This window comes from Hordeum vulgare, chromosome 4H (genome assembly GCF_904849725.1).
Source record: "Hordeum vulgare subsp. vulgare chromosome 4H, MorexV3_pseudomolecules_assembly, whole genome shotgun sequence".
NCBI classification, from domain to species: Eukaryota; Viridiplantae; Streptophyta; class Magnoliopsida; order Poales; family Poaceae; genus Hordeum; species Hordeum vulgare.
In genome coordinates, this window is record NC_058521.1 from 75,343,218 (window position 1) to 75,415,306 (window position 72,089).

Here is a 72,089-nt window from a genome sequence, read left to right on the forward strand (position 1 = left end):
GTGAGGACGGCGACTTGCGTCCTTCTGTTGGGCGGCTCATACAGGCGAGCACTGCACCGGCAGGTTGATGTAATCCGGGCCGTGAGGACGGCGACTTGCGTCCTTCTGTTGGGCGGCTCATACAGGCGAGCACTGCACCGGCAGGTTGATGTAATCCGGGCCGTGAGGGTGGCGACTTGAGTGCGAGAGTTGTCTGGCATTTTGGCATGGACTCGAGAATCAACCGTGGCATTGTAAACCGCCTTGGTGCGCGGACGTGAGAATTGGTCGCGTCGTTGTAAATCATCTTGGTTGCGCGGACGTGAGAATTGACGGTGTCATTGTAAACTGACGCGGAGGGTGAGTCGCCCGTTTGATTGACACGAGCTTCGTACTCGCAATATGACGCCGCTCTTATAATGAGTAATTATCCTGTGTAGTAAAACATTGCAGGCGAGAGTAATTGTTCTCGAAGGAAATTAAAATGTATAACAAAATATATGGTAAGATATCACCTGATATATTTTTGTGGGATGCAATGGAAAAGCTGGTGTTGGTCAATTCAGCACGTAATTAGACAAATAGTATATGTACGTCTAAATTTGGCCGATCTGCTGTAGCTCCAAACACCACGTGATCTTCCTTTGTATTTCTTCCTTCTCGTGAAATTCAGCAGCTAGATTGTCCTTGACTGATAGTGCCTCTGGTTAAGCGGTCATGCTCATCTATGCCTGTAGACATTCAGCTCCATGGTTCCCACCAACTGCATGCATTGTGTAGTAGTGTGACACCATGATCATATCTAACTTGACCCTCACCGCAGCATGTGTAACAGAAGAAACATGGTGGATCGGCACATCGGCTCGGTGGAGAACCGGTGTAGGGCGACCACGGCGGGTCGTGGCCGGCGGCTAACGGGGTTGCTCCGTCCAAGTGAGGCGACCAGGCGGTCTTCGCGGCGCGATGATGACGGACGGGCGTAGGACGACCGCGACGTGTCGTGGCCGGCGGCTCGCGGGGTTGCGCCGAGCACGCGAAGTGACCGGCGGCTTGCACGGCGCGGTGATGACGGAGTGGCGCAGGACGACCGCGGCGCGTCTTGGCCGGCGGCTCGCGGGGTTGCGCCGACCAGGCGAGGTGATCGGCGGCTTGCGCGGCGCGGTGATGATGGAACGACGCAGGACGACCGTGGCGCGTCGTGGCCGGCGGCTCGCCGGGTTGCGCCGACCAGGCGAGGTGACCGGCGGCTTGCGCGACGCGGTGATGCAACCCGCTTGTTCCTCAATGATTTTGTTATGTCTTGGACGCGCAAGAGTAAAGTGACGCCTTATCAGGTGGTCCTGGAGACCTCACGTGGGTGTATCTTCTTGATTCACATATTATTTCTTATCTCCAACAGCAAACAACAGTTCCACCGGATGAGACTGATCTCAGGCAGCGCAGACGGACGGCGGCGAAGTAATGAGCGAGCGGGGAAAGACCGAGTCCACGTTGGCGTCAATCTCCTGGAAATTGTAGCTGGCTCCCTCCATCATGGTGTATCGGCCATGGCGAGGCGAGGCCACCTTGAGGTGAGGCCGCGTCTATGGAGGCGTGCGGCAAGGCGGCAACAGAGGCAGGGCTAAGGCGGACGGCGGCGATAGGGTGATGAGTCGGCGCGCGCGTGCGATGGGGAGTGAGGCCGACGTGAGGTGGTGAAGCCGCAAGCGCGCAGAGGCGTGGATGAAGACGGAGCGGAGCCACAGGGGGCGGAGCCAGGTCCGCGTCAACATCTATCCCCAGGAACTACCAAGCAATTTGAACTGGATTCGGTCTCGTGATGAGGTTGTAGCACCGTGAAACATCAGCCACGAGCAACCCGGATCGATCCTCGGGACTTGATCCGTCAGCTGGCTTTGTTTCGGTTGGTATTGCAGTAACGTACGGTTGTTGCTCGGATTGATGAACCAGTGGAGGAAACAAACACCTGCAGATCTTTGGCAGGGTCTGTGAGTTGACGGATCGCACACGCACCAATGAACAAGCAGCGATCTTTATTTTTTCTTGAGCTCAAATCTTGTACTGCCAGCTCCAAAGTTAATCAGCAGAATTTAATTAACCCGACTGGCAGCTGAATTCTAAAAGAGTCGTGCGATTCATATTTTCATCACCAAGCGATGAATTTGTCGGCTCGTCCGCTCTGTCCAAGGTCATCCAATGTGAGGTTATCTCGTGTGACTGCTTCATGACGGTTCTTCTTCATTTGATCAATGGCGATTCTCCTGTTCGCTGGTAGTTTATTTCTTGATCCGGCCTTCACGTGAGTTTGCAGCACTATGTATTTTGACCACGAGCGACTCACATATTCAATCTGGGAATTTGATCCAGCAGTAGTTCTTCTTCATCCGATCCATCGCGAGCATCTTGATCCTTGAAAATTTTCCTCCAAGAACACAATTCCACCGTGCGATCAGCCCCACGGTGGGCGCCAACTGTCGTGGTTTTGTCACGGCAGATGTTCTCGTGAGAGAACTTTAGGTGTGAGGCCATCGCAACCATGTGGCGGCTTGAAGGGGTTGGTCGGAATCGAGAGACGCGAGTTTACCCAGGTTCGGCCCCCTCCGATGGAGGTAAAAGCCTACGTCCTTCTTGTGTTGCATTGATGAGGATGATGATCTCGATTACAAGAGTGCGGACTCGCCACCTCTAATCTCGTGGATGTCTAATCTGTCTATCTCATGATTTGTCTTGTCTATACCTAAGTTGTGAATCTTTGTCCCTCTTGGGGCGCCTTACCCCTCCTTATATAGGTGGAAGGGGTAGGTTTACATGTAGAGTCCTACTAGTAGTAGGAATAGGACTAGTCTCTCTTGAATCCTAATCCGGGTCTTGTTTCCTTTTTGTGAGAGTCTTTCCTCTTCTTGGGTCTTCTCTTGTGAGTCGGCCCTCCTGGCCTCTCTATGAGTCGCCTTATGCCAGGGTGCACGCTGGGCCTTGGGCCTTCGTCATTTATCTAAGTCGCCTGTGGGGACAAGTATGAGTCGCCCGCCAGGTCACTGCTGAGTCGCCGGTGAATCGCCAAGTCCTTTGGCGGGTCATACTCCAAGCCGGGTTACACTGCGGGGTATATCCCCGACACACAACCAGTGCAATATGGTTTCTGTCGTGGTTTTGTCACGGCAGATGTCCTCGTGAAAGGACTTAGTATTGGAGCCATCGCACTTTGGTGGCGACTCAAAGGGGTTGAACAGGAGTGAGACGGCGATTTACCCAGGTTCGGCCCCTCGTGAGGAGGTAAAAGCCTACGTCCTGCTTTGTGTTGTATTGATGGAGTTTCGATTACAAGGAGGGCGTAACTCGCCAGACCTAGCACTCGATGATTTCTAACCTCCCCTCTTCTTCCCTGGGACTCGCCTTTATATACACGTCGAGTGCCTAGGGTTTACAAGGGTCCTTTCCTTTTTCCAAACCGTTACTCTTACGATCTCTAAGTCGCCACCTTTCCAAAGCTTAGAGGCCTTCTCTGTCATGGACTCCTTCCGGAAGTTGTAAACCGCCATACAACCTTCGGTCCTACCAGGCCAAGGCCCGAACCATATTTTAGATGAATCACCAGATTTGGTGACCCGGCCCAACTAGGGCGGGTTATCAACATATAATATCCCCAACATTAGGCCCCAGATTGACTTGAATTTCCTTCACACCAATATCCTTACTCAATTAAGGATGATTCATCTTCACCCCTTTTATACGCCATGAACTTAACCCGCCATCTGTTGCGGAAAAACTTGAGTCGCCAAACCATTTCTTTTTGGTACCTCCTTATCCCTTGAATCCCGAAAAACATAATGACGTAATCCCCAACGGATCCTTCGGTATCGTTATCCCAAAATTTTCGGGGTGCCATCATGGCGAATCTTTATATTTTGGTGGTTCCCGCTCGTGGCGCCTCGATCCTAGCGCCTGCCCTTATAAATAGGCGGGAGGAAGGGACTGGGCGCATTCCACCTACCAGTCTTGTCGCCCTTCTCTTCCCCACTATCACAGCGAAAAACCCTCATCGTCTTCCGAGAGCTCCGCCGCCACCCGAGGACCTCGTCGCCATCCGAAAGCTTCGGTGCTGCCCGAGGACTTCGTCGCCGTCAAGCACTTCGCCGTGGCCGAGCAGTTCGCCGCCGTCGACCGTCTCGCCGTCATCGAGCACCTCGCCGCCGCAGAACACTTCGTCGCCGCCCGAGGTTTTCACGCCCATCCGAGACCTTCATCGCCGTCGATCGTCTCTACCCGAATCCACTAGGTTAGGTTTCTGTCATTCAAGAGCAGATCCAAGTTCCTTTTCGAAGTTCATCACTGCCGCGTTCTTGGTGCTTCCCGAATAGCTTTACTTGTTCCCGATTAGTTGGTGGCGATGATAACGAGAAAATCAATGTCTTTCATACCTTTATTTCTTTGGCCTCTACTTGCATACTTAGAGCAGGGCTTCACAAAATCAACAGTATTGTCCCACCTTAGTCGCAGGTTACTGTATCTAGTCATTTTCCGCGTTCATTTCCGTCTGCCCGGTAGATCCATAATCTATCGCTTGTCAAGTGAAAACTGTTTGTAGTCTCATACTTCACCATTTTGACAAATACCACTGATGCTTTGAAACACCGCTCCCTTAAGTAGCAAAAGTTTGGTAAGTCGCCCTGGCAACCTGACCCGGACCTTCGTTGGCGGATCAAAAAAATTCCTCAGCCATCGGGCAAATTATTTGGTGAGTCAAATGAAATTGTTTCACCTTTTTAGTAGATGTTTGGCGTGTCAATTCACCCGTAATTTTATCCCTTTGTAGCATGGGCGCCGTTTTCAAAAGCGACTGGCTCCCCACCAAGGTTAATGATGCTATACTAGATGATTATGTGAAAACGGGAAATTTGGACCCTTAGGAGATTATCGGTTGGCGCACCGGGTTAGGAGAAGAAATCCCCAATCCCAAGGAAGGGAAATAGCTGTTTTTGTTGAACACCTTGAGCGGGGCTTTAAGCCGCCTGGATCGAAATTCCTCAGAGACGCCGTGGCTTTTATGAATGTCCGCCTCCAAGATCTAGGGCCCAACTCGATAAGCAATCTATGCCAGTTCCAGGTGTTTTGTGAGGCTTACTTGTGGATGGAGCCCTCAGTTCCCTTATTCTGGTACTTCTTCCACTTAAATCGCCAAACATAATTTCACAATGGCCCCAGCCTGGAGCTTGGCGGTGTCAATGTTCAGCGCCGCAGGGATAGCCCATTTCCGTCACTCGCCATGCCAAGCCACCCCAAAGGCTGGGGAGAGTCTTGGTTCTACTGCCATGATACTTCGCCTGAGGGCGAGAACAAACTTCTGGGTTATAGGGACGATCGCCTTCCAACAAATTTCAAACTCCTAGACAAGCTCACCGAAGAGGAGGAGTCAGACTTTATCCCAGTATTGTCCGAGTTAAGATCTTTGACAAACAACGGCCTTACTGGAGTTGACTTGATCCACTGCTAGGTCGAATGGCGTATCCTCCCTTTAAGTCGCCGGGATGGGTTAATGTTTGAATTCGACGGCACCCTACATCATCCTTAGTGCTACTTCCACACGGCTCTAACGGAAAATGATATTGTAACCATCATCAAGAAGCTGACCGGCGAGCCCGCGGGAAAATGCGGCCAAATAGGTCTTAAACCTTTCTGCAAGATTAACCCGGCACCAAAGGTAAATAACTTTAACCCGCCTTTTGTCTTTTACTCCTTACGTCTTATTCGAACTATGACCTCTTATAAAATACGCCATTTCAGAAAGGTGATAAATTTTGGTCCAAGAGGCCAAAAAAGTCAGCCATGAAGCAAGCTAGGCCGCCTCCAAAGAAGAAATCCAAGGGCAAGGGCAAAGCTGTTGTTACCGAACCATCTGAGGCCGATGAATCCAAAGTCGGCGACGCACCTTCGGAGGTAAAAAAACTATCCTCTTTTAACTCGCCATCCATTACTGATAACTTTGTATTTACACCTCTGCATCTCTTGCGTAGAATGAAGACTATGAAAGCCAGGAGGATTCTGTAGAGGTAATTTCTGTTTCCTCCGACTCATCTCCTTCTCCACCTAAGCCGGCCAGGCGAATTTGTGGGAAAGTTCCCTTCTCACACCCAAATGCTTGTTTGGATCCAAATTTTCTTCTGAAGAAAGCACAACACACCTCAAATCGGAAAACTCGAAGTCATTCTGACGATCTGGTGTCCGGTTTACCACCAAGAAACAAGAAAAGGCCAAATGAGGTATCTTTTAATAACACTTCTTTGGGTCTTTTTGGATCGCATTTGTAACTCGCTCATATCTTCGAAGTATAACTTTTTGCAGAGTTCTCCTCCTACATCTGGCGACTCAGTAATGTCGGCACTTCCACCGATGATCCGTGTCCCTCGGTAAACTTTTGATAATTTTTACTTTTAGTCTGATGGCTATAAATTTTCAGTCCTTTAAACGCAGCCCCTTCTCCTTTCAGGGCACAGGCGAAGAAAAGAAAAACCGGCGGGTCAACTCCCATTACAACTATGGAGCCTATCGGAAAGTCGGCGCCGATCCAGGATTACCCGGACCAAGACAAACCTGAAGATCAAGTGGATCTCCCCAACTCTCCCAAGGAAAACATGGGTGCACCTAACCCGCCAAGTCCATTGATAACAGCAGAAGACCCGGACGCTGTGGTTATCACCAGTACTCGCTTCTCTAAACCGGCCACAGCGGCTTTATCGAAGCATGTATCATCATCAGCTCAACCTATTCTTGAGCATGAACTCTCCAAGGCTAAGCTCTCCCAATATGAAAATCTGGAATTCAAAGAACTTTGCTCTGGCTTTGCAAGTCGCCTGGAGGCGAGTTATGAGATGGAGAAGAGCCTGCTTCGGATGCTGAAGAACAAACATGAGGTACATTTTGTTGTACACTATATTATCCTCATTAACCCCCAAGGGTCGGGTCATCAGTAAAAAGATGAGTCGGGTCTTGATGATTTGAAAAACTTTCGACCTGTAACCCCCAAGGGCCGGGTCATCAGTAAAAAGATGAGCCGGATCTTGATGATTTGAAAAACTTTCAACCTGTAACCCCCAAGGGCCGGGTCATCAGTAAAAAGATGAGCCGGGTCTTGATGATTTGAAAAACTTTCGACCTGTAACCCCCAAGGGCCGGGTCATCAGTAAAAAGATGAGTCGGGTCTTGATGATTTGAAAAACTTTCGACCTGTAACCCCCAAGGGTCGGGTCATCAGTAAAAAGATGAGTCGGGTCTTGATACTGTATAATTTTGTCTAAAAAATTATACATTAGCCCCCAAGTGTCAGGGATGTTGCTTGCAATAATTCTGACACTTGCCCCTTAACTATATGCTTCAACAGGAATCACTTATCCAAACTGAATCAGCACTTGGCGACTTGAAGAAAAATTTATCCGATCAGCAGGATGCCCGAGCCAAATCAGAAGAGAAGTATCAACTGATCTTATCTGAGATGGAGAAGCTAAAAGCCGACTTAAAAAGGGCTCAAGCTGATCAAGATGCTTTAACAAAGCGAGCAGAAAAAGCTGAAGCCAAGTTGGACACTATGCAACAGGAGTTGTCCGGCTTAAAGCGACACATCTCAAACATGGCGCAAGCTGTCTTCGGTAAAATCCAACTCTTGACCTTTGTAAACCAATAGCTTTATATAAATCGCTGACTATCATTACCTCTTATACAGGTCCGAGAGCCGCCAACCTTCAGGATGATTGCGTCCTGATGCTGAAGGCGATTTACACGTTGACGGAGCAGCTATATACCGGGAGTGTGCTGACTGTGAAAGCAGTGATAGGCGCCAAGGAACCTATAACATCAATAAAGTAGATGCTTGGCTGCTTATCCACTATTCCTCTCCAAATTGGCGAGTTAACTCGGTCAGCCGCCCGGAAAGGAGCACTAACCACTCTGAGTTGGTGCTTAGCATATGCTCCAGAGATAAACCCAGAAGAAGTAGCGGCGGGCTTTCCTCAACTCAAGGATGATGGGTCAGAATTCGCTGAAGAGGACTATCAACGTGTCGTCAAGGACTCCCGTTTGGCGGCGACTCAGCTTGCTGCAAGCCTAGATTTATCAAAATACCAAGCCACCTACGACAACAAAAACAAGAAGGTTAACCCGCCAACCTTTGTGACGACCAGCTTAACTCCGCGTCGACCCAAGAATCCTTTTGACTTGGACGCAGATCTCTCATCAGTTCTGACCGATGAAGATGAGTTCGCCGCGTTATCCAAATGTAACTGGGTACTGGGCGACTTGCAAATTGAAGTTGGCCAAAGCTCGCAGCAAGCTGATCCAAGGGCATCAGCAGAATAACACCTCATTGATTTGGCCATGAGAGCCATGTAATAGGTCTCTTTAGGAATGAAAACTGCTTCTGTGATATCTTAAAAACCCTTATGTCGCCTTTAAGGCGTTTTGAAATACTTGATCCGCCGTTTGAGGCTTTTATCATAATACTTGACCCGCCATTGAGGCGTTTTTATGATGCTTGATCCGCCATGGCTAGAGTGATTTTGATCATCAACCTGTTCTAAACTTGAAAACATATATCAAACCATCTCAGTGAGTAATAGGTGATAACAAATAGCAATCGCCCCAAGATATTTTGAGGCGAGTCAGAAAAAAGTCTGAAAAACCTTGTGGCAGTGCCAGGGAGGTAAAAAATAGCAATTTCGTCGGCTCATAAGGTCGCGACAGGATATGGCGAGTCAAACAAGCTCAAGCGCCACCCAAAATAATAATTTCATCGGCTCATAAGGTCGCGACAGGATAGGGCGAGTCAAACAAGCTCAAGCGCCACCCAAGGGAGACTTTTGTATCAAAAGCCCAAGTATTTAGACCGGCTGATCAGCCACAAGTCAAGCTTCAGTGAAGCGGGTTCAATGAACCAATGGTTTCTCTATTTTCCATGTGAGGCGCTTGCCGGTACCAGACATGTTTTAACCAAAACAAGTTCAGGGTCCATTAGCGGAATAACTCGCCAAGAGTTCATGGGTCCATATGGCGATTCGGCCAACACACAGTCCAGTATAAGCATTTGTAATGCAGTAATTTTTCGCAGGCCAAATGGGTAGTAAAGCTGATCTCAGTGAGAGGAAGCCCCCAAGTCGGGAGGCGTTTAATTTTATTGCTTTATAAGAAATGAAAAACTACAAAATGTAGAGCTTAAGAGCTCAAGTGTAATAAGGCCGCAAGTGGGAAATATTCCAGGGGCAAGTCGACTCAGCCTCCGTGGTTGGCCGGTTAGGCCGGAGATCCACCACATAGTAAGACCCGTTGTGAAGATTTTTGCTGACGAGGAACGGTCCTTCCCATGGTGGTGATAACTTATGCATGCCAGCGCGATCTTGTATCAGCCGAAGCACTAAGTCGCCTTCCTGAAAGGTTTGGCTCTTGACCCGAAAGCTGTGATAACGCCGTAAGTCCTGCTGATAAATGGCCGATCTGGCTGCAGCCAAATCACGCGCCTCCTCTAAGGCATCCAAAGAGTCTTGACGCACCAGTTCGTTGTCCTATTCCACATAAGCGACGACTCTAGGTGAGTCATGCCTTATGTCAGTGGAAAGAACAACTTCTGCTCCATAGACCAGAAAGAAAGGGGTAAAACCCGTGGACCAGTTCGGGGTGGTCCGGATGCTACATAGCACTGAAGGCAACTCCTCAACCCAACACCCCGGGGTTCTTTCCAAGGGAACCATGAGTTGGGGCTTGATTCCCCGTAAAAATTCCTGGTTCGCTCGCTCCACCTGTCCGTTAGATTGTGGGTGAGCAACCCCAGAAACATCAAGCCGGATGTGCTCTCGACAGTAAAACTCATGCATCGCCCCTTGAGACAGATTAGTGCCATTGTCAGTAATGATACTGTGCGGATATCCAAACCGGAAGATCAACGTTTTCAAGAATTTGACCGCCGTCTCCGCATCGCAAGGTCCAATAGGCTCTGGCTCAACCCACTTGGTGAATTTATCAACCGCCACCAGCAAATGGGTTTTCTTGTTGGATGCCATCTTAAAGGGGCCAACCATGTCTAACCCCCAGACCACGAAAGGCCAAGTGATGGGAATCATCCTTAGTTCTTGAGCCGGCACATGAGCATGTCGCCCATAACGCTGGCATCCATCGCATCGACGAACTATCTCCTCTGCATCTGCATGAGCCGTCAACCAAAAGAAACCATGACGGAACGCCTTTGAAACCAAAGAACATGGCCCGACGTGATGCCCACAATCTCCGGAATGAATGTCATTTAGAATTATGCACCCTTCTTCGGAGGAAACGCATCGTAGAAAAACCCCGAAGGTACTTCGCTTATATAATTCGCCGTTGATGATCACCATGGATTTGCTTCGCCGAACAATTTGGCGGGCCAAAATTTCATGTGTAGGTAACTCGCCTCGGGCGAGATAGGCCAGATAGGGAAGAACCCAATCCGACGTAACGTGGAGAGCCGCCACAAATTGGGTCTCAGGATCTGGTATCGCTAACTCCTTCTATGATGGCAAACTTACGGAGGGATTATGCAAAGTATCCAGAAAAACATTGGGGGGAACCGGCTTTCGCTGGGAACCGAGACGCGAAAGGGCATCAGCCGCCTCGTTAAGGCGCCGGTCAATGTGATCAACCTCATAGCCATGGAAATGACCCGCCACATCGGACACAACCCTCCTGTAAGCCGCCATCACGGGGTCTCGAGAGTCCCAAGTGCTTGAAACTTGCTGAGCGACTAGATCACAGTCGCCAAAACATCTGACCCGTGTAAGGTTCATCTCCTTGGAGAGTCGCAAGCCGTGAAGTAAAGCTTCGTATTCTGCATCATTGTTGGTGCACGGAAACATGAGTCGGAGGACATAACAGAATTTGTCTCCTTGAGGAGATACCAGTACCGCGCCAGCCCCCGAGCCTTCCAACTGTCTGGATCCGTCAAAATAAATAGTCCAGTATGTAAGATCAGGCCTGTCTTCCGGGGCCTGTAACTCGGTCCAATCATTGACGAAATCAACCAAGGCTTGAGATTTGATGGCCGTGCGAGGGGTGTATCGTACGTGATGCGGCACAAGTTCAATCGCCCACTTGGCAATCCGCCCCGTTGCCTCCCAATTCTGCATTATGTCCCCGAGGGGGGCGGAACTAACCACCGTGATGGGATGTTCTTGAAAATAATGTTTAAGCTTCCGGCTCGCCATAAACACCACATACACTAATTTCTGCCAATGTGGGTATCGCTGCTTGGAAAGAGTTAGCACTTCGCTGATAAAATACACCGGGCGCTGCACGGGGTATTCCTTTCCTTCCTCCTTCCTTTCAACGGCCACCGCCACACTTACTGCTTTGGAGTTTGCCGCAATATATAAAAGCATGGGCTCTTTCTCAGTCGGGGCGGCCAAGACCGGCGGGTTGACCAGATGCCGTTTCAAGGCTTCGAAGGCTTCATCAGCTTCATCTGTCCAAACAAAATGGTCAGATTTCTTTAGCAATTGATAAAGGGGAATCGCCTTTTCTCCCAGGCGGCTTATGAAGCGACTTAAGGCCGCAATGCGACCCGCCATCCGTTGGACTTGGTTTAACATTTGCTGGCTTCCCAAGGGAAGTAATCGCTTCGATTTTGTCTGGGTTAGCTTCGATGCCGCGCTCAGACACCAGGAAGCCCAACAATTTTCCTGCAGGAACAGCAAAAACACACTTGGTGGGATTTAGCTTCATCTGATATACCCGCAGATTATCAAAAGTTTCCTTGAGATCTTCCAATAGCGTCTCCCCCTGGCGGGTTTTAATCACAATGTCATCGACATAGGCGTGGACGTTGCGTCCGATTTGGCCACGGAGGCAATTCTGGATGCAGCGTTGATAAGTCGCCCCTGCACTCTTGAGTCCAAATGGCATGGACACATAGCAAAAAGCCCCAAAGGGGGTTATAAAAGTTGTTTTCTCTTGATCCTCCACGGCCATCTTGATTTGGTGATATCCAGAGTAATCGTCCAAGAAGCACAAACGTTCGCATCCCTCCACCGAATCAATAATCTGGTCGATGTGGGGAAGAGCGAAAGGATCTTTTGGACAAGCTCTGTTGAGGTCCGTGTAATCAATGCACATACGGAAGGTACCATTCTTCTTGAGCACCAAGACCGGGTTAGCCAACCATTTGGGGTGGAAAATCTCTACGATGAATCCGGCGGCCAAGAGACAGGCAACCTCTTCCCCGATTGCCTTGCGTCGTTCCTCGTTAAACCTACGAAGATATTGCTGGATTGGTTTTGCCTTTGGGTCAACATTAAGATGGTGCTCAGCGAATTCTCTCGGCACACCAGGCATGTCAGAAGGTTTCAATGCGAAGATGCCCCGATTCTCACGGATGAATTCGATGAGCGCGCTTTCCTATTTGGGATCCAGACCCGTCCCAATAGTGAACTGCTTGGTTGAGTCACCAGGGACGAAATCAACCATTTTAGTGTCATCCGTTGATTTGAACTTGAGGGGCAGCTCAGCATCTGTCGTTGGCTTTTTTAAGGGTGACATATCAGCCGGATCAACATTGGCCTGATGATATTTGAGCTCCTCCGCAGCGCAGGCGACTTCGGTGTCAGCCGCGTCCCCTTCTTCACATTCTCTTGCAATCCTTCTATCACCATCAACCGTGATGGGTCCTTTAGGACCAGGCATCTTGAGTTTAAGGTAAACATAGCATGGACGAGCCATGAACCGGGCGTAAGCCGGCCGCCCAAACAGCGCATGGTAGGAGCTTTTTAATTTGACCACCTCAAACATCAGCGACTCACTCCTGTAATTAGATGTTGTTTCAAATGCAACTGTGAGCCTGACCCGGCCTATGGGGTACGCCGATTTGCCTGGGACGATTCCGTGGAATACCATGGTTGAAGGCATCAAATCTTTTTCCAACAGGTTCATCCTTTGGAAAGTGTTGAAATACAAAATATTGATGTTGCTGCCACCATCCATCAGTACTTTCGACAAGGTATACCCCCCAACTTGGGGAGCCACGACCCACGCTAAGTCGCCGGGATTGTCAACTCTTGGCGGGTGGTCCTCCCTACTCCATGATATGGTCTGCTCGGACCAGTGGAGGTACCTAGGGAGTGCCGGCTCAGAAACACTGTACGCTCGGTGACTCACCTTTTTATCACGCCTGCAAGCATTGGTGGTGAAAACGTGGTACTGCCCATTGCTTAACTACTTGGGATTGTTGCGGAAGCCGCCATTATACCCCTGCCCCTACGAAGCCCCCTGCGGGGGTGGTTGTTGAAACGCTTCGGGCGGGTTATACCATCGCTGGTGATGCACCGGATATTGGCCGCTGTTCGGCTACGGGCCACCCTGAGCCCCCGGTTCAGGGAACCGCCGAAGGGGTTCTGACGTTGATTGGGCGCGCCGAACTGTTCCTGCCGTTGGTCCGGGTTACCGCTTTGCCCCTTTTTTATCGCCTCCGCCCGAAACTCCCGCATCACATAACAGTCCTCCCAGGAATGAGTCGCCGGTCCGTCTGCCATGGCGTGGTGCGAGCAGGGGCCCTTGAGTAACTCATTATAGTTGCGCGGATTTTTACCACTGTATCCCCTGCTTTTCTTCTGGCGTTGGTTGCCATTATTGGTGTTGGTGTTGGCGACTAAGTCCGAAGATTCTTCCTGTTGCCTTCTCTTGCTATTCGCTCCCTGATTGTGGCGGGCGCGTCCCTGGAAACGGGTATGATTTTTGGATGACTCGCCCTCCCTTGGCGAGTTAGCTTTACCATCCTCGCCGGGATCTTTGGTGTCGTCCGCCTCAGCGTACCTGGTGAGGGTATCCATTAGCTCCCCCATGTCTTGGACCTTTCGTTTGAGTCGCCCCAACTTTTGCACCAAAGGTTCGTAGTGGCAATTCTGCTCGAGGATCAGCACAGCCTGAGCCGCCGTAATACGTCTGACGAGTGAATGATTTCCGCGACCCGCCGCGACCAGTGGTGGGCCGACTCATCGGGGCGTTGAACGCAGTGTTGTAGATCGACAATTGTCATTGGACGCTTGCAAGTTCCTCGGAAGTTTTTAATGAAACGCTCTTTCAATTCAGCCCAAGTCTGGATGGAGTTGGGAGGCAAGTTTTTTAACCAAGTACGCGTCGTTCCTTCGAGCATCATTGTGAAGTATCTGGCGCAAACTGCTTCGTTTACGTCGAGCATGTCCATGGCGATTTCATAACTCTCAACCCACGACACCGGCTCAAGGTCCGGAGTGTAATTAGGCACCTTTCTTGGCCCTTTAAAATCCTTGGGCATTCGCTCGTTGCAAAGGGAGGGGGCCAAGCATGGCACCCCCACTCGTCCGCCGCTCCCGGCAAGAGGGGCTGGGGCGACTTGGATGTCCGGATGATCCTGGCCTGGCGGGTCTTGATGATCAGGCGAGTTGTCCTGGGGGATGAGCCGCGGTCCGCTGGTTATAGCGGGATGGTCATCTGGCCGACTCCTAGTGCGGCTTGCCTGGGGAGTGGAATGCAGCCTATCTAGGCTATGTGAGAACTGGGCGTTTTGAAGCACTGTCGTCTTCAACATCTCAATGGTGTTCCTCGCCTCTATCTCGGCAGGAGTGTTGTCGTGAATCGGAAGTGATTCAAAATGGCGAGTTGCGGCAAGGACGTTGTCCACGGGGTTGGAAAAGTGACCTTGAGGTGTCCGGAATCGAGGGACGCGATCCACAACTGGATGGAGCGGCGGGTTAGGTGGCTGGCCCGGCCCTCCCCCCGGGGCGGCTCCCGTCCCGGGAGTTCGCGGAGTGTCAAACAGGTGGGTCGGGTTGAGATCAGGGGGCAAGCGACCCTGGTGCCTCAGCTGATGGACGGCGTCAGATGCGCGTTGGTGCCTTTCTAGCCGCCAGTTGTCAGTATTTAAGCGAGCTATCTCGGCGGTAATTTGAGCTTGCCGGGTCTCAATCCTGACGGACTCCACCTCGGCATCCCGCTGAGCCTTTGCCACCCCTTCTCTTAGCTTCGTTAATTCCGTGTTCACCGCCTCCTGGTTCTCCGGTGTGATGGGGGTCGCCATGAGCCTTGTTATTTCCGCTTCTAGCTCCACCAAAATCGCGGTTAGGCTTCTAGACGTCTCACCAGTTCCAACTCCGCCAGCCGGATTTGGCGAGGGTTGAGTCGCCCCTGCCATGTAAACGGCGATCTGACGGCGAGTCCTGTCAAGAACTTCGGGGTCCATGGCCAGTGATAAGCCCGCAAGGCAGCCCCCATGCAACGATTGGATTGAATCTGAATCGCCCTTAGATGATTCGTCGTCGGTGTTGACCAGCGTGGTTTCCTCGGTCGTTGAGTGTTCAGGCTCCTCAGATCCCTGCGTGAACCCAACAAAGACCGGGCGGGTTAGGTTTGGCGTCACGACCGGGCGGACGTACCTGGCCGGCTCGACGATGTCGGAGGAGGCGTCTGGCTCAGGCACGGGCGATCTAATCATGCCGATGAAAATGCTGATCTTGCCGAAGGGGACCCTGTAACCAGATTCGATCGAATCCGCCTCGGGCCCCCATAGCGAGTTGTTGATGTAGTACTTCCCACGGTGGCTCCGAGTCATGAGCCCCGTCGCATAGCTCCCAAACCCTAGTAGGGCTCCCTTTGAGAACTGAACTCCACCGTGCGCAGGCCCCACGGTGGGCGCCAACTGTCGTGGTTTTGTCATGGCAGATGTCCTCATGAAAGGACTTAGTATTGGAGCCATCGCACTTTGGTGGCGACTCAAAGGGGTTGAACGGGAGTGAGACGGCGATTTACCCAGGGCCGGCTCTCGCCCTAGGCGAACATGGGCGACGCCCAAGGGCCCATGTTTCGGAGGGGCCCATCACCGCATATGTGTAAGTATACTTCTGCTGTTATATGGGCTGATAAAAGGTATCTGATTGGGAGAGAAAAATATCTGATCGGGACTTTGGAAGAGGAGAAGGCATCGATCCATCCACGCATGTTCGATCATCGCCTCGCCTTGGCCGCGTGCCTACATCGCTGCGCCTGCGCATGCGCGGTTGCACCTCTGGCACTCCGGCAGGCACGTCCGACCCTGACAGAGAAAGAGGGGAACTGGTATATATGTATCTGCAATTTGTATATACTTTCTGTAGTGGAGATCAGGCCTGGTGGAGAACTGAAGATCACCCAGCACTGCAGCACGTGATCAGGCCTGGTGATTAACAAATAACAATGCCCTGATCCCTGCGCCCATTCGCTCAAGGTAATTTAAATACTGCATGTCTACATATATATTTGCCTAGTGTCCTAGTCCTTTTAGATCAGTTGATCTTAGGCCCTGGTTGATCTGATTACATTATTGTCGATGAACTCATAAAAACTTGGTTCTTATTTAAGGTAATCAAACTAGCATAGAATATTATTTGTTATATTTCGCTACTCTATTTTTTTTATGGTGATATGACATAACTTAAACGTTTATCAATTATTTATAGATGTATCTAAATAATAATGTATGATTAGATTTAAACTTTAATATTTTACGTTTGTATATCTATAAATGCGTACACATTTATTTACCTAAGGGCTTATTTTTGAACTTCGCCCCAGGGCCCCGAAAAATATAGAGCCGGCCCTGGATTTACCCAGGTTCGGCCCCTCGTGAGCAGGTAAAGCCTACGTCCTTCTTTGTGTTGTATTGATGGAGTTTCGATTACAAGGACGGCGTAACTCGCCAGACCTAGCACTCGATGATTTCTAACCTCCGCTCTTCCTCCTTGGGACTCGCCTTTATATACAGGTCGAGTCCCTAGGGTTTACAAGGGTCCTTTCCTTTTTCCAAACCGTTACTCTTAGGATCTCTAAGTCACCACCTTTCCAAAGCTTGGAGGCCTTCTCTGTCATGGACTCCTTCCGGAAGTTGTAAACTGCCATACAACCTTCGGTCCTACCAGGCCAAGGTCCGAACCATATTTTAGATGAATCGCCAGATTTGGTGACCCGGCCCAACTAGGGTGGGTTATCAACATATAATATCCCCAACAGTTTCTGAGGAGATTTGATCCTCAGGTCGGTCGGCCGCACCCAACCTGAGTCTCGGGGGCTATTGCACACCGTGTTTTAATCCCTAAAGTATGCTATCGACCAAGGAATTGATCCTCACATCGATTTCACGAATTGACCCGAGTCTCACGGGCTACTGGGATCAGCGGATTTATTTTTTCCCCTTCAGGAGCATCTCATGTTTTAGACTCACTCGCACCTTGAGGGCTACTAGCTATATATATCGATAGTAATTGAATTGCACTGATCGAAATCAACCCACGGTCGAGGTTGTGCACCACCTTAGAAGTAGTCCGACATATAGTTCGGATGCGAATGGCTGGCTCCATCAAAGACTATTTTGACATTTAAGCTCGGATGAATTCCTTCAAATTTTCGCAGACCGAGGTAATCTATGACACCTCGGGTGCCGACGAGCGTTGGAGCTCGGCTACAAAAAGACACCTCGAATGTTGTTCGGTGTTGGAGCTCGGACGCAAGAGGACACCTAAGATGCAGTTCGGCATTGGACCTTGAACATAAGACGATACCGCCACACAGGAAACATTTCAAACCTGGGGTGTGGAGTGAAAAATTACAACACATTAATAAAGGCTGATAACTTAAAGGGGCTCCTCGAATGCGCGACATGTGAACTCTTCGGATACACTTCGGTGATCCTCAAGATCGAAGATGGGAAGATTTGTTGAACCAATTTTCAAGACCGATGACCGAAGATGAAGAACAATCCGGAAGAACCGAGGAGCATCCCCAACTTGAAGACCTATATTCGGAAATCAGGAAGGCATTGGCGACCGGACTCGTGTTGGCCAAACATAAATGGGGAGAAGAACTCGCCCCACAAGCCGAAGACTTTGTACGCGTGAAGGTGTTGAGAATCAAGACTACAACATTGGCGGCCAGTGCGGGGGCTACTGAGGGAGTCGTGGTCTAAGGGGTCCTCGGGCCGCCAGCCTATCTATACGGGCCAAACTCCTGAGCTACTTTGGGCAGCCGATGACATACACGAGGAAGATTCCACAAGACTTGGTGATCAAGGCAAGGACTCCTCTACACCCCATGTAGTCGACTAGGACTCTTGTTATCCTAGGTCTTTGGTGTGTTATATAAGCCGAGGCCAGGCTAGTTGATAGAGATTGATTAGACAAAACGTCTATATCATTACGGTTTGGACCACAACATACGATCTCGAGGTAGATAAACTCTATACTCGATACATCATCATCAATACAACAAGAGCAGGACGTAGGGTTTTACCTCCATCAAGAGGGCTCGAACCTGGGTAAAACATCATCTCCTTCGTCTTCTGCAACTCATCGATCCAACGTCCAAAGTTTGGGACCCCCTACCCGAGATCCGCCGGTTTTGACGCCCACAAGGGGGGCGGTGGCCAAGGGGTGTGGCGCGGCGGCCCCATGGGGTGCCTTGCCACCCAAGGCAAGGGTGGCCGACCCCTATGTGGGATTAGCCCCCACCTTTCGCTGCATGGGCTTGGTGGGAGGGGCCGCCAGCCCACCAGGGGCTGGTGCACCCCTCTCACAGCCCATGAGGCCCTCCGGGGCAGGTGGACCCTCCCGGTGGGCCACTTGTTGAAGGGGCGATCGAGATGGGCTGGCCCATGCAAGCGGCAGGCCACATGCTCTTTTTTTCATTTTCGGTTTTTGTTTTTTGCTTTTATTTGCACTTATATATATATAATATTAGAAAAAACACTCTACAAAATACATTAATAGAAAAAGTTTAATGTAAATTAAAGATTTGTTGATCATGTATTTAAAAATGGATGATTTTCATAAAGTGTGTAAAAATATTAATCAAGCATTATTTTTTTTTTGAAAAATGTTACTCAAACATTTGAGAAATATTAATCAAGCATGAATAAAAAATATTAAACATGTTTTAAAAAGTCATGATTTTTTTAATCATGTATATAAAAATATTAATCAAGCATTTTAAAATATGTTGAATAATTATTTGAAAAAAGTGAATGAACCATTTGGAACATGTTAAATGTTTATAGAAAAATTATTGAACATTTCTTAAAAATGATGAAAGTTTTTGATCATTTATTAAAAATATGTTAATCAAGCTTTTAAAATTGTTGAACAAATATTTAGGAAATGTTGATCAAGCATTTGAAAATCTTAATGTGTAGACATTTATTTGATCATGTATTGAAAATGTTAATCGAGAACTTTAAAAAATGTCAAATATGTATAAAAGTGTTTACATGTATTCAAAGAATGTTAACGTGGTACTCAAAGAAAACTGATGGAAAACAAGAAAGAAAAAAATAAAGAAAATAATAAAAAGTGAAAACCAAGAAATATTTGAAGAAAACGGAAGAAAGGCAACTAAAAAAGAAAAGAAAAACCCAATAAAACAGAGAAAAACCAATAAAAACAAAACAAAAACCTAAAGAAATGAAGTGATTTGTAAAAAAACAAAGAATAAAACAAAAAAGAAAAGAAACAAAAAAACACTGCCATCGGGCCTATTTTGAAGCCCAAGCCCGACCCATCTATTGAAAAGCTCGCCGGGCTTGGGTCCGTTTGCCGGGCCTCTTTCTTAAAATCCCAATATGTCAAGCCCAAGCCCAGCCCGGCTCTGCTGATGGGCCCAAAACTCATACCCTAGCCCCGCCCACGGGCAAGCCCATAAGGCCTAGGCCATGGATTTTGGAGCCGCGCCTGGGCGGGCCGGCCGGGCCGGGCTGGAGATGCCCACGTATTCTCACGAGTCTCTTTTTAAAAGGACAAACCGCTCCTCTATGAAGAAGACAACTAGTTTTCTTGGTTCGCTTGATTGCATTAACTAATTGTGATTCGCCAATGGACACGTCAATCATTGACTTTGAAAAAATTTAAAAAATCATGAATTCAAAATATGTTCACTCTTTTAAAAAAGTTCACAAACTTCAAAAACTAGTTCATGAATTCTATGAAAAAAAATTCATTTTTTAAATTCATTAAATTTCTTCATCGAATTTGAAAATGAATTCACCAATTTGGAAAAAAGTTCATCAAATTTGAAAAAAAAAGTTAGTCAAAATTGAAGAAGATGATATATTTGGGCATTTATTTTAAAAAAAGTTCACAAATTTGTAAAAAAATCATAGATTTTTGGAAAAAGTTCATCAATTTAAAAAAAACTCATGAGTTTGAAAAAGAAAGAAAAAAGTGACAGTAAAAAAACAAAAGAAGAAAAGAGTAAAAAAAAAGATATATGTGATCACATAAGGTGATGTGTCTAGGTTGCTTATCTCGTTTTACCCTACAACACGGGTTCAAATCTCACCTCACAGATTTTTTTTGTAGTTTGAAAACAGAAAAAGTGAAAACGGTCTAGCCCAACGCAGATGGGTGGGAAGGGGTGGGTGGGGGGAGGAAGCGTCCGTTTGCGTGAAATGAATAAATTGTTAGAAATATGCCCTAGAGGCAATAATAAGTTGGTTATTAATATATTTCCTTGTTCATGATAATCGTTTATTATCCATGCTAGAATTGTATTGATTGAAAACTCAAATGCATGTGTGGATACATAGACAACACTCTGTCCCTAGTGAGCCTCTAGTTGACTAGCTCGTTGATCAAAGATGGTCAAGGTTTCCTGTCCATAGACAAATTTAGTCACTTGATAACGGGATCACATCATTAGGAGAATGATGTGATGGACAAGACCCAAACTATGAACGTAGCATATGATCGTGTGAGTTTGTTGCTACTGTTTTCTGCATGTTAATGTATATGTTCCTATGACCATGAGATCATACAACTCCCGGACACCGGAGGAATACCTTGTGTGTATCAAATGTCGCAACGTAACTGGGTGACTATAAATGTGCTCTAGAGGTATCTCCCAAGGTGTGTGTTGGGTTGGCATGGATCAAGACTGGGATTTGTCACCCCGTGTGACGGAGAGGTATGTCGGGGCCCACTCGGTAATACAACATCACAATAAGCCTTGCAAGCAATGTGACTAAGGAGTTAGTCACGTGATCTTGTATTACGGAACAAGTAAAGAGACTTGCCGATAACGAGATTTAACTAGGTATGGAGATACTGATGATCCAATCTCGGACAGGTAACATACCGATAGACAAAGGGAATAGCATACAAAATTAACTGAATCCTTGACATAGAGGTTCAACCGATAAAGATCTTCGTAGAATATGTAGGAGCCAACATGAGCATCTAGGTCCCGCTATTGGTTATTGACCACACAGTGTCTCAGGTCATGTCTGCATAGTTCTCGAACCCGCAGGGTGTGCACACTTAAGGTTCGATGACATTTCAGTATTAGTGAGTTGTGTGTGTTGGTAACCGAAGGTTGTTCGGAGTCCCGGATGAGATCCTGGACGTCACGAGGAGCTCCGGAATGGTGTGGAAGTAAAGATTGATATATAGGAAGTCCTATTTTGGTCTCCGGAAAAGTTTCGGGCTCATCGGTAGTGTATCGGGAGTGCCGGGAGGGTACTGGGGGACCACCGAGATGGGTGTGACGACCCAATGGCTTCATGGGCTGTGAGAGGAGGCATATCAGCCCCTAGTGGGCTGTCCGAAGCCTCCCCTAAGGGCCCATGCGGCTGGAGTGGAGGGATAAGGCAAAAAGCCAAAAGGTGGAAAGAGTTTCCAAATTAAGGAGTCCTAATAGGATTCCACCTCCCTTGTGGGAGGTGGATTCCTCCCTTGTTTGGTTCGGTCGATCCTGCTTGAAGTAGGGGCCAAGGATGCCTCCTCTCCCCTTCCTCCTGTATATATTGAGGTATTTTGAGGGCAGCCCCTAATTGCCACGTGCTGCCCTCTTCTTCCTCTAGATCTGTTCGGTATAACTTAGCAAGGCTCTGCCAGATCAGCTCCACCACCACCACCACCACGCCGTCGTGTTGGAGAACTGATACGCCTCCGTCGTATCTATTTTTCCGAACTCTTTTGCCCTTGTTTTGGACTATAATTTGTATGATTTGAATGGAACTAACCCGGACTAACGCTGTTTTCAGCAGAATTGCCATCGTGTTGTTTTTGCGCAGAAATAAAAATTCTCGGAATGACCTGAAAATTTACGGAGAATTTTTCTGGAATTTATGAAAAATACTGGCGCAAGAATCAGCAGAGGATGTGGAGCGTGGAGCCCACAAGCCCACCAGGCGCGCCCCCCTGGCCGCGCCTAACAGGCTTGTGGAGCCCACGACGCTCCACCGCCTCCAAATCCAGCTCTATTTAGTCCGTCTCGCCCGGAAAAAAAATCAAGGAGAAGAGTTCATCGCGTTTTACGATACGGAGGTGCCGCCACCTCCTGTTCTTCATCTGGAGGGCAGATCTGGAGTCCGTTTTGGGCTCCGGAGAGGGGAGATCGTCGCCGTCGTCATCATCAACCTTCCTTCATCGCCAATTCCATGATGCTCTTCACAGTTTGTGAGTAATCTCATCGTAGGCTTGATGGACGGTGATGGGTTGGATGAGATCTATCATGTAATCGAGTTAGTTTTGACGGGGATTGATCCCTAGTATCCACTATGTTCTGAGATTGATGTTGCTACTACTTTGCCATGCTTAATGCTTGTCACTAGGGCCCGAGTGCCATGATTTCAGATCTGAATCTATTATGTTGTCGCCAATATATGTGTGTTTTAGATCCTATATTGCAAGTTGTAGTCACCTACTATGTGTTATGACCCGGCAACCCCGGAGTGACCATAGCCGGAACCACTCCCGGAGATGACCATAGTATGAGGAGTCCATGTATTCACCAAGTCTTAACGCATTGGTCCGGTTCTTTATTAAAAGGAGAACCTTAATATCCCCTAGTTTCCATTAGGACCCCACTGCCACGAGAGGGATGGACAATGGATGTCATGGAAGTTCTTTTCCCTAAGCAAGTATGACTACATACGGAATACATGCCTACATTAGATTGACGAACTGCAGCTAGTTACTTATCTCTCTGTTTTATAACTGTTGCATGATGAATCACATCCGGCATAATCATCCATCACCGATCCAATGCCTATGAGTCTTTTACTACTGGTCCTTGCTACGTTACTTTGCCGCTACTAATGTTGCTGCTGCTACTGTTACTCCGTTGCTACTGTTGTTACTCTGCTGCTACTGGTTACCGTTGCTACTGCTGCTATCACACTAATTTGCTACTGATACTTTGCTGCACACACTAAATCTTTCAGGTGTGGTTGAATTGACAACTCAACTGCTAATACTTGAGAATATTCTTTCGCTTCCCCTTGAGTTGAATCAATAAATTTGGGGTTGAATACTCTACCCTCGTAAACTGTTGCGATCCCCTATACTTGTGGGTTATCAAGAACTCATCTACCTCTCCGCCTCTCTTGCTGGAACAAGAAGGCGGGGATCGTCATCGAGTTGTACGTGTGCTGAACGCGGAGGTGTCGTCCGTTCGGCACTAGATCGAGATGGGATCGCGGGACGAATCATGATGAGATCGTGGGACGGGCTGCGATTTAGATCGCGAAGATGTTCAACTACATCAACTGCGTTATATACGCTTCCGCTTAGCGATCTACAAGGGTATGTAGATTCACTCTCCCCTCTCGTAGATGGTCATTACCATGGATAGGTATTACGTGTGCATAGGAATTTTTTTATTTCCCATGCAATGTTCCCCAACATAAATGAGCGTTGTGGACGCCATATAGGATTTACCAAGCTAGGCTAGATCGCATAGAACGAATGAGATTTTTGTAGAGGATGGCGCTTTCAAAAGTCATGGTCGATGGACCATGGTTGGGGAGTGGTCGAGCAGAGAGGCGCCAAACATTTTAATTATTGTGACATGGGAATCACCTTCCCCCTTTTATTCTCCCGCTCTCCTAGTTTTAGTTGTGATTCACTTTATATACTGGTTGGGGAGTAAGTATTACTTCCTCTGTCCCAAAATAACTGTCTTAACTTTGTACTAGCTCTAGTATAAAATTAAATTAAGCTTAAGACATTTATTTTAAAACGGAGGGAGTATGTGAGTAGTAACATCATAATGGTCCAACGAATCAAGGTTTGGCAGCCAACGTCAAAGATATGGACGCGTTTAGCGAGCAGCCATTGGCTCGCTAGCGCTCCAGGGTGACCGCCCGAAAAAGAAAATCTCTGATCCGTGATCTGTATATGAAAATAGTTGGACGCGCCTCACGGGCAGCCATTGGCCCACTAGCGCCCGAGAGTAACAAGCCTAAAAAGGAAATCTCTGCCCCCTAACCTATAAATTAAAATAGTTTGTCCGTCCTAATTCGTATGAGGAAAAGTGAACAGGTGTGGACAAAAAAAGAGAAAAAAGAAATTACAAAGCATCCATGTGAACGTGTGTGAGCACATTTAATTTGGATTTTCTATTTTTAAAAACCGTTTATTTTAACCCGTGCAACAGAATTAAGTTTCGTTTTCACCGTTGGAACCCTCGCGTCGTGTTCTTTAAACTAGATTCTGCATGGGTGCGTTTAGATAATTTTTGCATGTGTGCAATTCAGTCCATGTTAGGTGCAATTGCCTAGTAGTCTATGTGCAACTACCTAATAGTCGATATGCAACATTTTCTCCACCCGTGGACATGTAGTTTTCAGTGATGGCACCTCCATCCCAAACTACTCCCTCTAGTGAGATGTGCAACTTCGTGTGTTGCCCCAACGAACTTTCTCGTAGTTGATATGCAACTTTTCTCTACCTATGGACATATTGGACCCTCATTACAAAAAGATGATATTTCCAAGGACATATTGGACCAACACAACAATTGGACCCTCATTACAAAAAGATGATATTTCCAAGGACATACTGGACCAACAATTGGATCCTCCAATGAAACAAACTGCAAAATAAGTTGTGCTCAAGATATCACCTGCTTGGACGAGGGTAAATATTAGAGATATGAACACAACGTGGGCGATGAGAAGTGGAGAGTTTGTCATAAATGAAGTCTGTTACCAGAAGTAAAAGTGCACGAAACCATGGCGAGGTGCGGAATTGAGCAGACCACTTATCAAATTATTGAAGAGCAGAGAAACCATAGAACAAACTTAGTGGGGATCAATGAACCTCTTAGCTATGTACAATAGATGATTATAAGTCCATAAGTGTTGGTTCTCAATATATATAGCATACACACATACATACATACATACATACATACATACATACATACATGATGTCTATGTACTTCTCTTCCATCACAATATAACACATGGCAATACAACAAATTGCATTGAGAACAAGTTAGAATTTGTCTTTCTTCACACCAGTACTTGCGCAAGATTCCAAGCCACCCTCATATCTACAATCAAAGCTCCCTGTCCAAAAGTCTTGGTCGTCAACACCCTGGCCAGCGAAGCCACTTTGGTTTCTCATCCGATTCTTCAACCTCCTCCTCCCAAACTAGGTTGTAAAGCTCAACATCTTCAAGGTGTAGCCGGTTCACTAGAGCATTGGGGTCCTCTGGCAAATTCGGCCGAGCTCCGCTAGCCACCGAAGGCGTAGCCATCTCCCAAACGAAACTCTCCCAGAAACCTTAGACTCGTCCTGGGCCAAGCAAGTTGGTTCGATACGACAGGACGAGCAAGGGAGATGTGAGGAGAATGCAATCGCCACAAGAATCGATCACGGATGGGGAAACTCAAGCCGCCGCCGCTGGAGGATAGGGAAACCCTAGGCTTCGAGCGCTAGGGGACCGACACTAGTAGTATTATCACTTTTTCCATTCATCTAACATCAAGGTACAATTTCTAAGAATTGTAAGAAACTTCCACTATCTGAACACACAGTATGGGATTGTAAGTCCATAAGTGTTGATTCCCAATATATATAATATATCGGTTTTGCTAAGACTCAGCTGGATGAGTTTTTGTTATGGTATCATTCACCGTTGTAGCCATTAGATCTGGGTTTTAAGATTCGTGCTAATCGTTTGTTTCGCGTGGCAGGCTGCATGGCTCGTCTCGTATAGGGCAGCCCCATGTGGGTTGAATTTTTTCTCTTTCCTTTGTTTGTTTGACTATTGGGCTGGGCTATATGGGATTTTCTTTTCTTCATGTTTTCCAGCCGAATGGAAAAATGATGGGGGTCAGAGATATGAATGTAACGCTGCTACTTTCATGTTTTATCATTTCTTCACTATAGCACTTTATAAGGTTTTTTTTTGTTTTACCCTCCAATCGTCAGAAAACGCATTATAGTGGTTGTGTGTTCTGTCCACGGAGAAAAATAAGACGCTATACCGTCGTTAATAGTATGTTACAGCGCGTATAAAGAATTATCTCGTTAAATTAATTAGTGTATAATATCTTGCTAATAGCACGTTAATAACATATTTTCAGGGGTGATGCTATTTTGTATAGCGCGTTATTATTTTCCTTGGTTTTGTTCGAGCAAGGCGGCTCTAGTCTCGTATAGGATGTGTAGCATGTGCATGAGTAGTAGTTTTTTTGTTTTTCGTTTATGGAGCTAGGCTATCTGGGCTTTTATTCTTCTTCTTTTTTTCTTTTTTACTCAACGAAAAAAGGGAAGGAGGATATGATCGAATGATGTGAATCGTTGCTGTGCTAATTGCATGTTATTGTCACTTGTTTTCATTTTTAAAGCATGTTCGTGTCATCTATTTACCGTAGCTTCTAGGGTCAGTTCTTTGCAACAGCTTTCTTTTCATATATATTTCTCTCCTGATTAATTGCTGTTTATTTTTTATTATTTCACTAATATGTAGTAGAATACAATTCCACTCTTCTCCCTTTAACTAAATTAGTGTATTCATTTTGTTTTTTAAATTAATATTCATTTGTTACCATAGATTGGATAATTGATATTAAGGGATTTCACTATTTTTTTTCTCTTCCATTTATTCATTTTCTATATTTTTGTTTCATATTTTCAATTTTAGTTTATTTTCTATTTTTATTCCTCTTATTTATTTATTTTTGTGTGTATATTTTTAATGATATCAAAGCCAATGCCTCCTTTTTGGTAGAAATGTTTTTTTCATGAGTTTTTCCGTCAAATTTTTTGTGCTATCAAAGTTTTTAACTCTGGTCACAACTGCTAGTTTCTGAAATTGGGTTGTAATTGCAATCTATCAACTCGGGTTGCAACTATTAGGTTTTAGGTGGAGTCGCAACCGTGAGGTTTTTCAAAATTGTACGCGAACACCGTCTTTCAAATGTGGCCGCGACTACGGGTTTTCATATCGTGGTTGTAACTGCAAGTACTCGAAGTCGGGTTGTAACTGTGAGTTTTCAAAGTTGGGTAGCAACTGCAACTGTTCAAAGTCGGGACGAACTGAAAGTGCTCAAAGTCGGGTCGCAACACAAGTTTCCAAAGTCGGGTCGCAACTGCAAGTTTCCAAAGTTGGTTCGCAATTGCAAGTTTTCAAAATCGGTTCGCAACGGCAAGTTTCCAAAGTCAGGTCGCAACTCCAAGTTTCTAAAGTCGGGTCGCAACTGCAAGTTTCTAAAGTCGGGCCCAACTGCAAGTTCTCAAAGTCGGGGTGCAATTGCAAGTATTCAAGTGGAGGCACAATGGCAAGTATTAAAAGAGGGGTGTTAGTACAAATTTTGGAGTCGAATTTTCAAAGTCGGGTCACAACCGTAAATTTCTTAGTAAGGTCGCAATTGCAAATATTAAAAGAGAGTCACAAGTGCAAGTTTTCATAGTTCAGATTCCATCATTTAAAAAAAAGATGAATTTTAATAAACATATAAATAAATAATGCATGGGACAAGACCGGGATAGATCATGTACGCCAGACGTATCATGCCGGTGATTACTGTTGAACTGAGTCAAAACTGAAAAACTACAAAGAAAACATATTTTTAAGACAACTCCTATTGTTCTTCTTATGACAGGATATAGCTTAAGAAGAGCACACTCCACAACTGTGTTATGGCAACTAAAATATGTTGTACAGATTAGCCCAATATTTCGCTCTTGCATGAGTGGCAATAGAAATGGAAAGGCTAAGCCCAGAAAAAATAACACGACATGTGCAAACCATGGGGAAAATAAAAAAGTCCAACCAATATATATGATGATGTCATGTGAATGAGACCATAGACAAATCTCAGCTAGCTGAGTTTTAGGTGCTCCCATAATATATACTGCATACATACATACAAACATGATATCTATGTACTTCTCTTCCATCGCAATACAACACATGGCAGTTCACACGGGAGGGAAAAACCTTAGAAAGAAGAACTAATTAGACACCGACCGACACCAACAGAACCTATGTACGCACTTCATCTTCATCTAGACAAGCTTATTTCTTGAAACCTATATCAGCCAATCAATCAGATCAATTACTCGCGAGTGGCGCGCTAGCTGTTAATTCCGATCACCGGCGAGGCGTGGCGAGGCGAGGTCATCTGGTGGGCGGCCCCGGCTCCATTTCCGTGGGCCGCCACATGGTCTTCCTCGCGCAGAGCATGGCCTCCTTGCGCTTGGACACCGTCATCCTCACCTCCCAGTGCATCGACTTCACCCCCTCCACGATCTCGTCCACCGTCTCCTTGTCGTCCCGCACGATCAGCTTCCCGTTGGGCCTCAGGATCCTATCCACCTCCACCAGCACCGGCAACACCTTACACCTACCACATGCACGCACGCACGCACAAATTCCTTAGTTCTGCTTGTCCAATATCGATCAGTCCGATCGACGGCGTGGAGGGTGAAATGCATGCCTACCTGGCCTTGAGCTTGGAGAAGAGGTGGTCGGCGTGGAGGAGGTCGTAGGAGCGCGGGTAGGTGCTGAAGGACTCGCACCAGTCGTGGTATATCCCGAACAGGCCCCGCTCGTAGATCACCGGCAGCGTGTCCGGCGAGTCGATGTTCACCGTGTTCATCACCCACACGTTCATGTCCCGCAGCGCCGCCGCCAGCCCGCCGTAGACGGCCCGCATGTCCATCACGTTCCGGACGCTCTTCCACTCGATGCCCATGCCGTCCAGGTACGAGTGCTGGACCACCTTCTTCCAGTGCGCGTAGTCCGCCGCGAAGTCCTCGGGCGCCGCCTTCCCGTACACGCCCACCTGGCTGCTGTTCAGCCAGTAGGGCACCTTCTCCGCCCGCTCCGGCCACTGCTGCGGCCACCGCGACCCGCGCACCGACGGGTCGGTGGGGACGCGGTGCATGCACGCCCGCAGCGAGATGTTCCACGCCGCGTTGGGGTCGTCCGAGGGGTCACACAGCGGCGGCTCCGTCTGCCGCCGTGTCTCGTAGCAATGGTTACTCACCGGCTTCCGGAAGATGACGAGGCCCACCCGGTCGATGGTGTCCCTGGTCTTGGCCACCATCTCCCAGCACATGGCCTTGGTCAGCTTCACCATCTCCTCCCAGATCTCCACGTCCTCGGGGAGCTTCTGGTACACCGGGGTGGCGGACCACACGAAGAAACCGCCGGGCCGGACCAGCCGGTTCACCTCCAGGAGGAGCAGCCCGCCGTCGATGTGCCATGGGACGCGGCACCGCGCGCAGTGGACCACGTCGAACACGTTGCTCGGGAACTGGAGCCGCTTCGTGCCCATGACGGCGGAGATGGCCGGGATGCCGCGCTCCAGCGCGAACTGCACCTGCGCCTCGTGCTCGTCCTTGGGCGCGAACGACATGGTCAGCGTGTCCCGCTCGAACATGAACCCGCCGAAGCTGGCCACGCCGCATCCCACGTCCAGCACCACCCTGCTCCGGTGGCCCCACGCCACCTCCGGGAACGCCTGCTGGATCAGGTCGATGTAATGCAGCGCGCCGCCGGTCTTGAACTGCGTGCCTCCGCCGGGGAACGTGAGGTACTCGCCGGAGACCTTCACCCAGTTCTGGCGCTTCTTGAATTCCGCCAGCTGCGTGTGCGGAACGTTGTGGTACCAGATCTTGCTGCGGCTGCTTGGCCACCGGATGGGGTCTTTGTAGGACGGCGGCGCCGGGACGAGGCACGTCGGCGGCTCGGGGGGGCAGTGCCGCTCCCGGTGCTCGTAGTGAATGTCGGTCTTGAGCTTCTTGATGGCGGCCTCGTTGTCTAGACACGGGATGTAGTCCTCGCCTGTGCTCGTGTTGCACAGCTTCCAGACGTGCGCCGTCGACGACACCGCCGCCTCCGCTTCCGCCTTGCCTGCCGCTTTCTTCTTCTTCTTCTTCTTATTCTTTTTCCTCTCGTCGCGCGTCTTCTGCTCGTTTGTCGACTCCGCCGCCTGCGTCGTGAACGACCCGTTCTGCGCCGCCCGCTCCGTCAGCAGTTCCGCCTGCCCGTTCGGCAGCGCCTCCGGAAGAAGCTTCTGCTCTTCCTCGACAATGTCTGACGTCTTCGTATCGTCCGGATTAGTGGCGGCGGAGGCTTCGGTTGATACCCCGACCGCCGCCGCGTCCTCCGTCTTGTCCGTGGCGGCGGTGGTCGTCTCCTCCAGGATCGGCTTGGCACTGTCATCTGAGATGAACGTCTTGTTGCCGTCATCCTTGACCACGTCGACGCCTTCCATCTTGCCGTTCTCGTCGTCGAAGGTCTGCTTCTTGGACGAGCCGCCGCCGCTGGCATCCTTCGGGTTCTCCTCCGGGCTGACGATGCTCTCCTTGGTGTCAACCGGCGTCCTCTCGGCGTTCGCGTCCTGACCGCCGCTGCCTACGGTTTCCTTGGTGTCCGTAGAAGCCTGCTCCTTTACGTCCGTCACCGTGTCCTCCACGCTCTTCCCCTGGGAAGCAGCCACGGCGGCAGCGGCGGCGCCGGCGCCGTCCGTCTCGGCGGTTTCCGGCTTGACGAGCTCCCCGCCCTCCGTCCTGCCGTTCTCGTCATCGAAGGACTGGTTCTTGGACGCCGGCTTCTCGCCGTCGGCCTCGCCGCCCTTGGCGACGTCCACGGCGGGCTTCTCGGCGTCCACAGCGGCCGTGGTGGCCTCCGCGACGACGTTGGCACTGTCCTGCTTGAAGTTGTTGGTGGCGTCGATGGAGCGGTCCTCCTCCTTCTCCTTGACGACGGCCTCCGCGGCCTTCTTGACGTCTGCCGTGGACGCGGTCACCGTGGCCACCGGGACGGCCTCCGGCGACGGAGGGGAGACCATCCAGAAGCCGACGAGGCAGAGCGCGGCGAACACGACGATGGTCGCCGTCGAGAAGAGCGACGACCGCTGCCTCTGGTTCCGATCGAACAGGGCCATGGTGGTCTCGTCCCCCTCTTCACCTCATGCAGCACCGTTCATATATATATGCTTCCTCGCCCTCTGCCCGCACGCAGAGGCCAGATCCTGAAGCATCACACACAGCACTCAAAATGCCGCCATGCCGATGATGATTCCTACTCTAGGAAGAAGAGCAGTGTTTCATCAGGAACTAAACAAGATGATAATACCTCGGGAATTAGCGGCACGATTTCTCCTGATGAGGAACACCGGCCCGCAATGATCTCCCGATCACTTGGATTCCTAGCGACAAGAGCGTGGATGCATGGCGTTAGCCTGTGCTTGTCCTTGGGCTGTCGGAATAATTGCGTGGCTTTCAAAGGGGAGGGGAGCTTGGACGGAGGGAAGGGAGCGTTAAGCGGGGAGTGAGGGGAGACAAGTGGAGGACACTCCCCGGTTTCGTTGCTTCCGCATGCAGCACCCCACCAGTCTCCCGTCTGTGCATGTGCTCTTTTATGAATCAACGGTTCCCTCCGTTCAAAAACATCAAATCATATTTTCTTCTGTTCTGTTCTGTTCTGTGCATATACACTCAATGTCGATTCACATCAATATATGCCAAGGTTTTCGGGATTCGACGTCAAAAAATAATTCAACAACATTTCGTATCCATACTTTCAAATTTTCATATCCAAATTTAAGATAGATCAGAAATCATACATGGCTACTTAATTATGTTGCAAATAAACTTCATAATACTCAATATAATCCAATGAACAATCTAATTATAAAGTGATAATTCATCATATCCCAATAAAAACAACTGCCGATTACATCATCTTGATTCCGATTATGTGAGGCAGCTCACGGAAACTTTGTATTCAATCACAAAGGAGAGAGGATGACAACTAGGTACTGCTATGGACCCTAAGGTTCTAAACTACTCACACATGTTCATGGTGGCACCAAGGTTGATGAAGATGACCCTGGTGATGGATTTCCCCTCTGCTAAGGTGCCGGAACAGACCTCCAGATAGGATCACCCTGGAATAGGAACTTGCGACGACGAAAAAAATCACGAAAAAATGGTACCATTGGTTTATTGAAATAAGGGATTTTAGGTGAAAGAAGTGACATAAGGCGGTGCTTAGGGGCCCCATGTGGCCGCCCCTTGTGGGTGGGCCCCTAGCCGCACCACTTGGCCGCGTGGAGGTCAGGGGTGGCGCCTTGGTCCCTCCCGACACTTTCTGGAATCCTCTCGATTTGAAAAAATCATAAAAATATCCTCGAGGGTTTTGAGGCTCCTAAATATGGATTTTATGAAAAGTCAAGATATGCAGAAATAACAACCGACTCTAGTCACTGAATTAATCGGTTAGTTCAGAAATAACAATAAAGTTACTATAAAAGTATTTGAAAGTAACATTATAATAATATAAAACAATCAAAGATTATAAATAACTTTGAGATGTACCAAGGTTGCACCCCCTCTTCTACCGCAAATTCTCTATTAGGGTGTGTTGCTTGGTTAAGGACTAGCTTCCGCTGCAAGACTTTCATTTAGACGGTTGGTATGACTTCCGAGACGTTAAGGCCCTGTTTGGTTCATAAGTCCTAGAACTTTTTTTAGTCCCAACTTATAAGTCATAAGTCCCTAAAAAGTTCCTACCTGTTTGGTTCCTAGGACTTAACATGGACTAAAAGACCATATTACAACTATAAGTCCATATAAGACTCTCCTTGAGAGTCTTATTTCAGAAGTCCCAAATGCACACTTTAAGTTCCTATAAGTACCTCATGTTCGGTTTAGATGGGACTTATTATAAGTTCTAAGTCCCTAATAAGTCCCTATAACCAAACACCCCATAAATCTTGTGGCTTGGGAGATTTGGAATGAACACAATTTAAGGATCTTCAACAATAAGTTTGTGCCATTACACATATCTCTTCTCTCCTACTTAGGCCCCGTTTCTTTAAAAAGTCCTAGGACTTTTTTTAGTCCCAACTAAAAAGTCTCTAGTCCCTATCCGTTTCTTTTCAAGGACTAAACATGGACTAGAGGTCATTAAATGACATGCAAAAAGACCATGTTACCCCTAGTAATATACTAGAAGTTATTAAATGACATGCTAAAAGCAGGGGCACTGTTGGAAAAAGTGTCAAAAAGTCCAAAAAAGTCCCTCCCATAGGTACTTCTTCCTTTAGTCCCAAATACCTCCTTTTAGTCCCTAAAAGTCCCTCCTGTTTCTTTCACATGGGACTAAAAGAGACTTTTTTTAGTCTCTACATCAAAAAATCCCTTGAAAGAAACATCCCCTTAAAAGGAACGCAAGGTTCTGTCGTTCACCTCGTTGTTTGTCCAAGCTCCTCCATCCCATGTGAGTTTTGAATTTTTTTCCCTTCCATCTTTGGATTTTAAATAAGTGATGAACAAATAAAATCCTAAAGTTTATTTAGATAGGTAAATCACACGCAAGGCCAATTATTTGTCAAAAATCCGATGTAAGACGAAGAATTGGGAGTCACCGGGTACAACTCATTTGCGTAATATTATGTCGGGAGAGTAGGTTTTTGAATGACTGGTTACTTGATTTCGGGCTATCAAAATTATTCTAAACTCTCTCTTAATTAATGAATGCCACGAGTCTTTTGCTTTTTAATAAAAAGGTTGTCTCACAGTGCAATGAAATGATGAATCGTTACTGACAAAACGGACAATTCTTGCAAGCAGGGCGTTATCCTCTTCATCCTTCACGCTGGATTAACCGGCAAACAAGGTTTGTTTATGTAAGAAATTAAATCGACTTACATCCAGATATCGGATAGTAGTCCCATATTTTACACCTGTTGAACACGCTCGCGCACTAACACTTTACAGTGCAGAACATGAATAATCCTGCTATGCTGTACTGGAGAAGGGAGGGGGCTCAGCTCAGCTAGCGCTTCTCCCTTGGGAATCCCAGGAGCGCAAGGATCAGCGCAAAGAAGCTGCCCTTGATGAGGCCCCTGAGGATCCTCTGCTTCTCTGCCGTGTAGGGTGGGTACCTCGCGTTCGCCTCGCCGCCAAACCCGCGGATCAGCACCGCCTTCCGGTGAGTGAAGCAGTCGAAGCTGAACTTGCCGTGGTACGACCCCGTGCCGCTGTCGCCCACGCCGCCGAACGGCAAATGCGGGTTCGTCAGCTGCAAAATGTGATTGTGTTTCAGGAGGAATTGCATGTTTTTTGGTTCAGGAGATTGATTCACAGGGTTCATGAGCAGTTACGTACGTGTAGGGCGACGTCGTTGACGAGCATGCCTCCTGCCGAGACGTTTGAGACGAAATCTTGTTGCAGTTTCTTGTCCTTGGTGAAGAGGTAGGCCGCGAGTGGCTTCGCCCCGGCGTTGATGTGCGTGATGCCTTCTTCAATCTTGTCGACCTGACAGCCACAGTTCGAAGAATCCGAGTTGGGTACTAGGTTTAGTTCTGAATACTGTCAAGCAGATTTCCGTGCACTCTAGGAACATTACTTATTGTCTGAAATCAAGGCAGAGGAGTACTAACCGTTATAATTGGAAGCATGGGGCCAAATATTTCCCCCTTCATGAGTTCTGTATCAAGAGGAACATCTACCAGCACCGTAGGAGCTATTTTTCTGTGACATAAGAAAGAAAAAGTTAGCGCTCGATTAAACACCTTCTGAAACCCAGTTATGAGTTTGTGACTGAAAGTTCACGCTATAAATTGTCAAGTTCTCACAGTTGCTCCATATCTGTCTGGCCACCGAGCAGAATCTTTTCGGCGACTTTCTTATCATCTAGCAACTTTGCTAATCGGTGGAAATGGCTAATATTTACAATACGAGACAGGTCCGCCGATTGCAACGGATCCTCCCCGTAGAACCTTTCCAAGACTCTTTTCAAAGAGTCGACCTGTAGAAAGTTTATTTCATAAGTAAGCAAATATATAGAACTTCAGTTGGCACAAGCAATTATTTGGCTGGTAGTTATAACTTATAACAGTAGTGTAGGTACCAGCTCTGTAACAAACGCTTTTGTCGTTATGATGTAATCCGGAGCAATGCATGCCTGGCCATTGTTACATCCCCATTTACCAACAGCAATCCTCTTAGCAGCAACCTAGAAGGAAAAACTCTGTTAAGGAGGCCAAAAGACTTTTTTTTTTCTTTAAGAATTGAAAATGTTTTTAGATGTCGCTTACATGCAGATCGACGTTAGAGTCGACAATAACAGGGCATTTTCCACCGAGCTCCAGAGCAACAGGGGTTAGATGCTTTGCAGCTGCTGTCAACACTACGCGAGCGACATATCCATTTCCTGCAGTTCAAATGAACATGTGCACTGTTAGAAACACAACATTAATTGAAGAAGCAGAAAGTATTTGACAGGTAAGAACTTAACCTGTGTAGAAGATCTTATCCCATTTTTGTTCTAAGAGTGCACTTGTTTCAGAGACACCTCCCTCCACAACTTTTATACATGATCTATCAAGGTACTCTGGTAGCAGCTTCGCGAACAATGAAGATGTCGCTGGCGAAATTTCCGATGGCTTGAGCACAACAGCATTCCCAGCAGCAATTGCTCCAATGACGGGCTCGATAGATAGCACTATAACGAAGGTGAGATTATTATTCATCTTAATTAATACTACTGAACAGTCATCCAGGAAGCTGACAGGCAAAAATACTCAAAATAAAAGGGGGAGATCAATTTACATTTCTTGATTACATTCAACTGGTCGAAAGAACAATCCCAAGATATTAAGTGCTTAGATGGTAAAATAATAATCAAAATTACACTTTTGCTTCGGTACACCCTCCCCCCAACAAAACGTAAAAGGGGAAACGTATACCCACCTCGTATTGTACACTATTGTACACTACAGGAAGACATACGTATACCCACCTCGTATTGCATACGTACGGCGGCCTGTAGTGTACAATACGAGGTGAGTATACGTTCTCCTTTATACGTTTGGGGGGGGTACCTAAGCTAATCAAAATTATGTTTTTGGTCGTCATAAAAAATGTAATGGTACCATAAATAAGACTGTCGAAACCTGACGTCATAATGCGCATGTGTTGAAGAAAAATCAGGACTCGTGACATAAGATTGCGTTCCAGCATAATTGCAGAAATCGATGTCTGTTTGACGAAAAGGAAAGATACCAACTACGAAACAGATTGGCAGTCCTTGAGCACAGGACACGGGAGCATATCAAACTCATGGCATAAACCTCCAGCACCATCAGGAAACACATTTAATCAGTGGTTAACTATTGTATCCTCGTAGCCTCTCCCACACAAATCGCATGGATTAGATCCCTACTCAACAGTCTTGCCATATAATAGTACATACTATCTTCAATACCATTGACTTACAGAAAGGATAGTTCCAGGCTGATATGACGAGAACGACACCCATGGGCTCCGGCACGATTTGAGCAGTGGATGGGAATGTAGTTATGGCAGAAGGTACCTGAATAATAAAGCAGTGAAGGGCACACATCGCATATCAGCAAAACCAATGGAATTTATTAATTGGTTGCCGGCGATCTGGCGCGGCACAGTGGTTAATGGAATGAGATGTTCCCAGTTCAAAAAAAAAAGGAATTTATTTACAAACGAGTGTTATCAGTAGTATGTGGAGAATGGATTTGCCTACCTTGTCAGGCTTCATCCAATTCTTGAGCCCCTTCAGGGCAAACATACAGGCCCCTTTCGCTAGCGATATCTGAGTCATGAACAGACAAATGGCAGCAACATGTGGTTATCAGTTACTAGGCAGGCAAAAATGTGATATTTTCTTACAGAAGTTGTGAAGCAATCAGGCTTTTCTGTTCATTTATTTCTGTTGTTTTACAGATTGCAATCACCAAATTTGACTAGTATGGCTTCCTAGTCCTAGCTTGACAGTAAAGGCTGTGACTGTGACTGCCCAGCTTAGGAACCCCTGCCTTGAACGAATATGATATTTCGACGGAAGCCTTTCTCTGTCTCTCTGCAAGAAGAGAGCAAGTAGTAGAAACCGATGCGAGTTGCATCTGCTGCCGAAGTTGAAAATTTGCAACGACAAAAATATAGATGTGCAGGCGGCGATATTTGACCGACGAAGACTTTGTCCGGCAAACAAAACGAGGGTTTTCTTGCAAGGAACGCCGCCGGCAATGGTGGAGTAATCATTTTGGCACGCAACCCTTTCCGAGACATGTGACGGAAAGGGACTAAACACGCCTAACTTTCCTAAAGACACCGCTGACCCACAACCCCACCAAGGATTCGATTAATCGAGTAGCCTGATTGAGCAAATTCGGCCGAGGAGAAGGAAAGATGGTCCAAAGAAGAAACTAATCTTGTGAGCTGCGAAGGAGTATCTGTGCAAGACGAACAATTAATGGGAAGAACTTCACTGATCCATTGGAGATCAGATACGGAGAAAGTCAAGACGAACTGGAGGCAATCGAACTGTTTTTTTCTTTTTCTTTCACGGGACCAATTGTACTGCTGCGTAAGGATAACTTCACTGATCCAGCGCCGGCAACGGCAAGAGAATCATGGAAACAGAGGTGGAATTCCAGTTCTTACCAGCCCAGGAATCCTGCTATCCAGTTCGAGTCAACTTGAGGAGCAATAGATTGGACATGGAGATTGGATGGAAGTGCGTGCATACCTCGTGGAGGTAGGCCTCCATGCGCGGCTTGGCGAGGTCGGCGTGGAGCGCGTCGCTGATGTCGTCCTCCTTCTCCTCGATCATCCTGACGAGCGACCTGAGCTGCGCCGTCCGCCACTCGGCCGGCCGCGTCCGGCCCTCCCTGAAGCTGCCCCGCAGCTCCGCCATCAACGCCGCCGCCGTCGGCTCCATGACAACAGCTCGCTCCGGTTCCATGGCTAGCTCAAGCCCAGGCTGAAGTGGCGGCAGGCGGCAATGGAGATAAGGCGAGAAACAGGGGAGGGATGGTGGGGGTAGGAGAGAAGTGTGCACCCGGGGATGGAGATGGAGATGGAGATGGAGATGGACCTTGGACCCTTCCCTATATATACGCCCTGATTGGTTTGTTGCGTTGGTTTGAAAATAAGATCAGATTATGTACTGTATATTAATAAGATAAACGAAAGATATATACTCCATTAAGCTGTTGATATTTTCTCCACCGGCCGGCGGATGAGATCTGTTTAGACTTTTTTTTCTCCATCGACTATGTCTAGCTATCTATGCGCTCGTTGGAATCTTGCGGGTGACGCAGACAGGATCGCAGGAGGCCGGAGGAGGCAGCGAGGCGCGGGCGGCATGGAGTTTTGTTGGCTCCTATCCTTCCTTCCTTTCCTCCCCGTCTCTTTCTTTGGACTACGTGCACCCAAACCCAAGCCGATCCATGTGGTGCGATATGACGCGGAATGGAGAAACAATTCATTACTCGATCGGCTGCTGTGTACGGATCAGGCTAATTTAGTCCATCTTCCTTTTAAAGAAACATTTGCTTGCAACCCTTGTACATACGCACATACCCTGTGAACACACGCACGCAGGGGCGCGCACACACGCTGGCACACTGCGATGTGCATGTCTTTTTTCACGGAACGCACATTATCAATCAAAAGATTTAAAACAAACTCAGAATAAGCCATTTTTTTCAACCAGTGAATTACAAATTGATTGCTACCGTGTACATGTTTCTTTAGAATATCCAGCATAGCTGGCCTTGCATTGATTTAAGCAGAGAGAGATGACAAAGGTGTGATCAAGCGATCAAGAGGAGCAAAGAAAAATTACAGCTAGTCCGAAGAAGGTAATCGATTTCACGTTACATCCCCGAAGGGCTGCTCTATGCATCTTGCACCTCCCATCATCTATTGCTCCATGTCTCGTCTGCATGCGACAAAAATGTGACCCGCGCTCGCCTGCTTTCCTCTGAGAACGCATGAGTCGCGCTCCAGCCAGATGTGCCAGGAAATGAGAGCCGCAATAGATTTCGTGCCCTTTTTGTGGCCGGGTGCAGCAGCAGCTACGATCTTTTATACTCGGTCGGTTGTTGATGTGCTCGTGCACCATACACGTTCATTAAGGGAACCGCAGCCATTCCAGGTCGTCCCGATGCTCCACACATGCACGACAACCGGGCATTCCCACAGCAGGTGAATAGAAGCCTCAAGGTTGCGCAGGCACAAAGGGCAGAAGTATCCGTTCTCCCCACCCCTCCTTAGCAGCGTGTCATTGCACCAGAGCTTGTCGAGATGTAGGAGCCATAGGAACATCTTGACTTTCCCTGGAGCCCAAGCTTTCCAGATGAGCGCTTTGAGGTTGCAAGGTTGGTTGTTGATGAACTGCCCCTTGTATGCAGAGCTCGTTGAGTATATCCCCGAGCTGCATAGCGTCCAGTTGATTGTGTCTGGGGTTCCCTGCTCCCCGATTATGCCAGCTTGCCTGATTTCTCTTGCAAGCTGTACTACTTGTTGAGCAATTTCTCTCCGAGTTTCCTTGTCGCATGTCTAGGATCCAACTGTCTTCATGAAGCGCAACTCTCACCGTTTTATTCTTCTTGATTGATCTGGCGAAGAGGGCAAGAAAAACTTGGTGAAGCTGCCCCCCAGCCAAGAGCAGGTCCAGAAGTGGGATGTATTCCCGTCGCCGATCGTCACCGCAGTAGGGGCCGTGAAAAACTTCATGTCGTCGGTGTCGCATGGTGAGCCAGTACCGACCCAGGGTCTACCCGGCTGTCTTCATGCATGCCATAGCCAACGCAGGCGAAGGGCGCGGGCGAAACGTGGGAGGTCGTGTACGCCCAGCCCACTTTGTTGCTCTGGCGTGGCCACGGAGCTCCATTGCACTTTGCATTTACCTCCAGTAAGCTCGTCGTCTCCGGCCTAGAGGAAGCGACGTCGTGATTTATCTACGTCTTTGAAGAACTTCTTTGGCACACCCATGGTCGTGAGCGCAAAGGTTGGCATGGACGAGAGGACGCATCATACGAGGATACGCCTTCCTGCCAGCGGTATAAGCCTACCCTTCCAACCCGCTAGCTGAGCTCTGATCTTGTCGACAATGTGCTGGAGATGGACTAGTCTAGCACACCCGATTGTAACAGGTAGACCTACCTATCTAATCGGAAAGGTCATCGTGTTTTCGTTAAAGTTATGTAGAACAACTCCTACAACTATGTCGTCACATCTAATGGGTACCGCGAAGGACTTGGAGAAATTGATGTGTAGGCCCGTGGCATCCCCAAACCGCTCGAGCAACTCTAGAAGACTATCTATTTCCTGATGTATCGGGTTTATGAAGATGACGACATTGTCGGCGTACAAGCTTGTACGCATTTGCGCCGTGTCCGGGATGTTGTGCAACACACCCGTCCTGGAGGCCGCATCGAGCAAACGGTGGAGATGGTCGATGCATAGGATGAACAACAAAGGTGAGAGGGGGTCTCCTTGCCGTAGCCCTCGCTGATGTACGATGCGATCACCCGCAACACCATTGAGCAGGCATGCCGAAGAGGAAGATGATAGAAGCAGAGCTATCCAATCTCTCCACTGAGGTGGGAAGCCAAGCTGTTGTAGTAACTCCATGATGTACTCCCATGAAACACTGTCGAAGGCCCGGGCAATGTTCAATTTGAGTAGGAGCCCTGGTGTTTTGTTCCGGTGAAGCGCTCTGATAGAGTTCTAAACATACAAGTAGCTATCGTGGATGCACTTATTTCTCTGGAAAGCCGTCTGCGCAGGAGAGATTAACTTATCAATGACAGTAGCTAATCTCATTGAGAGGACCTTTGTGATCAACTTTGAGATGGAGTGAACGAGGCTGATAGGTCTGAACTCACTCATTCTAGCGGGACCATCCTTCTTCGGGATGAGCGCAATCATGGCCGTGTTAAGCTCTGAAAAGTTTCGATGAGCCAGCCTAAAGAAGTGATCAAAGACGGTGATCACATCTCCCTTTATTGTGCCCCAGCAAGCTCTAAAGAAATTCCCCGAAAATCCATTTGTACCGGGGGCTTTCTGTTGGGGAACGTCGCATGGGAAACAAAAAATTTCCTACGCGCACGAAGACCTATCATGGTGATGTCCATCTACGAGAGGGGATGTGTGATCTACGTACCCTTGTAGACCGTACAGCAGAAGCGTTAGTGAACGCGGTTGATGTAGTGGAACGTCCTCACGTCCCTCGATCCGCCCCGCGAACTATCCCGCGATCAGTCCCACGATCTAGTGCCGAACAGACGGCACCTCCGCGTTCAACACACGGACAGCTCGACGATGATCTCGGACTTCTTGATCCAGCAAGAGAGACGGAGAGGTAGAAGAGTTCTCTGGCAGCGTGACGGCGCTCCGGAGGTTGGTGATGATCTCGTCTCAGCAGGGCTCCGCCCGAGCTCCGCAGAAACGCGATCTAGAGGTAAAACCGTGGAGATATGTGGTCGGGCTGCCGTGGGAAAGTTGTCTCAAATCAGCCCTAAAACCCCACTATATATAGGAGAGAGAGAGGGGAGCCTTGCCTTGGGGTCCAAGAACCCCCAAGGGGTCGGCCGAGCCAAGGGGGGAACGATTCCCCTCCCAAACCGAGTCCTACTTGGTTTGGAAGGTGGAGTCCTTCTTCCCTTTCCCACCTCCTCCTTTTTTTTCCTTTTCCCTTTGATTTTCTTCCCAATGCGCATAGGCCTCTTTTGGGCTGTCCCACCAGCCCACTAAGGGCTGGTGCGGCACCCCCAACACCTATGGGCTTCCCCGGGGTGGGTGGTGTTGGGGAACGTCGCATGGGAAACAAAAATTTTCCTACGCGCACGAAGACCTATCATGGTGATGTCCATCTACGAGAGGGGATGAGTGATCTACGTACCCTTGTAGATCGTACAGCAGAAGCGTTAGAGAACGCGGTTGATGTAGTGGAACGTCCTCACGTCCCTCGATCCGCCCCGCGAACAATCCCGCGATCAGTCCCACGATCTAGTACCGAACGGATGGCACCTCCGCGTTCAGCACACGTACAACTCGACGATGATCTCGGCCTTCTTGATCCAGCAAGAGAGACGGAGAGGTAGAAGAGTTCTCCGGCAGCGTGACGGCGCTCCGGAGGTTGGTGATGACCTTGTCTCAGCAGGGCTCCGCCCGAGCTCCGCAGAAACGCGATCTAGAGGAAAAACCGTGGAGGTATGTGGTCGGGCTGCCGTGGAAAAGTCGTCTCAAATCAGCCCTAAAACCTCCGTATATATAGGTGGGAGGGAGGGGGCCTTGCCTTGGGGCTCAAGGAGCCCCAAGGGGGTCAGCCGAGTCCAAGGGGGAGGACTCTCCCCCCCCAAACCGAGTTGGACTAGGTTTGGTGGGAGGGAGTCCCCCTTCCTTCCCACCTCCTCCTTTTTTTTCTTTCTCTATTGATTTTCTTCTCCTTGGCGCATAGGGCACTTGTGGGCTGTCCCACCAGCCCACTAAGGGCTGGTGTGTCTCCCCAAAGGCCTATGGGCTTCCCCGGGGTGGGTTGCCCCCCCGGTGAACTCCCGGAACCCATTCGTCATTCCCGGTACATTCCCGGTAACTCCGAAAACCTTCCGGTAATCAAATGAGGTCATCCTATATATCAATCTTCGTTTCCGGACCATTCCGGAAACCCTCGTGACGTCCGTGATCTCATCCGGGACTCCGAACAACATTCGGTAACCAACCATATAACTGAAATACACATAAAACAACGTCGAACCTTAAGTGTGCAGACCGTGCGGGTTCGAGAACTATGTAGACATGACCCGAGAGACTCCTCGGTCAATATCCAATAGCAGGACCTGGATGCCCATATTGGATCCTACATATTCTATGAAGATCTTATCGTTTGAACCTCAGTGCCAAGGATTCGTATAATCCCGTATGTCATTCCCTTTGTCCTTCGGTATGTTACTTGCCCGAGATTCGATCGTCAGTATCCGCATACCTATTTCAATCTCGTTTACCGGCAAGTCTCTTTACTCGTTCGGTAATACAAGATCCCGCAACTTACACTAAGTTACATTGATTGCAAGGCTTGTGTGTGATGTTGTATTACCGAGTGGGCCCCGAGATACCTCTCCGTTACACGGAGTGACAAATCCCAGTCTTGATCCATACTAACTCAACTAACACCTTCGGAGATACCTGTAGAGCATCTTTATAGTCACCCAGTTACGTTGCGACGTTTGATACACACAAAGCATTCCTTCGGTGTCAGTGAGTTATATGATCTCATGGTCATAGGAATAAATACTTGACACGCAGAAAATAGTAGCAACAAAATGACACGATCAACATGCTACGTCTATTAGTTTGGGTCTAGTCCATCACGTGATTCTCCCAATGACGTGATTCAGTTATCAAGCAACAACACCTTGTTCATAATCAGAAGACACTGACCATCATCGATCAACTGGCTAGCCAACTAGAGGCATGCTAGGGACGGTGTTTTGTCTATGTATCCACACATGTAAATGAGTCTTCATTCAATACAATTATAGCATGGATAATAAACTATTATCTTGATACAGGAATTATAATAATAACTATATTTATTATTGCCTCTAGGGCATAATTCCAACAGGTGGCCCCCCCGGTGAACTCCCGGAACCCATTCGTCATTCCCGGTACATTCCCGGTAACTCCGAAAACCTTCCGGTAATCAAATGAGGTCATCCTATATATCAATCTTCGTTTCCGGACCATTCCGGAAACCCTCGTGACGTCCGTGATCTCATCCGGGACTCCGAACAACATTCGGCAACCAACCATATAACTCAAATACGCATAAAACAACGTCGAACCTTAAGTGTGCAGACCCTGCGGGTTCGAGAACTATGTAGACATGACCCGAGAGACTCCTCGGTCAATATCCAATAGCGGGACCTGGATGCCCATATTGGATCCTACATATTCTACGAAGATCTTATCGTTTGAACCTCAGTGCCAAGGATTCATATAATCCCGTATGTCATTCCCTTTGTCCTTCCGTATGTTACTTGGCCGAGATTCGATCGTCAGTATCTGCATACCTATTTCAATCTCGTTTACCAGCAAGTCTCTTTACTCGTTCCGTAATACAAGATCCCGCAACTTACACTAAGTCACATTGCTTGCAAGGCTTGTGTGTGATGTTGCATTACCGAGTGGGCCCCGAGATACCTCTCCGTCACACGGAGTGACAAATCCCAGTCTCGATCCATACTAACTTAACGAACACCTTCGGAGATACCTGTAGAGCATCTTTACAGTCACCCAGTTACGTTGCGACATTTGATACACACAAAGTATTCCTCTGGTGTTAGTAAGTTATATGATCTCATGGTCATAGGAATAAATACTTGACACGCAGAAAACAGTAGCAATAAAATGACACGATCAACATGCTACGTCTATTAGTTTGGGTCTAGTCCATCACGTGATTCTCCTAATGACGTGATCCAGTTATCAAGCAACAACACCTTGTTCATAATCAGAAGACACTGACTATCGTTGATCAACTGGCTAGCCAACTAGAGGCTTGCTAGGGACAGTGTTTTGTCTATGTATCCACACATGTAAATGAGTCTTCATTCAATACAATTATAGCATGGATAATAAAGAATTATCTTGATACAAGAATTATAATAATAACTATATTTATTATTGCCTCCAGGGCATAATTCCAACAGTCTCCCACTTGCACTAGAGTCAATAATGTAGCCCTCACATCATCATGCGAATTACATTGTAATAAATCTAACACCCATACAGTTCTGGTGTTGATCATGCTTTGGCCGTGGAAGAGGTTTACTCAGCGGGTTTGCTACATTCAGATCCGTGTGCACTTTGCATATATTTACGTCCTCTCCTTCGACGTAGTCACGGATGAGGTTGAAGCGTCGTTTGATGTGTCTGGACTTCTTGTGAAACCGTGGTTCCTTTGCTAAGGCAATGGCACCCATGTTGTCACAGAACAAGGTTATTGGATTCAGTGCGCTTGGCACCACTCCAAGATCCGTCATGAACTGCTTCATCCAGACACCCTCCTTAGCCGCCTCCGAGGCAGCCATGTACTCCGCTTCACATGTAGAATCTGCTACGACGCTTTGCTTGGAACTGCACCAGCTTACCGCACCCCCATTAAGAATAAATACGTATCCGGTTTGCGATTTAGAGTCGTCCGGATCTGTGTCAAAGCTTGCATCGACGTAACCTTTTACGGCGAGCTCTTCGTCACCTCCATACACGAGAAACATCTCCTTAGTCCTTTTCAGGTACTTCAGGATATTCTTGACCGCTGTCCAGTGATCCACTCCTGGATTACTCTGGAACCTACCTGCCATACTTATGGCCAGGCTAACGTCCGGTCTAGTGCATAACATTGCATACATGATAGAGCCTATGGCTGAAGCATAGAGGACGGAGCGCATATGCTCTCTATCCTCATCAGTTGCTGAGCGCCAAGTCTTACTCAATCTCGTACCTTGTAAAACTGGCAAGAACCCCTTCTTGGACTGTTCCATTTTGAACCTCTTCAAAACTTTATCAAGGTATGTGCTTTGTGAAAGTCCTATCAGGTGTTTTGATCCATCCCTATAGATCTTAATGCCTAGAATGTAAGCAGCTTCTCCTAGGTCCTTCATAGAGAAACTTTTATTCAAGTAATCCTTTATGCTCTCCAAAAACTCTACGTTGTTTCCAATCAGCAATATGTCATCCACATATAATATTAGAAACGCCACAGAGCTCCCACTCACTTTCTTGTAAATACAAGATTCTCCAACCACTTGTATAAACCCAAATGCTTTGATCACCTCATCAAAGCGTTTGTTCCAACTCCGAGATGCTTGCACCAGTCCATAAATGGATCGCTGGAGCTTGCACACCTTGTTAGCACTCTTAGGATCGACAAAACCTTCGGGTTGTATCATATACAATTCTTCCTTAAAGAAACCGTTAAGGAACACCGTTTTGACATCCATCTGTCAGATTTCATAATCAAAAAATGCAGCTATTGCTAACATGATTCTGACGGACTTAAGCATCGCTACGGGTGAGAATGTCTCATCGTAGTCAACTCCTTGAACTTGTGAAAAACCCTTTGCCACAAGTCGAGCTTTATAAACGGTCACATTGCCGTCAGCGCCAGTCTTCCTCTTAAAGATCCATTTGTTCTGAATAGCCTTGCGGCCCTCAGGCAGTACTTCCAAAGTCCACACTTTGTTCTCATACATGGATCCTATCTCGGACTTCATGGCTTCTAGCCATTTGTTGGAATCTGGGCCCACCATTGCTTCTTCATAATTTGCAGGTTCATTGTTGTCTAACAACATGATCGATAAGACGGGATTGCCGTATCACTCTGGAGCAGCACGTGGTCTCGTCGACCTGCGTGGTTCGACAAAAACTTGAACCGGAGTTTCATGATCATCATCATTAACTTCCTCCTCAACCGGCGTCGCAACGACAGAGGTTTCCCCTTGCCCTGCGCCACCATCCAGAGGGATGAGAGGTTCGACAACCTCGTCAAGTTCTATCTTCCTCCCACTCAATTCTCTCGAGAGAAACTCCTTCTCGAGAAAAGCTCCGTTTTTAGCAACAAACACTTTGCCCTCGGATTTGAGATAGAAGGTGTACCCAACTGTCTCTTTTGGGTAACCTATGAAGACGCACTTTTCCGCTTTGGGTTCCAGCTTTTCAGGCTGAAGCTTTTTGACATAAGCATCACATCCCCAAACTTTAAGAAACGAAAACTTTGGCCTTTTGCCATACCATAGTTCGTATGGTGTCATCTCAACGGATTTTGATGGTGCCCTATTTAAAGTGAATGCAGCTGTTTCTAATGCATAACCCCAAAATGATAATGGCAAATCGGTAAGAGACATCATAGATCGCACCATCTCTAATAAAGTACGATTACGATGTTCAGACACACCATTACACTGTGGTGTTCCAGGCGGTGTAAACTGTGAAACAATTCCACATTGTCTTAAGTGAGCACCAAACTTGAAACTCAGATATTCACCCCCACGATCAGACCGTAGGAACTTGATCTTCTTGTTACGATGGTTTTCAAATTCACTCTGAAATTGCTTGACCTTTTCAAATGTTTCAGACTTGTGCTTCATTAAGTAAACATAACCATATCTACTCAAATCGTCAGTGAAGGTGAGAAAATAACGATATCCGCCGCGTGCCTCTACGCTCATCGGACCACACACATCGGTATGTATGATTTCCAACAAGTCACTTGCATGCTCCATTGTTCCGGAGAACGGAGTTTTAGTCATCTTGCCCATGAGGCATGGTTCGCACGTGTCAAGTGAATCAAAGTCAAGTGACTCCAAAAGTCCATCGGCATGGAGTTTCTTCATGCGCTTTACACCAATATGACCTAAGCGGCAGTGCCACAAAAATATGGCGCTATCATTGTTAACTCTAACTCTTTTGGTCTCAATGTTATGTATGTGTGTATCACTATCAAGATTCAATATGAATAATCCTCTCGCATTGGGTGCATGACCATAAAAGATGTTACTCATAGAAATAGAACAACCATTATTCTCTGCTTAAGAGAGTAACCGTCTCGCAATAAACAAGATCCAGATATAATGTTCATGCTCAACGCAGGCACTAAATAACAATGATTTAAGTTCATAACTAATCCTGATGGTAACTGAATTGAGACTGTGCCGACGACGATTGCATCAACCTTGGAACCATTACCCACGCGCATCGTCACTTCGTCTTTCGCCAGCCTTCGTCTATTCCGCAGTTCCTGTTTCGAGTTGCAAATATGAGCAACAGAACCGGTATCGAATACCCAGGCACTACTACGAGAGCCGGTTAAGTACACATCAATAACATGTATATCAAATATACCTGATTTTTCTCTGGCCGCCTTCTTATCAGCCAGATACTTGGGGCAATTGCGCTTCCAGTGACCCATACCCGTGCAATAGTAACACTTTGTTTCAGGCTTAGGTCCAGCTTTGGGTTTCTTCGTCGGATTGGCAACAGGCTTGCCGCTCTTCTTCGAATTACCCTTCTTGCCTTTGTCGTTTCTCTTGAAACTAGTGGTCTTATTCACCATCAACACTTGATGCTCTTTACGGAGTTCAGACTCTGCGACTTTTAGCATCGCAAACAACTCGTCGGGAGACTTGTTCATCCCTTGCATGTTGTAGTTCAACACAAAGCCTTTATAGCTTGGCGGCAGTGACTGAAGGATTCTGTCAGTGATAGCTTCTTGCGGGAGTTCAATCCCCAGCTCAGCTAGACGGTTTGAGTACCCAGACATTTTGAGCACATGTTCACTGAGAGACGAGTTCTCCTCCATCTTGCAAGCATAGAATTTATCGGAGGTCTCATACCTCTCGATCCGGGCGTTCTTCTGAAAGATAAACTTCAACTCCTGGAACATTTCAAATGCTCCATGACGCTCAAAGCGACGTTGAAGTCCCGGTTCTAAGCCATACAAGACTGCGCATTGAACTATTGAGTAGTCCTCCTTACGTGCTAACCAAGCGTTCTTAACATCCTGATCAGCCGTAGCGGGTGGTTCATCTCCTAGCGCAGCATTAAGGACATAATCCTTCTTCCCAGCTTGTAAGATTAGCTTAAGATTACGAGCCCAGTCTACAAAGTTGCTTCCATCATCTTTCAACTTCGCTTTCTCTAGGAACGTATTAAAATTCAGGATGACTGTCGCGTGAGCCATGATCTACAACACAAATATATTCAAAGTGGACTTAGACTATGTTCAAGATAATTAGAGTTTAACTTAATCAAATTATTCGCTAAACTCCCACTCAAAAATTACATCTCTCTAGTCATTTGAGTGGTTCATGATCCACTTACACTAGCTCAAGTCCGATCATAATGTGAGTTGAGTATAGTTTCAGTGGTAAGCATCCCTATGCTAATCATATCATCTATATGATTCATGATCGACCTTTCGGTCTCATGTGTTCCGAGGCCATGTCTGCACATGCTAGGCTCATCAAGCTTAACCCGAGTGTTCCGTGTGCGCAACTATTTTGCACCCGTTGTATGTGAACGTTGAGTCTATCACACCCGATCATCACGTGGTGTCTCGAAACGACGAACTGTAGCAACGGTGCACAGTCGGGAAGAACACAATTTCGTCTTGAAATTTTAGTGAGAGATCACCTCATAATGCTACCGTCGTTCTAAGCAAAATAAGGTGCATAAAACGATTAACATCACATGCAATTTATAAGTGACATGATATGGCCATCATCACGTGCTTCTTGATCTCCATCACCAAAGCACCGGCACGATCTTCTTGTCACCGGCGCCACACCATGATCTCCATCAACGTGTCGCCATCGGGGTTGTCGTGCTACTCATGCTATTACTACTAAAGCTACATCCTAGCAAAATAGTAAACGCATCTGCAAGCACAAACGTTAGTTATAAAGACAACCCTATGGCTCCTGCCGGTTGCCGTACCATCGACATGCAAGTCGATATTATCTATTACAACATGATCATCTCATACATCCAATATATCACATCACATCGTTTGGCCATATCACATCACAAGCATACCCTGCAAAAACAAGTTAGACGTCCTCTAATTTTGTTGTTGCATGTTTTACGTGGTGACCATGGGGTATCTAGTAGGATCGCATCTTAGTTACGCAAACACCACAACGGAGATATATGAGTTGCTATTCAACCTCATCCAAGGACCTCCTCGGTCAAATCCGATTCAACTAAAGTTGGAGAAACTGACACCCGCCAGTCATCTTTGAGCAACGGAGTTACTCGTAGCGATGAAACGAGTCTCTCATAAGCGTACGAGTAATGTCGGTCCGAGCCGCTTCGATCCAACAATACCGCGGAATCAAGAAAAGACTAAGGAGGGCAGCAAAATGCACATCACCGCCCACAAAAACTTTTGTGTTCTACTCGAGAAGACATCTACGCATGAACCTAGCTCATGATGCCACTGTTGGGGAACGTCGCATGGGAAACAAAAATTTTCCTACGCGCACGAAGACCTATCATGCTGATGTCCATCTACGAGAGGGGATGTGTGATCTACGTACCCTTGTAGACCGTACAACAGAAGACTTAGTGAACGCGGTTGATGTAGTGGAACGTCCTCACGTCCCTCGATCCGCCCCGCGAACTATCCCGCGATCAGTCCCACGATCTAGTGCCGAACGGACGGCACCTCCGCGTTCAGCACACAGACAGCTCGACGATGATCTCGGACTTCTTGATCCAGCAAGAGAGACGGAGAGGTAGAAGAGTTCTCCGGCAGCGTGACGGCGCTCCGGAGGTTGGTGATGATCTCGTCTCAGCAGGGCTCCGCCCGAGCTCCGCAGAAACACGATCTAGAGGTAAAACCGTGGAGATATGTGGTCGGGCTGCCGTGGGAAAGTTGTCTCAAATCAGCCCTAAAACCCCACTATATATAGGAGAGAGAAGGGGGAGCCGTGCCTTGGGGTCCAAGAACCCCCAAGGGGTCGGCCGAGCCAAGGGGGGAAGGATTCCCCTCCCAAACCGAGTCCTACTTGGTTTGGAAGGTGGAGTCCTTCTTCCCTTTCCCACCTCCTCCTTTTTTTTTTTCCTTTTCTCTTTGATTTTCTTCCCAATGCGCATAGGCCTCTTTTGGGCTGTCCCACCAGCCCACTAAGGGCTGGTGCGGCACCCCCAACACCTATGGGCTTCCCCGGGGTGGGTGGCCCCCCCGGTGAACTCCCGGAACCCATTCGTCATTCCCGGTACATTCCCGGTAACTCCAAAAACCTTCCGGTAATCAAATGAGGTCATCCTATATATCAATCTTTGTTTCCGGACCATTCCGTAAACCCTCGTGACGTCCGTGATCTCATTCGGGACTCCGAACAACATTCGGCAACCAACCATATAACTCAAATACGCATAAAACAACGTCGAACCTTAAGTGTGCAGACCCTGCGGGTTCGAGAACTATGCAGACATGACCCGAGAGACTCCTCGGTCAATATCCAATAGCGGGACCTGGATGCCCATATTGGATCCTACATATTCTACGAAGATCTTATCGTTTGAACCTCAGTGCCAAGGATTCATATAATCCCGTATGTCATTCCCTTTGTCCTTCGGTATGTTACTTGCCCGAGATTCGATCGTCAGTATCCGCATACCTATTTCAATCTCGTTTACCGGCAAGTCTCTTTACTCGTTCCGTAATACAAGATCCCGCAACTTACACTAAGTCACATTGCTTGCAAGGCTTGTGTGTGATGTTGCATTACCGAGTGGGCCCCGAGATACCTCTCCGTCACACGGAGTGACAAATCCCAGTCTCGATCCATACTAACTTAACGAACACCTTCGGAGATACCTGTAGAGCATCTTTACAGTCACCCAGTTACGTTGCGACATTTGATACACACAAAGTATTCCTCTGGTGTTAGTAAGTTATATGATCTCATGGTCATAGGAATAAATACTTGACACGCAGAAAACAGTAGCAATAAAATGACACGATCAACATGCTACGTCTATTAGTTTGGGTCTAGTCCATCACGTGATTCTCCTAATGACGTGATCCAGTTATCAAGCAACAACACCTTGTTCATAATCAGAAGACACTGACTACCGTTGATCAACTGGCTAGTCAACTAGAGGCTTGCTAGGGACAGTGTTTTGTCTATGTATCCACACATGTAAATGAGTCTTCATTCAATACAATTATAGCATGGATAATAAACGATTATCTTGATACAAGAATTATAATAATAACTATATTTATTATTGCCTCTAGGGCATAATTCCAACACTTTCTCGGCCGGGGAAGCCATGACAGTAGCCCAAACCTCTGATTCGGAGAAAGGGTTATCGAGACCCTCATTTTGAAAACGTGGCATGTACAATTCCTCCCAATTAATGGAGCACAACCTTTCCTCTTTTTTCCTAGCAGATTTTTGAAATGGCTATGAGCAATTTTAGCTTTGTCGTGGTGTGCAGTGGTTGTGGTCGTGTCAGTTTGCAGGGAATGAATGAAGTTCTTCCTCCTTCTTGAGTTGGTTTTAGCTTGAAAACATGTTTTGTGTGTGTCCCCTGCCTTGAGCCACGTGATCCTAGATGCCTGCCTCTTCCTTGCCCTTTCCACTTCAGTCAGGCCGAGGTCCCTGAGCTTGAGCTGCTTCCTTAAAGCGAATTCATTTTGGGTTAATCTTCTATGCTCCTGCGAGACGTCAAGACGAAGGATCACATCACAGTCCAGGTGAAACTAGACCTTTGCATCGCTGAAGAGTGATTTGGCCCAAATTTTTAGGTCATAGGTTGTCCTTTGCATCTTCTTCTTCAGTTTAATGATTGGGAAGGTGTGATTAACAGGCCGCTGCCAAGCTCCGTCGACAGTCTCATGAAAGAGGGGGAAGCTCGGCCAAAAGGATTCAAAGCGGAACATAGGTCTTCTACGAGGGGCGACCGTGTTTGCTAGCAACAATGAACAGTGGTTTGAGCAAGCAGTACCAACAGCCATCAGCATGGAGGGGAAGAGGGCATCCCATTCCAAGTTGGAGAACATCTTGTCTATGCTATCATCGTCGGGTTTTCCCTTTGATTTGACCAGCTAAACCTTTTGTTTTTACACTTGATTTCTCTCAGTCCTTCCCTATCGATTGCCGATCTGAACATGCCTATGATTCTTCTGTTGAAGTTGAGTTTTTTTTGTCGCGTGCTTCGTAGATGATGTTGAAATCCCCATTTAGAAGACAAGCCTCTCCCAACAGCGGTGCAGCATGCGCAAGCTCAACCAAATAGGCGTCCTTGCTGCATCTTCAACCGACCTATACACCGTCGTCATCCAAAAACCTGATCCATCCTGAAGCAGGGCGACCTTCCGTGTGATGGAGAAGCTAGCAACTGCGTTTGTCGCAAAAATGACTGTGCTTTTGTCCCAAAGGATAGCAATGCCTCCCCTAGTACCAGTGGCCGACAACATAGTGAAGCCCTTGAGCTTGGACCCTCCGAGCTCTTTGACAATACTAGGTGTCCAAATTTCTAGCTTAGTCTCTTGTAGGGAGACGATGGCAACACGGTGGGCTTCAGCAATCTCATGAACAGCCGTTCTCCGTGCCGGAAAATTCAAACCCTTAACATTCCATCTTAAGATTGTGCACGTTGTGCTACTCATTTGGCACAATTTGCATCTCCAGAAACAACAACATCAATGTCCGACAACTAAATATATTGATAGCAGAGAAGTACACAACCAAGCACACTGGGGGCGCGCCGACCACCAATAGGCCCCAAACCTCGACAACGCAAGCTACACCACCTATCCCTACTAATATGAGTAGAAACTAAACCTAGATCAAGCCGACCTACTGTTGACCGCTATCGGAAACTACTACGGCAACAATGACGAACTAACATGATTACACTACGGCCTCATCGGCAGCAGCATCTGGACTTGCCAGGCCCACAGCGTCACGAAGCGCCTCGCTGCTAAGTTTGGTCAGCTTGGCAATGATGTTGATGTCGTCGTCAGTGGGACGTTCGTCGAATCTCTGGAAGATGGCTTCAGCGGCCTTTGTCGTCATCTTCTCTTTTGGCCCCAGCAGCCTCAGTCCCTTCACCACGCGTAGCATGGCACGCTCAGCCACCGGGCAGTGTTGTTCTGCGCAGCCTGGCGTGCGCTCTGTCTTGGAGGTGGCACCAAGGTCACTCTAGTCTTGGCTGGAGCGGAGTATCTCTTGGAAGGTGGCAGCGGCAACAGTGCAGGGGGTGGGTGGACGAATAGTTGGCGGGAGACAGGGCTTGAATCTCTGAGCTCCAACTCGCATACTTGCTCCGTGACCTCCCCAAGCTGAACCTCCACCGTGGTCGCATCAGTGGGCGTGCGACAACTGAAGCTGGACGGGTTACATCTTGGTCCGGACAATGTTGGCCCAAAGATGGGGTCACCATCTGGACCTCATCTTCGTGCATCACTGGCTTGTCGGAGAACTCAAGCGGGAACGCCAGGGTTGCTTCAATGTCCTCGTTCAGGACAGTGTCGTTGATGCTGGCTGACCCGATGGCGTCGATGGAGTTCTTGGTAGCAGAGAAGAACTTCTCAATGTCGTTAGTCTAGCGCGAGCATGTCTTGGAGGACAGTACTGGCGCAACGGTACCCGCTCCGTGATGTTGCTTTGCTTCTTGGTCCCTTGGGGCGGCCTTGTGCGTGCGTCCCTTGGAGCTGCCGCAGCAGTGACGCGCCAGAGGGGAGCGGCTGCGGGCGCGACGCTCCTTGGATGTGGCCTTGGACTGAGCTTGGCGGCCGTAGCGGCGTCCCAGGAGAGTGTCCTTCGAGGACCTTCTACTAGCCTCGTTGTTGTCATGATCGCGACTTGGGCCTCCGAGGGGCATACCCCGACAGCCCGCGTCCACCACCGGGCATCGGCCAGCCGCCGAAGCGGCTCCTCGCGCTGGCCATCTTCCACGTGCAAGCTCCAAGACACTGGGAAAATATGGACAGAGCATCGTTGTCTTCAGAACTAGAGGAAGGCAGGCCGCTGTGCGCCGAGTGGGAGGAGTGCGGGGATCTTGGCGTCCAGTCTTCGACACAGTCGACGTGGATGAGAAGGTCAAACTGCGTAGCTCCTTGTGGCAGGGCCACCCTTCAGTCTGGCGGTGAATAGCCATCCATCTCCTCCACATGTCCAGCACCCCGGGGAAGCTCCCAGTAGGTGTGCCTGGTGGGGATGAATGCCATATCCCACACCCAGACCGAGCAAGTGAAGGTCTTGGTGTGGCCGCGCTCCAACGTGCGGCTATTGAGGCAGTCGACACCCACCTTGTTGTCGGACACCTCCCGCGCCCCTTCGATGGAACAGTACTGCATTGGCATGTGCTCGATGATGCAGCAAACATGCAGGTTGAAGGTGGCGAAACCCGCATGGTCGTCCTCGCGCCACGGTCGAATGGCGAGGTTGGTGATACGTCCCAAACGTATCTATAATTTCTGTTTGTTCCATGCTCTTTTGGGTGATATTGTTATATGTTTTGGTACACTTTCATATCTTTTTACACATATTTGGACTAACCTACTAACTCAGTGCACCCAGTGCCAGTTTCTGTCTGCTGATGTCTTTTAATTGCAAGGACTTTACCCCAATTTTCAGAGCCCCAAAAATTCCGAGAAAAATATATAAAAATCTGCGTGACGGAAGCTTCACGAAGCACCAAGATGGGTGATGACCCACAAGTATAGGGGATGAATCTTAGTCCTTTCGATAAGTAAGAGTGTCGAACCCAACGAGGAGCAGAAGGATCTGACAAGTGGTTTTCAGCAAGGTAAAATCTACAGGCATTGAAATTATCGGTAACAAGTGAATATGTGGTGAGATGATTCATAGCAAGCAACAAGTAACAAAGGTAGTAACGGTGCAGCAAAGTGGACCAATCCCGTTTGTAGCAAGGGACAAGCCTGGACAAAGTCTTATAGGAGGAAAAACGCTCCCGAGGACACACGGGAATTTCTGTCATGCTGGTTTTCATCATGTTCATATGATTCACGTTCGTTACTTTGATAGTTTGATATGTGGGTGGACCGGCGCTTGGGTACTGCCCTTACTTGGACAAGCATCCCACTTATGATTAACCCCTCTCGCAAGCATCGACAACTACGAAAGAAGAATTAAGACAAAGTCTAACCATAGCATTAAACTAGTGGATCCAAATCAGCCCCTTACGAAGCAACACATAAACTAGGGTTTAAGCTTCTGTCACTCTAGCAACCCATCATCTACTTACTACTTCCCAATGACTTATTCTAGGCACAAATAATGGTGAAGTGTTATGTAGTCGACGTTTACATAACACCACCAGAGGAAAAACAACATACAACACATCAAAATATCGAACGAATACCAAATTCACATGACTACTATTAGCATGACTTATCCCATGTCCTCAGGAACAAAAGTAACTACTCACAAAGCATAATCATATTCATGACCAGAGAGGTAATGATTAGCATCAAGGATCTGAACATAAACTCTTCCATCAAGTAATCCAACTAGCATCAACTACAAAGAGTAATCAACACTACTAGCAACCTTACAAGTCCCAATCGGAGTCACGAGACGGAGCTTGGTTACAAGTGATGAACTAGGGTTTGGAGATGAGATGGTGCTGATGAAGATGTTGATGGTGATGAGTCCCCTCCGATGAGAGGAGTGTTGGTGATGACGATGGCAACGATTTCCCCCTCCGGGAGGGAAGTTTCCTCCGCAGGATCGTCCTGCCGGAGCTCTTGTTTGGTTCTGCTCAAGTTCCGCCTCTTGGCGGCGGCGAATCCACGAAAAAGCTCCTCCCTGATTTTTTTTCCGGACGAAACTCTTCATATAGCATAAGAGGGGGGCCAGCGGGCCAGCAGGCTGCCCACAAGCCCCCTAGGCGCGGCTAGGGGGGTGGCCGCGCCTAGCAGGCTTGAGGCCACGTGATGGCGCCCCTCTGGCGCTTCTTCGGCACAGTATTTTTTATAAATCCGGAAAAAAAAATCCTCGTTGACTTTCACGGTGTTTGGAGTTGTGCAGAATAGGTATCTCAAACTTGCTCCACTTTCAAGCCAGAATTCCAGCTGCCGGCATTCTCCCTCTTCATGTAAACCTTGCAAAATAAGAGAGAAAAGGCATAAGTATTGTATCATCAAGTGAAAAAACAGCCCAAGAAGTGATAAATATCAACATGAAAACATGATGCAAAATGGACGTATCAATGGGCCAGAGGGGAGCCAGGCCTCACTCAGGCGGCCACCTGGCGCGGGCCCCCTCCTGGCCGCGCCACCAGGTCGCCTCGGCGGCTGGTCCACCCCCTGGCGCCCTCCTTTGGCCTATATTTACCCCTCGGATGGAAAACCCTGAGGACAGATCCAGAATCGCGAATTTCCCCATCGTTCCGGCGCCGCAGCACTTCCGAGATTAGGAGCGCCAGAAGACCTCTTCCCAGCACCCTGCCGGAGGGAGGATTGACCTCCGAGAGCTTCTCCACCACCATGGACGCTTCCCGGACGTGCCGTGAGTAGTCCTGCTTGGACCATGAGTCCATGACCAGTAGCTATGTGATGTCTTCTCTCCAATCTTGTGCTTCAATGCCTAGGCCTTGTGAGCTACCCTACATGATCAAGGCATCTATGTAATTTACCTGCTGTTGCTATGCTGCGTTTGCTAGGATCCGATCGATTACGAGATTATGTTCAGATTGTGATGAGTTATATATTTGGTTCTCCTTTTATATTATGTTCTTGAGTAATTCATGTATGTTCTTCGTTGCTTTTTATTGCTTTGGCCGAGTAGTAGATTGTAACTCCAAGAGGGAGCGTTATGCATGATTGTGGGTTCATGCCCCCTCATGTCTAGCTTGAGTGACAGAAACATGAGACTAGGGGATGTGCTGTTGCCACCAGGGAGAAAACAACGGTGCTTGTGACCACGGCTGCAAGGATTGTTTACCTTACACAAAGTTCGTTAATGCAGTTGTCCGTTGCTTTGAGTTTACACTTTGGGTGGGGCTCGCAACTTAATACCGGAGAGATTTTTTGGATAGATATCTCAAGGTGGATGATTAGATAGTAGATGTTGATGGATAAACGGTCTACTTGTCTTTGGGCACTGCCCATTACTTTTGAGCCTTTAACTTTCTAAGCATGATTAGCATTGCGGTGCGTTTATAATTCTATCAATTGCCCAGCATAGTTGTTTATCATCTTTTGGCAGAGAGACATCACTAGTGAACATCTTGTGACTCTGGTCCATATTACCACCATTGTTTACACCTCCACCATTTACCGCTTTTATTTACTTTTCCGTTGCAATCACTATCACTATTCCCGCTTGTGTTTTGATCCTTTGCAAACTACAAGGCCGGAGAGATTGACAACCTCTCTGAACTCGTTGGGAGCAAAGTTGTTTGTTGTGTGTGCAGGTCCACGTCTTCTGCTAGCACCAGAGCAGCGGACACCTACTTGTTGATCCTCGGAGTCCTCCTGGTTCGATAAACCTTACAGTCCCCATGTAAGGGACATCTATTGCTGACTACATCTCCACCTTCCACTTGGGGTAACCAACGAGGGGCGAGAAGTATATCCATCAAGTCGTCATCAAGAAAATTTCTGGCGCCGTTGCCGGGGACTCCAGTCTTCAAGATAGGGGAGTTGCACGCTATCTTTTACCTTTGCTTTTTAGTCTTGTTAGTTTGCCTTCTAGTTTTTGCTTTAGAATCTTATAGCAAAAACCACAAAAAAAATAGTTTCTTTGTTCTTGCTTGTTGCTGCTGTTATGGGTTCTACTGAGAACACCAAGTTGTGTGACTTCACTAGTCACAACAACAATGACTTTATCTACACTCCTATTTCTGCTCCCGCCACTGAGGCGACTTCCTATGAGATTAAAGTGCTTTACTGAAACTCGTTATGAAAGATCAATTCTCCAGTGCTCGAGATGCTGCTGCTTTGCACTTGAATAATTTTACTGAGCTTTGTGATATGCAAAAGTACAAAGAAGTAGATGGTGATATTGTGAAACTTAAGTTTTTTCCTTTCCCCTTGAGAGGAGGAGCTAAAGTGTAGCTTCAATCTTTGCCTAGGAATAGCATAGATTCTTGGGATAAGTGGAAAGATGCCTTTATTGGGAAGTATTACTCGCCTGCTAAGATTATCCAGTTAAGAAGTAACATTATGAATTTTAGGCAGCTGGATAATGAACACGTTGCCCAAGCTTGGGAACATATGAAATCTCTTGTTAAGAATTGCCCTACACGTGGTTTGACTACTTGGATGGTTATCCAAACTTTCTATGCAGGATTGAACTTTACCTCGTGGAATCTGTTGGACTCGGCCGCGGGAGGACCTTTATGTCAACTACACTTGGTGCTGCCACGAAACTATTGGACGAGATGATGGCAAATTATTCTCAATGGCACAACGAGAGAGCTCCAACAGGTAGGAAGGTAGACTCTGTTCAGGAGATCTCCTCCCTTAATGATAAGGTTGAATGATCATGACTTTACTTACTGAGCAAGCTCCTATCGATCCTCATGATGTTCCTTTATATTCTTTGGTTGCTCAAGAAAGAGATAAAGTTGATGTTAATTTCATCTCTAGGAACAACTTTAATAATAATGCTTATAGGAGTAATTTTGGTGGCAATCCTAGACCTTTCCCATCCAACAACTATGGGAACAACAACACTTATCCTAGAACCAAAAACTCCACTTATGAATTAGATAGTATGCTTAAAGACTTTATCACTTCTCAAAAAGCCTTCAACAAGAGTGTAGAACAGAAATTAGAAAAATTAGAGAGTCTCTCTTTGAAGGTAGACAACATAGCTCATGATGTAGAGATGCTTAAAATTAGAACTTCCCCCCGTGAGGAAAGGAAAACCATACCCATGAATGCTATCGAAGTCCAAATTAATGATAACATTAGAATGCTAGCCAAACTTAAGGATAGATGGGCTAGAGAAAAAGAAGAGGAAGATAGGATTAAGAGCCTTCCTACACACACTAACCTTGCTACTATACAAGTTGTTGAGGGTCTCAAAACTATTAGCACCCATCACATCCCTAGTCCCAATGGACCTATTAATGGTGATGCTAATACCTCAACTTTAGGACAAGAAGGTCCTTTGAACTTAGAGTCTACCAAAAGAATGAGCTTAGATGACATCACCACCACTTTAATTAATGGTAGTAATCTTGATTTTGATAATTGTAGTCTTTCCGAAGTTATCACTTTTTTGCAAAGAGTGGCCTTTACACTAGTGCACTCAATATTGCCTTTACCGAGCATATTACCAATGCTCTTATCAAAGCTAGGGAGGAGAAGCTCAAGCTAGATACTTCTATTCCTAGGAAACTAGAAGATGGTTGGGATCCTATGGTCAAGATTACATTGAATAATTTCTCTTGCTTTGCTTTATGTGATGTTGGAGCTAGTGCCTCCGTTATGCCCAAAAGAATGTATGATATGCTTGATTTGAAACCTTTTGATCAATGTTATTTTGGTGTTCATCTTGTTGATTCTTCCATAAATAAACCTTTAGGGAGGATTGGTGATGTTATTATTGTTGTCAATGATAATTATGTTCCCGTTAATTTTCTTATTATCGACATTGAGTGTGATCCCTCATGTCCAATTATTCTGGGACGTCCTTTTCTCCGCACTATTGGTGCTATCATAGACATGAAATAAGGGACCATTAGATTCCAATTTCCCCTTAAAAAGGGAATGTAACACTTCCATTTAAAGAAGATGAAGTTACCTTATGAGTCCGTTATTCGCGCAAGTTATTCTTTTGGAGTTGATAATACTTGATCTTTTTGCATCATGCCTAGCTCAAAGGCATAAAAGAAAGCGCTTGTTGGGAGGCAACCCAATTTGTTTTTAATTTAAGTTTTAGTGGTCTTGATACTTTTTACTACTATAGCAACATCATTGTATCTTTATTTTCAAGCTTTGTGCCAAGTTTTAGCCTCCGATTGCAAGAAAGTTCAAAAGCTGTGACATGTTGTCCAGAAACATATTTTGTCTGCTTGATAGAAAAATTCGCTAGAAATCACCAAATCATCTTTTTGGTCTGAATTGTTTTGATAGTATACTCTATATAATTGTCTTTCTAGTGTCTGTTCTGAGTTTTTTGATTTAAGTTACAAAAGTGCCCCGAAAAAATTAATTACTACATGTTGTTCTATTTTTCCGAGATTTTGCCATGTTTTGCGTTTTCATTGTTTTGCAAATCTTAAGCTTTTTTTTCTTTGCAAAAACCTTTTGGAAATCTTGAGAAACAGTAGCTCTTCATGAAAATATTTATTTCTAGTAGATAATAAATTATTTTATTATTGGCACTAACCACTCTAATCAGCTTAGGATGAGTTTCGTATGAAGGGGGTTTTCAAGTATGCGATGGAATATGATGAAAGAAGATCCAGGAGTATCAAGCGATCAAGCTTGGGGATGCCCCCATGCACCCCCAAGAAATATTCAAGGATACTCAAGCGTCTAAGCTTGGGGATGCCCCCGTGCATCCCCTTCTCCATCAAAAATCATCAGTTCGCCCTTCTCCATGCTATATTTTTATCACTTCATATGTTATGTGCTATGCTTGAAGCGTCCCGCTCTTTATTTTTTAGTTTGTTTTAGTTTTGCTTGATGTTCATAACAAGTTGGAACCTAGCCTCCTTTGTTTGGGAGATAAACACGCTCCACTCCACCCGAGAACACAACATAGGTTTTCATTCTTATCTTTTTGTTGTTCTTTATCTTTTCATAACTGTTGTCATGCTTAGCTCTTAGTTTTCATGCTTTATCTTTTTAAGAGCTTTTATTTAGGTTGCTTTTGGAACTCTCTTGAGTTATCATGCTTATCTTGTTTAGAGAGTTGTTTTGTTGCATTGGTTGTGTGTCTTGCATGAGTAGGTAAATGAGGATGCTATTTAAGTATAGTAGTAACTTGCAATAGTTTTGAGGTATTGATATGAGTAATGTTTGGACTATTGGTGTCAAGAGATTGAGCCTATTAGTGATAGGTGTTGTATTTTAGGAAATCTGTGTGTATTTTCAAAAACTAAAAAAATAGTTGAGAACTCTAGCTACTAGGTGGATCGCTAACCTCTGGAGGGGTTGGAATATATAGAGTACCCTCACGTTATCATGGGTTGAGGATGTGCAAGAATAACCAAATCCCCAAACACTCCTCCTCGAGGTACTTGTCTCTTTGTGAATCTCCTAACTAGATAGAGAGTTACCGATAATAAGTGCATGATTTCTTCGGACTAATGCGAGTATTCGATTGTTGGCACTTCCACCATCCATATTTTGCTAGCCTCTTCGTTACCGTGCATTGCCCTTTCTCATCTTGAGAGTTGGTGCAAACTTCGCTCGTGCATCCAAATCCTTGGCATGATACGCTCTGTCATCATAAGCCTCATTATATCCTTCCTCAAAACAACCACCATACCTACCTATTAAGGCATTTCCATAGCCTTTCTGAGATACATTACCATGCAACATCCACCATATCATGACTTGATCTTCATGTCATACATGCTTTTGCTTGATCGAGGAGCCGCATGCTAGTTGGGCCTTGCCCTTATTATTGCTAGATGGTGCGTTAGTTTCATTGCATATCCTGCTACACTGACAAAGGCATACATTTGCATACATGATGATAGTTTTCATTTGTCTTTATGTTGAGTACTTCTTATAAAGTGTGAAGATCTTCTTTTTATTCTTGTAAGACATAGAGTGTTGCCCTTAAGTGAGGACAATATCCCAAAGAGGACAAATTAAAAGATCCCAAAAGAGGACACATGAAAAGATCCCAAAGAGGACAAATAAGAGATAAATGGAAATAGCCAAAGAGGCTACAAAAAAATAAAAATAAAAAGAGAAAGAATAAAAAGAAATAAAAATAGATAAGGTGACAACACTACTATTCCTTTTGAAAGATCCACATTCGTACTCCATTGTTATATTTGTACTCCATAGAGATTATCATTCATGCATAACTATGTGGGGACCCTTACACTATAGAACTTGGCTTGTATATTCCAATGATGAGCCTCCTCAAATGAGCTCTAGGTCTTCATGAGCAAGCAAGTTGGATGCACCCCCGCTAGTTCCATTGGAGAGCTTACCTTAGCTCATATGTGCATCCATTGCATGACAATCCCTACTCCTCACATCATATCTATCATTTGGCTTTCTCTCGCCTATGGTTGTCCTCATTGATGTGAGCCTTTCACACCTTTTTTTGTCTTCCTTCCCCATCATTATTCTCTTTGCCATCCTAAGTGCCAACATATCTTTCTTGCATTCATCCATTGCATGAGTGCTCAAAGTCGAAAGGGAGAGGATCATTTTAACTTGTGCCTGACTAGTGGTCTCGGGATGAGTCAAAATAAGATTTCGAAGGAGACCAAGTGCGAAGTTTTAGTAGACTGAGTTATCAATTAAACTATATAATATATTTTTATGCTCTAAACCCATCTCCCACTTCTTGCAGGCAAACACCATTTGGAGACATTCGAGTCACGGACAGCGAGAGCTCTTGCACCTTTATGTTCTTACTTTGCTATTTTCGATACAAAATATAGACTCTTGCTTGTTATTGTCTTGACTTGAATTGCATATCTTACTTGCTTTACTTTGAAGTTCTTATATGTGTGTTAGCATGTCACCACAGAAATTATTTGTGTTATCATTTACCTACTCGAAGACGAGGTGGAATTAAGCTTGGGGATGTTGATACGTCCCAAACGTATCTATAATTTATGTTTGTTCAATGCTCTTTTGGGTGACATTGTTATATGTTTTGCTACACTTTCATATCTTTTTACACATATTTGGACTAACCAACTGATGACGATATGATGTATATACTTCTCGCACCTTGTTGGTTACCCCAAGTGGAAGGTTGAGATGTAGTCAGCAACAAGTTTGCCCTTACACGGAGACTGTAAGGTTTATCGAACCAAAAGGAGTCCTAGGATCAACAAGTAGGTGTATTCCACCCGGGCGCTAGCAGAAGACGTGGACCTGCACACACAACAAATAACTTTGCTCCCAACGAGTACAGAGAGGTTGTCAATCTCTCCGGCCTTGTAGTTTGTAAAGGATCAAAACACAAGCGGGGAGGTAATAGTGATTGCAACGGGAAAGTAAATGAAAGCGGTAAATGATGGAGGTGTAAACAATGATGGTGATATGGAGCAAAGCCACATGACGTTCACTAGTGATGTCTCTCTCCCAAAAGACACTAAATAACTATGCTTGGGTAAACAAATCACAGTTGGGCAATTGACATAATTATGAACGCACCGAATGCTAATTATGCTACTTGATAGTTAGAGGTTCAATAGTAATGGGCGGTACGCCAAGACAAGCAGAACGTTTATTCATCAGCATCTACTTACTAATCATCCACCTTGAGATATATATCTAGAACATCTCTTCGGTATTAAGTTGCGAGCCCCACCAAAGTGTAAACTCAAAGCAACGGACAACTGCATTAACGAACTATGCGTAAGGTGAACAATCCTTGCAACCGTGGTCACAAGCACCGTTGTTTTCTCCCTGGTGGCAACAACACATACCCTAGTCTCATGTTCTGTCACTCAAGCTAGACATCGAGGGGCATGAACCCACAATCATGAATAACGCTCCCTCTTGGAGTTACAATCTACTACTCGGCCAAAGCAATAAATAGCAACGAAGAACATGCATGAATCACTAAGGAACATAATATAAAAGGATAATCAAATATATAACTCATAACAATCTGAACATAATCTCATAATCCATCGGATCCCAACAAACCGAGCATAGAAATAGCAAGAGAATTAAATAGATGCCTTGATCATGTAGGGCAGCTCACAAGGACTAAACATTGAAGCACAAGATTGGAGAGAAGACATCACATAGCTACTGGTCATGGACTCATGGTCCAAGGAGGACTACTCACGGCACGTTCGGGAAGCGTCCATGGCGGTGGAGAATCTCTCGGAGGTCAATCCTCCCACCGGCAGGGTGCCAGGAAGAGGTCTCCTGACGCACCCGATCTCAGAAGCGCTGCGGCGGTGGAACGATGGAGAAATTCGTGATTCTGGAATTTCTGGAAGGGTTTCCTCTCGGGACTCTAAATATAGGCCAAAGGAGGGCACCGGAGGAGGTGGGGCCCACCCAGACGGCCTCCTGGCGCGGCCAAGGGCCTGGCCGCGCCAGCAGGTCGCCTGGCAGCCCCTGGCCCCTCTGGCCCATCTTCAGTGATCCGGAAGCTTCCGTTTCGTTGATTCTTTATATATGTTTCCTTGATTTTTTCGGGCTTCGGAAAATTGGGTAAAAGCCCCTCCGAAATAGACATCAGCAGACAGAAACTAGCACTGGGTGCACTGAGTTAGTAGGTTAGTCCAAATATGTGTAAAATGATATAAAAGTGTAGCAAAAAATATAACAATGTCACCCAAAAGATCATGGAACAAGCAGAAATTATAGATACGTTTGGGACGTATCACCTACTAACTCAGTGCACCCAGCGCCAGTTTGTGTTATCTCATGTGTTTTAATTGCACAGACTTTACCCCAATTTTCAGAGCCCCAAAAATCCCGAGAAAAAAATATATAAATCAGCATGACGGAAGCTTCACGAAGCACCAAGATGGGCCAGAGGGGAGCCACGCCTCACCCAGGCGGCCACCTGGCGCGGACCCCATCCTGGCCGCGTCACCAGGTCACCTGGGCAGCTGGTCCACCTCCTCGCGCCCTCCTTTGGACTATATTTACCCCTCAGACGGAAAACCCCAAGGACAGATCTAGAATCGCGAATTTCTCCATCGTTCCGCCGCCGGAGCGCTTCCGAGATCGGGAGCTTCTCCACCACCATGGACACTTCCCGGAGTGCCGTGAGTAGTCCTCCTTGGACCATGAGTCCATGACCAGTAGCAATGTGATGTCTTCTCTCCAATCTTGTGCTTCAATGCCTAGGCCTTGTGAGCTTCCCTACATGATCAAGGCATCTATGTAATTTACCTGCTATTGCTATGCTGTGTTTGTTGGGATCCGATTGATTACGAGATTATGTTCAGATTGTAATGAGTTATATATTTGGTTCTCCTTTTATATTATGTTCTTGAGTAATTCATGCATGTTCTCCATTGCTTTTTATTGCTTTGGCTGAGTAGTAGATTGTAACTCCAAGAGGGAGCGTTATGCATGATTGTGGGTTCATGCCCCCTGGTGTCTAGCTTGAGTGACAGAAACATGAGACTAGGAGATGTGTTGTTGCCACCAGGGAGAAAACAACGGTGCTTGTGACCACGGTTGGAAGGATTGTTTACCTTACGCAAAGTTCGTTAATGCAGTTGTCCGTTGCTTTGAGTTTACACTTTGGGTGGGGCTCCCAATTTAATACTAGCGAGATGTTCTTGATAGATATCTCAAGGTGTGGATGATTAGATAGTAGATGCTGATGGATAAACGGTCGACTTGTCTCGGCGTACTGCCCATTACTTTCGGGCCTCTAACTTTCTAGTAGCATGATTAGCATTACGGTGCATTTATAATTCTGTCAATTCCCAACAGTAATTTGTTTACACAACATAGTTGTTTATGTTGGAAATATGCCCTAAAGGCAATAATAAATTGGTTATAATTATATTTCTTTGTTCATGATAATCGTTTATTATCCATGTTATAATTGTATTGATTGGAAACATAAATACATGTGTGGATACATAGACAAAACACTGTCCCTAGTAAGCCTCTAGTTGACTAGCTCGTTGATCAAAGATGGTCAAGGTTTCCTCACCATAGACAAGTGTTGTCACTTGATAACAGGATCACATCATTAGGAGAATCATGTGACGGACAAGACCCAAATTATAAACATAGAATGTGATCGTGTCATTTTATTGCTATTGTTTTATGCGTGTCAAGTATTTATTCCTATGACCATGAGATCATATAACTCACTAGCACCGGAGGAATACTTTGTGTGTATCAAACGTCGCAACATAACTGGGTGACTATAAAGGTCCTCTACAGGTATCTCCGAAGGTGTCCATTGAGTCAGTATGGATCAAGACTGGGCTTTGTCACTCCGTGTGACGCAGAGGTATCTCGGGGCCCACTCGGTAATACAACATCACACACAAGACTTGCAGGCAATGTGACTAAGTGTAAGTCACGGTATCTTGTATTACGGAATAGTAAAGAGACTTGCCGATAACGAGATTGAAATAGGTATGGGGATACCGATGATCGAATCTCGGGCAAGTAACATACCAAAGGACAAAGGGAATGACATACATGATTATATGAATCCTTGGCACAGAGATTCAACCGATAAGATCTTCATAGAATATGTAGGATCCAATATGGGCATCCAAGTCCCGCTATTGGATATTGACCGAGAAGTGTCTCGGGTCATGTCTACATAGTTCTCGAACCCGCGGGGTCTGCACGCTTAAGGTTCGATGATGTTTTAGTATAGCTGAGTTATATGTGTTGGTGACTGAAGGTTGTTCGGAGTCCCAGATGAGATCACGGACATCACGAGGGTTTCTGGAATGGTCCGGAGACGAAGATTTATATATAGGAAGTTGGTGTTTGGATTCCAGAAAGTTTTCGGGCATTGCCGGCAGTATACTAGGAGTGACGAATGGGTTCCTGGGGCCCACTGGGTGGGCCCACCACGCCCCAAGGGGTACACATGCGTTTATTTGATGTACAATAAGGTATAATGGGCTGACAAAGTCATCCAAGGAAAGCGCATGAGGAAAAAGTGGAAAATCCAAAAGAGGTGGGAAAATAAGGAAGGAGTCCTAATCCAAGTGGGATTGGAGAAGGACTCCTCCCTTCCCCAAGTCGGCCGACCCAAGGAGGCCTCCTTGGCTGGCGCCCTAGGGCTTTGCCCCACCCCTTGGCTCCTCCTAAATATACTAGAGGTTTAGGGCTGTTTTGAGACACAACTTTGCCACGTGCAACTCAAACCTACACCTCGTAGTTCCTCCTCTAGAATAGATTTCTGCGGAGCTCGGGCGGAGCCCTACAGGAATAGATGATCACCAACACCGGCGCGCTGTCAAGCTGCCGGAGAACTCATCTACTTCTCCGTCTCTCTTGCTGGATCAAGAAGGCCGAGATCGTCATCGAGCTTTATGTGTGCTGAATGCGTAGGTGCCGTCCGTTCGGCGCTAGATCGGAACGGATCGTGGGACGGATCGTGAGACGGTTCGTGGAACAGACCGTGGGACGGTTCGAGGGACGGATCGTGAAGACGTACCACTACATCAACCGCGTTCATTAACGCTTCCTCTTAGCGATTTACAAGGGTATGTGGATCCGATCTCCCTCTCGTAGATGAACATCACCATGATAGGTCTTCGTGTGTGTAGGAAATTTTTGTTTCCCATGCAACGTTCCCCGACAGTGGCATCATGAGCTAGGTTCATGCGCAGATGTTATCTCGAGTAGAACACAAAAGGTTTTGTGGGCGTTGATGTTTAATTTGCTTCCCTCCTTAGTCTTTTCTTGATTCGGCGGTATTGTTAGATTGAAGCGGCCCGGACCGACATTACTCGTACACGTACGAGAGACTAGTTTCATCGACTAACATGCAACTCGTTGCATAAAGATGACTAGCGGGTGCCTGTTTCTTCAACTTTAGTTGAATTGGTTTTGACCGAGGCTGTCCTTGGAGAGAGGTTAAATAGCCATTTGCACATCTCCGTTGTGGTTTCTGCGTAAGTAAGATGCGATCATACTAGATACCCATACCAGCCACGTAAAACATGCAACAACAAATTAGAGGACGTCTAACTTGTTTTTGCATGGTATGCTTGTGATGTGATATGACCAAAGACATGATGTGATATATTAGATGTATGAGATGATCATGTTGTAATAGTTAATATCGACTTGCACATCGATGCTACGGCAACCGGAAGGAGCCATAGGGTTGTCTTTAAACTAACGTTTGTGTTTGCAGGTGAGTTTACTATATTGCTAGGCCGTAGCTTTAGTAGTAATAGCATAGATAGCACAACAACCTCGATGGCGGCACGATGATGGAGATCATGGTGTGGCACCGGTGACAAGAAGATCATGCCGGTGCTTTGGTGATGGAGATCAAGAAGCACAAGATGATGGCCATATCATGTCACTTAAGAATTGCATGTGATGTTAATCCTTTTATGCACCTTATCTTGCTTAGAACGATGGTAGCATTATAATGTGATCTCTCACTAAAATTTCAAGATGAAATTGTATTCTCCCCAACTGTGCACCGTTGCGACAGTACATCGTTTCGAGACACCACGTGATGATCAGGTGTGATAGACTCAACGTACAAATACAACGGGTGCAAAACAGTTGCACACGAGGAACATTCGGGTTAAACTTGACGAGCCTAGCATGTGCAGACATGGCCTCGGAACACATGAGACTGAAAGGTTGAGCACGAATCGCATAGTTGATATGATTAGCATAGAGATGCTTACCACTGAAACTATTCTCAACTCACGTGATGATCGGACTTGAGTTAGTGAATTTCGATCATGTACCACTCAAATGACTAGAGAGATGTATTTTTTGAGTGGGAGTTCTTAAGTAATATGATTAATTGAACTAATTATCATGAACATGTTCAAAAGGTCTTTCAAATTATGATGTAGCTTGCGCTATAGCTCTACTGTTTTGATATGTTCCTAGAGAAAATTTAGTTGAAAGATGATAGTAGCAACTCTGCGGACTCAGTCCGTAAAACTGAGGATTGTCCTCATTGCTGCGCAGAAGGCTTATGTCATTAATACACGACTCAGTGTGCTGCACCTCGGGCGTCGTTTGTGGATGTTCCGAACATCTGACATACACGTTTTTTGATGACTGATACGTCTCCGTCGTATCTACTTTTCCGAACTCTTTTGCCCTTGTTTTGGACTCTAACTTGCATGATTTGAATGGAACTAACCCGGACTGACGTTGTTTTCAGCAGAATTGCCATGGTCTTGTTTTTCTGCAGAAATGAAAGTTCTCGGAATGTCCTGAAAATTTACGGAGATTTTTTCTGGAATAAAAGAAAAATACCTGCGGAAAGATCCAATAGAGGGGGCGTGCCAGTGGGCCACAAGCCCCTGGGCCGCGGTCACCCCCTATGGCCGCTCCATGAGGGCTTGTGGGGCCCACGTGGCACCACCGCCCCCAGTCTCAGCTCTATATTGTCCGTTTCGCCTGAAAAAAAATCAAAGAGAAGGTTTCATCGCGTTTTGCGATACGGAGGCGCCGCCACATCCTGTTCTTCATCTGAGGGCAGATCTAGAGTCCGTTTCGGGCTCCGGAGAGGGGAAATCGTCGCCATCGTCATCATCAACCTTTCTCCATCGACAATTCCATGATGCTCTTCATCGTTCATGAGTAATCTCATCGTAGGCTTGCTGGACGGTGATGAGTTGGATGAGATTTATCATGTAATCGAGTTAATTCTTGACGGGGATTGATCCCTAGTATCCACTATGTTCTAGATTGATGTTGCTACTACTTGGCTATGCTTAATGCTTGTCACTAGGGCCCGAGTGCCATGATTTCAGATCTGAACCTATTATGTTGTCGCCAATATATGTGTGTTTTAGATCCTATCTTGCAAGTTGTAGTAACCTACTATGTGTTATGACCCGGCAACCCCGGAGTGACAATAACCGGAACCACTCCCGGAGATGACCATAGTATGAGGAGTTCATGTATTCACCGCATGTTAATGCGTTGGTCCGGTTCTTTATTAAAAGGAGAACCCTAATATCCCGTAGTTTCCATTAGGACCCCGCTGCCATGGGAGGGATGGACAATAGATGTCATGCAAGTTCTTTTCCCTAAGCACGTATGACTACATACGGAATACATGCCTACATTAGATTGACAAACGGGAGCTAGTCACATATCTCTCCGTGTTATAGCTGTTACATGATGAATCACATCCGTCACACTCATCCATCACCGATCCACTGCCTACGAGTCTTTTACTACTGGTTCTCGCTACGTTACTTTGCCTAGGCTTGTCCCTTGCTACAAGAGGGATTGGGCCACTTTGCTGGTGTTACTTTGCTGTTGTTGCTACTTCTGTTACTTGTTACCTTGCTGCTGCTGCTATTACTGTTCCTTGCTACCCTGCTGTTACTTGTTGCAAGACTTTGCTGGCACCGTTGCCGAGGCTAGGTAAGCGGTACTGACAATCCCGTCAACCAAGGCTTTTTCTGGCACCGTTGCTATCATACTACCTTGCTACTAATACTTTGCTTGCAGACACTAATCTTTCAGGTGTGGTTGAATTGACAAGTCAACTGCTAATACTTGAGAATATTCTTTCGCTTCCCCTTGAGTCGAATCAATAAATTTGGGTTGAATACTCTACACTCGAAAACTGCTGCGATCCCATACGCTTGTGGGACATCAAGGCTTTTTCTCGCGCCGTTGTCGGGGAAGCACAACTATATTCTGTGAGTCACTTGGGATTGACGTCTGCTGGTCACTATGAGGAATCCGAAAGATCCAAGAACTAAAATCCTACCTTCCACTACGAGGAGAGGTAAGGAACTGCCATCTAGCTCTGCACTTGATTCACCTTCAGTTTTGAGTAAGTTTGCAACTTCGCCTCATGCTAGAAATCTTTATATGTCGCCTTTGCTTGATGATGCTACTTCTGTTGCCCATCATGCTTAGGATGCTATGCTCGATACTATGCCCTATGATGCTATGCTTGATACTAAGCCTGATGATGCTATGCTTGATACTATGCCTGTTATGCCTGATACTGCTTTGCCACTTGGTGCCCTTGATGCACAACTTGCTAGAGGTGCTGCTAGATGTGATGATACTTCTGAAACTGCTCATACTATTGAAGTAGAACATGCTACTATGCCTGAATTGCCTGTTATGCCTGATACGCGCTATGTTATGGAGGGAGAGATAGCCGAGGACTTTCTTGCGTGTAAGGATAGCTATGATGTTGAGAAACTTCTGCGCAAGTGGAAAGAAAAATCTCTGAACGCTAGGATGAAATACGACCCGAAGTTTGCCACTTCGCCCATCTTTGTGACCGATAAGGATTATGAATTCTCTGTCGACCCTGAGTTAATCACTCTGGTCAAATATGATCCTTTTCACGGTTATGAGTCTCAAACGGTTGTAGCCCATCTTACCAAACTGCACGATATAGCTACCCTATTCAGTAGTGAGGAAAAGATCCGCACTATATATGCTCAAGCTGTTTCCTTTCTCGCTAAAGGATGATGCTAAGACCTGGTTCAGTTCTCTTGCTCCTGGATGTGTGCGTAGCCCCCAGGATATGGTCTACTACTTCTCTGAAAAATATTTCCCTGCCCATAAGAAGCAAGCTGCCTTGTAGGAAATATACAACTTTGCTCAAGCTGAAGAAGAGAGTCTCCCACAAGCTTGGGGGAGGCTTATCCAGCTACTGAATGCTTTGCCTGATCACCCTCTTGAGA

General features: G+C 46.8%; 2 protein-coding genes across 2 annotated transcripts; both read right to left on the bottom strand.

The window, feature by feature from the left end:
* Positions 1-28,038: 28,038 nt before the first annotated feature.
* LOC123446157 (probable methyltransferase PMT26) lies at positions 28,039-31,505 on the bottom strand. Its single transcript, XM_045122837.1, has 3 exons — positions 31,360-31,505; positions 28,716-31,255; positions 28,039-28,618 (listed from the first exon to the last, which is right to left on the bottom strand). The coding sequence occupies exons 2-3, from the start codon at positions 31,166-31,168 to the stop codon at positions 28,393-28,395; spliced, it is 2,679 nt and encodes an 892-aa protein (XP_044978772.1). The 5' UTR covers positions 31,169-31,255; positions 31,360-31,505; the 3' UTR covers positions 28,039-28,392.
* A 2,342-nt stretch (positions 31,506-33,847) lies between these two features.
* LOC123447931 (aldehyde dehydrogenase family 3 member H1-like) lies at positions 33,848-38,437 on the bottom strand. The gene is made up of 10 exons (XM_045124665.1): positions 37,798-38,437; positions 36,793-36,861; positions 36,510-36,606; positions 35,530-35,736; positions 35,330-35,445; positions 35,143-35,247; positions 34,868-35,040; positions 34,673-34,763; positions 34,398-34,547; positions 33,848-34,311 (listed from the first exon to the last, which is right to left on the bottom strand). The coding sequence occupies exons 1-10, from the start codon at positions 38,011-38,013 to the stop codon at positions 34,066-34,068; spliced, it is 1,470 nt and encodes a 489-aa protein (XP_044980600.1). The 5' UTR covers positions 38,014-38,437; the 3' UTR covers positions 33,848-34,065.
* Positions 38,438-72,089: the final 33,652 nt, after the last annotated feature.

Bases quoted from the DNA above. Each gene is read 5' to 3' on its own strand.
- LOC123446157 (XM_045122837.1), bottom strand. From the start codon at position 31,168: ATGGCCCTGTTCGATCGGAACCAGAGGCAGCGGTCGTCGCTCTTCTCG. The intron at 28,619-28,715 runs GTAGGCATGCAT...TGCATGTGGTAG, and splicing joins TTCTCCAAGCTCAAGGCCAG to GTGTAAGGTGTTGCCGGTGC.
- LOC123447931 (XM_045124665.1), bottom strand. From the start codon at position 38,013: ATGGAACCGGAGCGAGCTGTTGTCATGGAGCCGACGGCGGCGGCGTTG. The intron at 36,862-37,797 runs GTATGCACGCAC...TTCATGACTCAG, and splicing joins TGGAGGCCTACCTCCACGAG to ATATCGCTAGCGAAAGGGGC. The intron at 34,548-34,672 runs GTTAGTACTCCT...TGTGGCTGTCAG, and splicing joins CCATGCTTCCAATTATAACG to GTCGACAAGATTGAAGAAGG.